Source organism: Delphinapterus leucas, chromosome 5 (assembly GCF_059928025.1).
Source record: "Delphinapterus leucas isolate spDelLeu-1000000601 "Yukka" chromosome 5, BTC_Dleu_Yukka2, whole genome shotgun sequence".
NCBI lineage: Eukaryota > Metazoa > Chordata > Mammalia > Artiodactyla > Monodontidae > Delphinapterus > Delphinapterus leucas.
In genome coordinates this window covers 12,316,862-12,388,950 of record NC_143133.1, presented here as the reverse complement: position 1 = coordinate 12,388,950, position 72,089 = coordinate 12,316,862, and positions in this window count along the sequence as shown.

Sequence of the window (72,089 nt, the reverse complement as noted above, 5' to 3'; positions counted from 1 at the left end):
AATTATCCTACATTTATTAATGTTATAAAACAGTTATTTCTAAGTTTCCTTCCAAGATCTTGAAAGGGGCTCATGCAAGTGAGGGGTTCTGAAGGTTAAGCTTCATCAGTTTCATAATAAATCAACCTCTGGGATTCGGGATTAATGTGTAATGTATCATAATCTTTCCCCTTTTCACATAATAAGAAATCGCTTCCCAGTTAGCATTTTGGCGCAGAATGTCTGATTTTCAGGAAAATATAACTGGCTGTTATTAAGCAGAAGATTCCTATTCTAAGACAAACCATGAAGAAAAAAAAAAAAAATCAAGTGATTAGGAAGAAAAAAAGCTTCAAGCAATCAGTCAAAACTTCCTCTTCAGTTCTTTGTTACTTGATGCAGTAAGTCTCTACCAATTCTCTGTCTCATTTGCTATTACTAACTGTATCAATCCTTGGATTCTCAGTTTAATGAAACCCGTTACATTTGCAAGGGACAATTACAAGGCAGTTTTATTTTTATTTCCCATTGTCCTTAAAATATACTGTGTGGAGTTATTTGTTCCTCTGCCCCTGATCAAAACTCAAGCAGATTCTATGACTTTTCTCATTATTCTCAGGTGATAAAAGTTCTCCCGTTCCTTTGAACCATAAATTAGAATGTCCAGTCCTATGTAAAATAAAAACGTCAAAGGTGAGCTCCAGTTTATCTTCTCCTTCCTCACTTAGCCCCTCTGCTCCTTTCCCCCTCTCACCATGGGTATTATCTGACCTCTTCTAAAATTTGAGGGTGGGAACAGAAGAATTGGTAATTGACTGATACTAGTGTGATGATCTGATCATGGCCCTTTCTCCCCCATTCCTGAGGTTTTCTCAACTGTGGCTGAGACAAAGTAAATGAATCTCTGTGGACAAAGTCGATGAATCTCTCCCCCACTTCATCACTTACTCTTTCCTCATCTCTACGCATCCCTCAACTTCTTTTTTCTCTAGTTTTTCTTTTTTCTTTTTTTGTCCTTCAGAGAAGCCATACCAAAAGGATCTAAGATGACCCCATGCTGACTCTACAGTCTGGTCCATGGGAAACAATCATACATTCTTCACCTCCACAGACTCTGCCTACCCACCATTGCTCCCCCTTGTGTTCTGCTTCAAAGCAGGAAGTCACCCCAGCTTTGCCCTATGTATTATTCAATATATTTCCCAGGCAAAAGTCAGAAACTAGACCACTGCATCCCCAAATTACCGAGGCACGCTTAAAGTTCTCCACATGGCAGTGAACGAGGCACCCCTCGTGCTTCCCTCTTATTGGGTAGTGGGGGTTAGAACTCGTGAACAAATCAGCTACTCACTACAAACAAAAAATTACCTCTCCGTTATTTATATCATCAGTGTTGGTAAATGGTTTTATAAGTTACAGTTCTTGTTTCCTACCGTCTTCTTTGAAATATATTTATCCTGAACTGCAAACTCACTTGAAATCTCTTTTGACATCGTAGTACTTTATTCAAAACATCTATAAGAAATGAAGAAATAAAACATTTTTTGGAAACCTAGATATTTTCAGCATGGCATCTTTTAGTCTTTGTATGGTAAGTAAATAAGATTTAGTATTTGCAGTGGTTCTTCCTCTATTTATATCATGGTACACGGAGTTGTCTATTTTAAAGGGTACTGAATGTTTTAGTTTGCAACGTCCTTAGTTATTTTTCCTTAACCAATGCTATTCATAGTTATATAGATATTATGAGACTAGTGCCTTTCATATTCCATGATATATGCCATTGGCATTATCCTTAATCTGGAACAAAAGAGAAAAATGCCTCAGGGAGAGATACTGGTCATTTAACTGGTAAGGAACATGTAAGATTCGAATATTTTATCCAGTTTTGTTTGGATTTTCCTGTTGCAATAAAGTTAACCATTTTGGCTTATTATAAAATATAAGTGGATCTTCAGGACAGGTGGTTCAAATATTTTGAGTTCTGTGTACTGGAATTTTAATACATATATATTTATATGGTGTCCCATATATATATATATATATATATATATGGTGTATATATACATACTTAAGACCCCTTCCTAGAAATACCACAGCAGAAGAGTCAAGAAGCTAGAAGAGCATAAATTGACAAACGACAACCTAAAAAAGTAACAAGTAGGGGGTAAGAAAAGAAGACAGGCTTACAGATAACAGGAGAAGATAATTTTCACCCCTCAGATTTATTAGGATCCACTACTTCTCTATAACAGAAACTAAAGTTATTTGTATATTATTTGTTTACTTATTTTCCTTTTGTAGGTAAACATTGAAATATTAAATAGTTGCATAAAGATGAGAAGTGGTTTAAAAAAATTTTTAATATATTTTCCCCAGAAGGAAAAACTTTACATTTTTCTAGAACAGTGATTCTTTTATTCCAGTGCATTCTATACAATATGTTAAGCACAGAATAGATGGTTTCACTTTTTAAATATCAGTTATTTATTTTTGTCACGCTTAGACCAGCTGACAGTTTTAATAATCGTAGAGCTATGGTGGGAATTTCTGCTTTCAAATGAATCACTTAGTAGTAAAATAAAACAAAAAATGTTCAGATTCTGGGTCTGGATGGATCAGGCAAAAAAATACTACAGTTTTAGAATTTACTACCTGTGTAAAAAGGTGCTTTTATTCTGACCCTAACGTAGAGCTTTAATATAGTTAAAATACCTCCTGGTGGCATGAGGTCCCTGGCATCTGTACAGTGCTAATGAGTGCTACTTTGCCAAAGTCATGTCTATAGTGTGCTAGAGTTGTTTGGCTGCCGTTGTTTTTTTAAAGTTTTTCCAACCCTAGTGTCCGCTGTGCTGTTTGAGAAATAACAATTTTTAACAAAATCAAGAAAATCAAGTTTAGGACCTGCTAAAATGGCTGTTTCACATTATGTGGAAAACTCAATCTTAACTCTTCAATGAGCACGTCTCCTGAATTTCACATTAGTCCCCAGATGCATATAATACAACCCAAAGATACGAGTGATATGATATACTTGCTGGTTTATTTGAGGCATTTACCTCAATTAATGCTATGTAGAATTATAATCATCCAACGTAATTTTTGTATTGGCATTTGGATTAGTATAACTAATAAACCCCAGTCCACTTACTTTCCAAGATCACTACTTAGCATTCTTTAATTCACTGGCCTTATAGCATTTACACATGCAGGGCTGTTTGAAATGTAAGGATAAAGTTAAAGGATTGCAACTCTAAAGTTCAACTATTAAATTTAGATCTACAGAATATTAATTTGGGAATAGGTTAAGAAAATTTTACGGATAAAAAATTGAGGTGGTGTAGAAAGAACCAACAGGTGATTGGTGTTAGGATAACTAATTGTGACTGGAGCACAAACATCTTACCCACCACTAATCCAGGGCTCTGCCAGTAACACTGAATCCAAGCACGAAGAGATAAGAGAGAAATACGCTTCCCAATCTTCCATCATCTGAAATGTACTTAAAACAAGCATAAACTAATAAGTTATACTGCCTTAGGCATGCTACTTTCATTCTTATTCATAAAAACACTTCACACATAGTAAATGCTTGATAAATATTTGCTGAAATGAATTAAATTTATTCAAGGTTAAATATAGCGTAACACATATCTTTCCAAGGCTTTGCTGCATTAATATCAATTCATGAATTTCACTAGCTCTGCAGTTCTACCTACTCAATAACAGTATCTACCCTTTACCTAAAAACTCTGTTAATTCTGAGAGAACCCAAAGCAGGTTGTCTCCCATGTGCTCCAGAAGATGTCATCTTGTCATCTTGTGTTGTTTTGCTCTGAATCAAAGAGCTCTATTTATATCTCTGCTCTCTGCACCTGTCATTTGAATATGGCCCCATGGGGTAGTGATATCCTACAACAGTGGCCACCTTGCCCTGCCAGATGCTACAGATGTTCTATGATTAGGGATGGAGATGGGGAGAATGACTCTCTTTCTCTGCATTTCTGTGATTCTTCTCTTCCTAAGGCCTGAAGGAGCACTCCTGGGTCACGCCAGGTAGTAGGTGGAAAAATGTCTCTCTTGCGTCTTCAGCCAAACAAACATTATTTGCAGGTAAATTTCTTGAATAGGTTGTTTGTGGGGGAATAAATGAGGAAAGAGCTTTTGTCTAGCTTCACTTTCTAGAAGGTTGCCAGCTGTGCTCCAACTTCCAACCCAACTCATTGCAATAAAGTAGCAAGATTTTTCGTTCTATGATATATATTTTATACTTTTCCTTCATATTTTTATACTTATTGATCTAAGACATACAGTCTTGTTTTGAAAAGCTACATAGCACTATTCAATTATTCATTATTCTATATAGTACATTTCTTTTGTGATGATGCTGCATTGTAAACAACTCTAAAAATCTCAGTGGCTTCAAACACTATTTCTTGCTCATGGGCTTGCAGGTCAGCTGTAGCGTTGCTGGGCTCAGATGGGGTCAGCTGGGCTTGGATCCAGGCTGCACCTTGTGCTCAATGTTTCTTCTCATTCCAGTACTAGTGTCTCAACTGTGTATTTTTTCCTCATGGCAGGTGACAAAGGTACAAGCAGCAAGAACAGCTATTCAAGTATATTCAGTGCCTCTGCTTGCATCAAATTCATTAACATCCCATTAACCGAAGCAAATCACATGGCCCAGCCCAAAGTTAGCAGGGTAAGGATAGATATTCTCCCTACTCTACTGGGAGGCCCTGTAGAGTTATGAAACAAAAGATTTAGATGTAATCCTATTACAGAGAGCGGGTGAAAAAAATAGAAAAACAATCTGTTTTGCTACAGTTGGAAATAATGACAATGACAATGGTGAAAGTGATGATGATGATAATATAAGCAAGTTTTCTTTCCCCCTAGTTTTTGACATTAAACTATATTCATCCTGAGATTTTAATCCTTAGTATTAATGGCTCAACAAGTTGGCCCTATAGCAATGTTTTATTTTTCTTCCCATGAACAGTTTAAGAACATTTGGGGGGGAAAAAAAAGAAGTTTCTCTCAAGCAAAGAGGGAAGTGCATAGGAGCTGATGTGCCACTTTCAAAGAGGACACAGGACTTTGAGATGGGCTTTGAGGATGGACTTTCAATTAACATCTTGCCTAGTTCCCACAGTCTTATGCTTAAGTATTAGGGAAAGATGACTGTGATCTCAAATGTGAAAATTTAGAAGATCCTTTTAAAAAAAATAAAAATAGAGGCTGCAGTACTTTGTTGCTTAGATAGCAAGAGTGTGTCACACTTTGGATAAAGATTCCTTCTTTCCACTTTGCAGGCACTCCCAAAACCCAGCAGTCTGAGAATGAAACAGAAACAGTCAACATGTGAACTAGAAGCAGGAGAGAGCATTACGGGCAAAAGTAGGAAATCTCCAGTTTTGAGATGTGGTGACTTAATGAGACAGATCAAGGGAGCAGGAAAATGGTAGACCCCATGGTAAGCGAGAACGAACTACCTCTAGTACATACACAGACAATGGTTGAGAAGAAAATTCAGGGGAGAAATTTTACTGCTACCGCAGGCTGTTTTCATCCAAGCTAGTGCGTTTGAAGGAATCACAGCTTATGTTGTTTTCGCTATTATTGAGTACCATTGTTACCCATATATTTCTGTTTTACCTTTAGTGATACGACAGAATAGTGAACTCTGACAGTTCTGTTGTTCATGAAAGGAATATGGTTACCCAGCTCATTTCCCTTTGCTTAGGCTAAGAGAAAGAAAGCAAAACTGGATCTAAAGGAAACAAGGATGAATGATAGCTTATCAGATCAATAAACAATTGTTGCCATTTGGTTACGAATATGCCCAATGGACAAAAATTTGCTTGACGCTTCTAAGTTTTTATGTTCCATAATATGCTATGTAAGTGCTAGAATTTATTTATTGCTATCAAGTTAGAGGAAAATAAGAGTTACCTCATCAGTACCATAGAATTGTATTCCAATACTTTTCATCACCTGAGGGACATTCCACAGGCTGTGAAATTCTCAATAAAATTGAAACTTCATTGAATTGTCTCACACTGAGCTGAATATCAATAAAACTACAATTTCATTGGCAAGTGCTGGCCAGCAAAAATGGGAATCGCATTGATTTACATTATCATAGTTTAATATCCTTTAACAGACAATGTCCCCTAGGTTCACTCCACAGATAACTTTCTTCTATGTTTAAACTTACTCTTCCTCTGGGACTTTCTTTCTTAGGAATCTCATCTATTCCCATGCTGTAAGCATCAATGAATCCTGAAATTCTCTCTCTAGACCTGCATTTCAGTCTCTTTGACAATCTGCCTTGGATATCCTACAAGGAGCCGAAACTTGGCAAGTTAAAAAACAAATCCATTCATTTCCTTTCCTCAGTATTTCCCAAAACGTGCTATTCCTCTTGGGTTTTGCATTTCTGTAAATAAGTCTGGTGTATTAAACGTGTAGCTATTATCCTTCTCCTACTTTCTTTATATTTAATCAATGCAAATTCTATGTCTAAAATTCATCAATATTTAATAGCCGCATTTCCATTTTTAGTCCATTTCCTCTACCGCAGAGTCTCCTAATTCTTAAATTCTTTGAAAAATCCTTCCAAATGTGATTCTCAGGTTCATTTCTCTTGCCTTACTTCATCTGTAACAGCCCATTGCTTATTAATTTCCCTGATGTGCACTCCCTCTGCTACTCCAAACTTTACTTTGGGGGTCCACTTCAAATGCCATTAACTCCATTATGATTTTCTCTAGTGTCATAACCATATACAGTCTTTTGGTCATCTGAATTTCCTTGTAAATCTTACGCTTAAATATTGTCACCCATGGTTAATCCTTTTTAAAATGTGACCAGTTTTGTGTTTGTTCCTCCATTTTCTCCAGCCAGGCACAAAATTGAGTGTCTCCTGATGCTGAAGATGGTAAGTTGCTCATCTTTCTATCCCAGGCTATAATTTGCACATAAAAGATGGACAGTAAATGCTGACTAAATTTAATCAGTAGCTCGACTCAGTCCCTGTGAGTTCACAATTTATTTTCTAGCGAAAGCAAGTATCATATTTTTCTTCCAATGGTTATGCAATTGAAGAATTACCTAGAGCCACATCAATACCCAGGAGCACAAACGCTCACAAATAATTATTGATATTCTTTTGCTTTGATTTATTGGAAAGCATTTTTTTTTTTACCCTAAACCTAGGAAGATTTTAAGGCCTCTGTTAGGAGAAAGTGCTTATTTAACATATTGGTTGTTCTCACTCAAGAGCTGGGATATTGGACCAGAAATTCCTGCCATTGACAGACTTGGTGTAAGCAAGCACCAGCACTGAGGCTCAATACCCCACTCACGTGCAGGATGTGCTTTTCGGGGGATCACCCTACATCTGGGCTTTACTGACTGTGTAAGCCGTTTGGTGCCGCCTCTTGCAGGGGATTTGGAAGGCGTGGGCCACATCATCCTTAAAGAACTGTTTTTGTCCGATGTTGTCCGGTCGCAGTCACAAAACTGCAGCAGATACTTGGGAAACATTTCCATATAGCTATATCCATTGACACCAAATTTAGCGTGAGTGGTGGTGATGCACATGTAGAGTTTGTGTTTTTAAAAATATTCTTTTTCTTATTACGAAAGTAATTCATGGATATAAAACCCAGGGAATTTGTATAAATACATAGAAGGAAATATTTATCATCCTATTGATAACATTGCACCGTGTTTTATTTTATTCTTTTTACTCTGCATGTGCATACATATATGTGTATAACATACTCATACTTACATTTCAATATATGTATGGTTCCATCTGTATGCATACACATGTATCTGTATGTATTGAAATCTTGTATTTTTCATGTTACATTGTCATTGGAAATTTAACCATGTCATTAATTGTGAAAAAGAATTACATTAATGGCTGCTTAATGGCCCAGTGTTAGATATACTCTAATTCATCTGTCCATTCTCTATTATGAATCACTGATTTTTTTTTTGTTTTTAATATCATAGATGCAGTTGTAAAGGATTAACTTAGGAAAGTTAATTTTATGTAAACTATCGTGGACTATCTTCTTTCAAAGTTCACCATATTCTACCTAGTTTTTAGGTTTCATAGCAAAGACAGTCTTTGTTTTATTTAAAATATACTAAAATATTCTTTATAATATGTTACTTACAAATAAAATTACTTACTTCTTTTAAAATCATAAGTTCTTCTCTCAGTCCTCTTTGGTTGGCTGTGTTTTTCCGACTCTATTTAGTACTTTCTATCTAAAACTTCTTCCCTCTAGGGCTCCGTAACACTGTACTATCTAGGTTGACATCCTACATCTGTGACCAAGTGTTGTTTTCTCTCCATCACACTTGGAGCAGCACCCAGGATGCAGTACTTGGTCTTCTCTCTGGCCTATCTCACTTGAGGAACTCATTCATTCTGAAGACTTCAATAACCAATGCCATGTGGTTTGAACCTATTTCTGTTTACACATATCTTATCTATTACTGACTATTGGGAAAGACTCTTGAATCATAGAACACACTAAATAATTTTTCCATTATTCCATATACTTGATACTATGCTATTAGCACTACTACTACTTTTAATAGCAATGCTCATTGGCCATTCACTATATAGGCCAAGGATTGTGCAAAGCATTTTCTTTATATTTATCTGAATTAAACCTCACAAAAATCCTATGAGGTAGGTATTGTTATTCTTATTTCACAAATAAACAACGTGAGTTTTCAGGGTACTAAGTATTTTGCCAAGGTCTACATGACCCTAAAGCGCAGATGTAACCTAGCACACTGTTCAGTCTCTTCATAAGCGATTAATCGTAAATGCACACAGGTCATTACCGTCTTTCAAAGAGCTTCTTTGTAAGGCAGTTGTTTTTTCTTAATAACGAATCCAAAATTCAAAATAGAGCTCAGCCATGGAGTTCAACAGTGGTCCTGAGAGAAAGCAATTCAGAATTTGAACCTGAGATGTGAGATATAGACAGTTACCTTGTTAAACCTGTATAGTTCCTTAATCCCTTACCTGAGTGCATCCCTTTCCAACTAGCAAAGCACGTTTCTGTGATGCCATTCTATTCTTTCTTGCCCTCCTCAGCTGGTGGTGCCTGGAGAGTGGACGTGGGGTTGGACATAAAGGATTTGTTGATGGGTAAACCACACAGCCACAGACCTGCAGGCTTGTAGAACTGCGGGCTCAGCACTGTTGGTAACACAAATCCATTCCAGGAAACGTTTTGTGTCTTGGGCATGTAGCTCCCCATTCACCCCCTTTGTTTACTTCTTATGGCTCCAGGATGGTTCTCTCTTTCTTCTTCCACTTTTGTTACTCTTTACTAAAATTTCTTTCCTGAACAATGTGCCCTCACAGTTATTCTCCTGATTGAGGAAGAACCTCATGGCTCTTTAGAAGTTTTTCTTCTATTCAGGTTTCCTTTCCTGTTAGAAACAAAGAAACAACACAAATTTAATTATAAAAGGAAAAGAAGATGTGGCCAAAATTCTCCTGTAGGAGTGAGGAAACCCTAAGTTACAGTCCCAAGGCAGTGTGGACCAGCCGTTGAGAGTGTGAGCTTTCAGTGCAGACCTAGATTTCAGTCTCAGCTCTGTCACTTGGTCAAGTGGTTTAACCTTTCAGAGGCTCAATTCCCTCAGGTGTAAAATGCGGAAGCTGTGAAATTCAGCTATATTTTATAGTATAGTCAGTCTGCAATTAATATCTTCTTTGTTTTTGTCAATGAGCAAAAAAAGGAAAGGGGAAAAGAAGGGAACCCAGACAGCAACTGAATAGAGTACTGCGCACCTATCCATGGGCGGGGGGTGGGGGTGGTGGTGGGGGTGGAGGGGGGTGGGGGGGTGGGGGGGGTGGAGGGGGGTGGGGGGGTGGGTGGGGGGGGTGGGTGGGTGTGGGTGGGTGGGGGAGGCACTATCGAGAACCTATACCAGGTCAGTAAGTGCTCCAGTTACTGTCAATAAATATATGCAGTTTGATTGATTTCTAGTTTATTAGGCAAAGATAATTATTGCATTTTAAACTAAAAAGTGTATTACAACTGTCATTAACCTTGTCAAATTGCTAAATTTGAAAAATGTTAGTACAATGTTCATTTCAAAAATCACATTATTTCCTTGATCCTTCCCCACATTCTTTCTCTTCATTGCTGGTTGCTGAACTGCATATTACCTTTTTAATTCTGCATCTTTGTTTCATAGCATACCCTCATTTGCATTTCTAAAATCAGATGTTCCTTTCATATAACACAGTATCCTAATTAAAATATTAAAAGATGCTTTTTGAATGAAGAGAACTTACATTGCCATAAAAATGCTCGGAGTGATGCAGGATGTTTCCTTTTTATATTTCAATGATACTTTCTAATTATTTCTTATGGAGTTAACTCTCTTAGTCTTTATGTTGGATTAAAACTGTAGAAGAGGGATAGGCACAAAAAGAATTGTGGCAAAAAGAAAATGTTGACTTCACAGTAAAATTATGAAAAAAATATCTAATGTACTTATTTGTAATTAACTCCCACCAAGGTGTCTTATTTTCTTTCTTTCTTTCTTTCTTTTTTAAATGTTGAGTCTTCTTTTAATTAATTTATTTTTATTTTTGGCTGCGTTGGGTCTTCGTTTCTGTGTGAGGGCTTTCTCTAGTTGCGGCGAGCGGGGGCCACTCTTCATCGCGGTGCGCGGGCCTCTCACTATCATGGCCTCTCTTGTTGCGGAGCACAGGCTCCAGACGCGCAGGCTGTGTAGTTATGGCTCGCGGGCCCAGTTGCTCCGCGGCATGTGGGATCCTCCCAGACCAGGGCTCGAACCTGTGTCCCCTGCACCAGCAGGCAGACTCTCAACAACTGCGCCACCAGGGAAGCCCTTATTTTCTTGATTGATTGTTTCATTTGGCCTCCACGTGCAGAGTAGAGCTAAACACAATTTTGGTCCACAGCTCATTGTTCTTCTCAGTTTGTGGAAATCCAGTTTTCTTGTTTCATTTGACTTTCTTTCCTTCCCTGATTTCCATTCTTATCCCACTCACGCTTGCTGAGATGTTTGAAACCCTTAAAATTTTCTTTTAAATATCTTATGTGTTTATATGTATTTGAAGTTAACTAAATGATGCCTTATTCTGTTTCCTGCTCTCCTTACTCAACGCTATGATTTTGGGATCTGGGCAAGATTGCTGAATGTATCTCTAGTTTGTTGCTTTTTAGCAACATTCAATTCAATGTTCTCATCATTACTTTAGGGATAGACATCTGAGTTGTCCTCAGCTTCCTTCATCTACCTGCATTACCATCATAAACACCCTAGCAGAGCCACGTGTGAACTTGGAGTTCAAGCCCTAGGTCACAGAATGTACACACCTTTAATTTTTTCTAAAACCTTCCATGTGGCTTTACACAGTGGCTGCAGCAGTTCAGTCACTCTAGAATTCTTATTTTCCCTATTTCTTCAGAAGCATGTACTGTCATTCCCCTCTTTAACTTTTATTATTATAACAGGAATAAGTGATAACTCATCAATTTATTTCCCAGTTCCAAGCACAGTTCAGAGGAGATGAAACCCAATCCCCCTAAAACTGAGGCAATACTTTTAAGAATAATGACTAGAAATTTTCAGAACTGATAAAACACATGAATGCATAGATTTACAAAGCACCGGAAAAGAAGTTTTGTTCACAAGACTGTGGTATGAGAAAGTAAGTTCTGGGAACTTTGCAGTGTGAAATAAACAAAGAAAATGGCAAAGATACTACTAAAGAATTATTTCGGGCTTCCCTGGTGGCGCAGTGGTTGAGAGTCTGCCTGCCGATGCAGGGGACGTGGGTTCATGACCTGGTCCGGGAAGATCCCACATGCCGCGGAGCGGCTGGGCCGGCGAGCCATGGCCGCTGAGCCTGCGCGTCTGGAGCCTGTGCTCCACAACAGGAGAGGCCACAACAGTGAGAGGCCTGGGTACCGCAAAAAAAAAAAAAAAAAGAATTCTTTCTATCTTACCTATCACTGTATTCCTAGAATTGTGCACATAGTAGGGTTAATAAATATTTGTTCTGTAAATGAGTGATGATCATAAAAGTGTAGGTCCTCCTTTTGCAATTAACATAATAGCATAAGTATTCCTCCATGTTACAGTATTTACTTTTAAGTATTTTTATGTGTTTCACCATCTGTTCATTGCATAAATATCAATTTCAAGATTGTTGGATGCTTTGACTTATGTTCATCACCACCATAAACCAAGGTTCTTAGCAGTGCAATCTCTCTCATCAATTCCTACTATATCCTGCTTCCTCTTCACTTCTATAAACTACAACTAAGTCTTTGTTGAAAAAAAGACAAGAGCAGAGTCATAATTCAAAAACTAATGAGCATGAAAAGCTAATGAGAAAAATACTAAAACTTCCTTTGTGGTTCTTTATTCCTGTTGGCTTTTTTTTTTTTTTTTAATATAATGACATCACAGTAAGCAAGAAAGGCCTTCTTCCTTCTTTTTTTAAAAAAATGGCCTCTGTTATTCCAGTTAAATTTAAAATTCACTTTCTGACTCTAGTCACTACACTTTACATAAAAGCATTGAACAGGACGTGAAGAGAGGTTTCACCTTTAAATTTGTTATTTTAACATCTGATGCTTTATTCACTCACTAATATGATTAATATGATTAGCTACAGTATTATGCAAGGTACTGAGGCCCAGTTTAGTGGGATGAGCAGCCATGTAAGCCAGCTTTATTACAAACTTCAAGATCATGGCTCTCAACAAAAATATGTAAAGTATGTAAAGATAAGGAATCTTTATTTTCTCTATGAGGGTTTTCATTTTAGGGAATGATTTCAGTAAAGCTTCTGTAACAGGTAGTGGTGATCTAAGACTTAGATAACATTTTGCTTGATGGGTAAGGGAAGACATCATATTTTTTAAATGATTTTTATAGTTAAAGTATATAGCAGGGACAATATCCTGACTTTTCAGAAATCAATACAAAATACTCCAGTGTGAAAGGAAAATCAAAATGGAGCTGGTATTGCTAAGAGAGCTCTCTGAAATGGAGCAGGGAGGCCATTGAGGAAGTGGGATTGATGTAAGTCTCAGCTTGGACAGACTCTGAACTGTTGGCCACTTATTGTCCTAACGCAGGCATCCGGAATATCTGTTGAATATTCCAGAAACTCAGAATACTTATTGGACCTTTACTCTGAATAACTCATGGCAGCCTATCCCTTAAGGACAAGTATTTCCTTTTTGCATCAGAGGCAATCGTAATTCTTGAAAGACAATTTGAACGATCCTGTGGGTTTTGCCTTTATAAGCCCCTGACTCTTTCTCTTCTCCAGAACACTCTTTGTGTTTTACCTGATTCTGTTATCTCCCAAAGTACAATTCCTAAAACCCCAAATAAAGCTCTTTGTTCTTTTCAGCCTCAATACTGATTATTGTTTGACACAAGCAAGTTAATTTTGCATAGTTTAGAAAAGGGAGAATTTGAGTTGACAGTTAGAAATCTATAATTTTAATATATAGAAATGCCCACACTAAGTTATCAAAATGAAAAACTGTCAAGCGTGCAAATCCATATAAGCATTGCCTCTTATTTTTAAAAAGCTGTTTGAAAGCTTAATAAATTGCCAAGCAATAATCAATTACATATCAGAAAGGGACTAAAGCTTGGATTGTCATCATTGCCTGTGAAGACACGAATCAGTTTAAAATATGTTTTTTTGTACTGGAATGATATCCCTGTCAGTTGAGAGTTCTGGGTTTTTATGCAAATATTGTTACCTGAGTATATCTGAAATTTCCTTTCAGAATCATCTTCAAAGTAGGGACAGATCAAAGTGCAAGGTCCTAGATCAAAACAAGCAATGCCTTTTTCAAAACTCTTATTTTTGCTGTAGTTCAAAGCAAGTTAATAAATGCTATCTCCTCAACATTATTATAGGGAAGCAAAATTTAACATTGGCCCTCTCATATGCTTACCCTGAGGAGTAAGAGGACCTTGTTAAAAAATAGAAAAGTAGGAGACTGTATTGTTTCATATGCTGAAGACAACCGAAGCATATGCTTGCGCTGTAAAAAGTAATTAAAGGTATACAATGAAACACTTGTAAAACCTTTGTCCACACCTCTATCTTAGCTCTTATCACATTGAACTGTGATGATATACTTACGCTTTGCTTTCATTTCTGTATCATACACCTCTAAAGGAAGGGACAATATCTTATTTATCCTTTTTTCATTAGCACCTGCAACAAATATCTGCCTCACTGTAGCTCCTTAATAAGTGTAAAAAGAACTGGAAAAAAAGAAAGAAAGTCCCTTTGATAACAGGGTGTTTTTGAATAACTATGTCATGACAACTTTACCTAGAAATTAATTTTGTCATATGTGAAACCTAAAATGATTTGTAAATGGACTATACAAATGACATTTACTCTGGGGTATTTTTCTTTTCTTTCTTTTTTTTTAAAAAATAAATTTATTTATTTATTTATTTTTGGCTGCATTGGGTCTTCGCTGCTGGCGAGCGGGGGCTACTCTTCATTGAGGTGCACAGGCTTCTCATTGTGGTGGCTTCTCTTGTTGCGGAGCACAGGCTCTAGGTGCATGGGCTTCAGTAGTTGTGGCTCGTGGGCCCTAGAGCGCAGGCTCAGTAGTTGTGGCGCACGGGCTTAGTTGCTCCGGGGCATGTGGGATCTTCCCGGACCAGGGCTTGAACCTGTGTCCCCTGCATTGGCAGGCGGATTCTTAACCACTGTGCCACCAGGGAAGCCCAAGGGGTATTTTTCAATACATTTAAACAATTGCATATATTTTACCTTAGAGTATAAAAACAATGCAAAATGACAGTATCACATTGAAGATATAGCTTACTTCAACTTTTAGTTTCCTTTCAAAATGCAGTCACATTTCACTACTATGAAAGAACTCATAAATTGAAATTAGTCATTTACATTAGTTTAAGTGAATTACACAAAGCTCTAAATAAAACAGCAATTCCCATATGAAATGTGTTCTGTTTTTCACATTGTTTATAAATAACTTAAACAAAATAACTGAATTACTGGTATTTCATACGGACTAAAATGAATTCTTAGATTTGCTGTGTAAAAATCTGCTAAGTATTCATGACAATATCAACATTTAATAAAGATTATAGCAGCAAAGAAGGCAAACATATTACACATGGATATGATTGAAAAATATTCTACAGAATATTTTAAAAATTGATACTTCACAGAACATTGTCTCATGAGATGTCCCTGGAAGTAAAAAGCTAAACAAAACTAGAACTCAGTGATAAGAGGATTAAGCCCCAAGGTGTCATAACTTATTTATGACCTGTCTAATCTGTGAATAGCCAAGAGTTGATTTATAGAATCACAATGGTGTGGAAATTTCTGCATTGAAATTGTTACTTTGCTTTCTTTCTTGTAGCAATAGAATATAAACTAGTCTGAATTGCTTGGTCTGAGAATATCATTTCCAATCACAGGTGTTTTGTCAGGTATATATTTAAAATGTCAACTCATCAAAAGTTAAGTGCCACTTATATTCAGTTAATGTGTGTCAAAAGTGACAAAAATATTTTATTTGATTTCCATTGAGAAAAAAACAATCATAGTTTCCATAAGTCCATACAAATTTAGAAGTAGAGGTCAGATGTCAGCTTACTGCCAGATGTACACTTATGTCTATATCTACATTGATATTGACATATTTTTCATCTATGTCTGCACATTGATGTCCACCTTAATATTATATCTATCTATGTAACTCATGAGAGTTTCCTGAGGCCTCGTTGAGTCTATAGCCATTTCTGCAGCAATAAGCAAAATTTACCTGGCTCCTGAATTCATCCACATAATGTAGGAACTCAACCTTCTGCAAAAATACCTCAGTTATTTCTGGGACTTTCCACGTTGTCTCAAAGCCGCGTACAGTCTCTTCACGTTCTCCCGCTCATATGCTCTTCCCTCACTGGTTGTCCTCTGAATAGCTGGTTGAAGGCAGCATCCTTCAACTGACCATCAGCACCCTCCAGAGAAGGTCAATGTCTACTCGAGAGCAAGTTTGTTGTGCTCCCAGTTGAGCTGCAAAGCACCGATTAAGGAAAAAAATTACTCTTACCTAAGAAAGTAACCACTGTAAGACTGACACCAAAGCTAAGTTTTCAACGTATACAAAATACTTCCATGTTATTGCGTATGATCACTAATTAACACGATATTCAATTTTGTAGTACTCAGGATCAGTTCTAAATTCATAAATTCAGGAGAGATGAGGCAGAATGATACGGAAAAGGTCATAGAACCGTTGAAATAATGGCTCATGTTGGTAAAAGAAAATCCGTTTGTATCCTCTCCTAAATGAAAAGATCTTTAACGGCACTGGGTCTTGTGAAGCTCTTAGGAAAAAATGAAAATGTGTTTGTAAGATTTATAGTTCGAGGTTATTGAGGAGCCGGGGAGAATGTGGGCATATGGGACTGAGCAAAAGACCTTAGACGGTAAACAAGAACTTATTAAGTACCTGCTGTGATGCATTAGTTGGCAAATTAGCTCTATTGGTTGTGGCGTGATGCTAATGAGCCCAAGGATGAGTGTTCCCCTTGGACTTCAGGGTCAGTTAGGTGTCCTCTTCAGTAGCCTCTAATTACAAGGTTTGGCAAGTCATTTACATGTGCTGCTGGGGCTCCAGGTACAGAGCAATCATGGGAATTTTGTACACCCATCTCTTCGACTGATTGCATACTCTCAAGCCGTGTGCAGGCTGCTGGCTATCACAGCAACATCAGGATATGTACAGTCATGAACAAAAACAAAATTACTTCTCTTAATAGTCATTTTACTTATATTTTCCTTTGAAGTTAGTATTGGAGAAGGCTGTGGTGCGATTTCAAGAAAGCATTTTGGCATTATATATAAGAAGTGGTACAAATGTTCAAATACTTTAAGAATCTTCTGAAAATTTAGCTCAGAAAATAATTTGATAACTAAAAAAAGTTATATATATATGAATTTATTGCAGTGCTGTTTGTGTCAGGCAGAATTGAAGGCAAGCTAAATGAAATGTTAAATCGTAGAAGAATGCCTTTCTCAGTTTTAGAACATTATAGTATAGACTGTTATGCATGAATAAAATAAAATATAATTATGGCAATTGAAGGAGAATATAGGAAAAACTTACGGGAGAGTTCTAGAAAAAAAATTAGCATGTTAAGTACTTTATGAACAAAGTTTTTGAATACTGAAATATGAATACAACTATGTGAATACACACACACACGTACGCGCGCACACACACACAGAAACAAACAAACAAACAAAAAAGTAGTAAGACCCTGGTTGAGAAAGAGAACAGTTGAGTTCATGTGTGGCAGGCAGTATATTCTATAGATTAGGGCTAGAATGTGTAGATTCTGCAGTCACACAGGTATGGTTTTGAATTTTGGCTCCTTCATTTACTAGCTATGTGGCCATGAGTAAATTACTTCAACATTCTGTATGTTGACTTAAAGAAAAATACACAACATATGAGTTGTGAGTCTATGTTTTATTCAAGGCCTTACTGAGGGATATAGCCTGAGAGCCAGCCACCCAGTGGCTCTGAGTAAACTGCTTTGATGCGGTAAAGGAGAAGCCAGTTTTTATATAATTTTGGGGCTAGGAAACACATGTGGTCAAGCATGAGCCTTGGTAAAAGATTCCTGCTGATCACAAAGAACAGATATCCCAAGTTAATGATTTTAGTGCTTTTCTGTGTATGGGAAGATGCAGGAATCTGGGGTCCTTGACCTTCTTTCCGAGGCGTGCATCTAATTATCTAAGGGCCTGCTTGTCCAAAGCACAGAGTACCTCATTCTGTTTTTCATCCTGAATTCCTTTCGGAGTGTACTGTGGGCAACTGCAGTGGGTTATGACTCAAATCTTGTAGAACTGGGTGGTGAGCAATGCTGTTTGTCTTAGGGATCTTAATTTTTCTGCATTCACATGTACCTTAATCTGCTCTGTAATTCTGGGATAATAAAGATTATTAATTCTAAGTAATTACTCTTTTAGTAAAGATCATTCATTGTTACCCTATGAGGTAATTCTAGCCACATAAAGATGTCTGACTATTGAACAAGATAAGGTATGCAAAGGCCCTGGTCATATGCTGGTACTCAAAATATATTTGTTGTTATTAGAGCAATACTAATAGTACATAATTATTATTTTTGCCATTAGCGATTTTGTATTTTTTCAGTTTTCACTCTTTAATTTTAATAATGACAGCAGCAGATACTTAAGGGCTTTCCCTTTGTCAGGCAGGGGTCAAAAGCATACACTGCAGAATTAAGCATACCTGAGTGTGAAGCAGGCTCTGTAATGCACTAGTTTTCCAGTATTGGGAATGTCATCCATCCTCTCTGTCAGTTACCTCATCTGTAAACAACTCATTCATGGGTTTGTTTCACAGATTTAAAAAAACATGATGTTTGTGAAGCACTTGGAAATTATTCGGTAAATGGCAATTATCTAACTTAAACTTCACAACGATTCCACAATATGTAAGTTCAACCTTATATACTACAGTTGAAGAAACTGAGATTTAGAGGGTCCAGAAGCTACCCCAGCCGTGCTGTAAAGAAGAACCTGAGTCAGGATTTTAACTTCTATTGGTCTAACCTCAAAGGCTGTATTCATAATTGGTATAGTATACTGTGGCTGATTTTATGACCAACCATTGCTAGAGTCGCATCACTTTGAAGAGTAGGGGAGCAAAGTTTGCCTACCCAGAATGTGTCTCTTTAGCATGAGCATTAATTTAGAATGATTATTTTTAACAAACAGAAGACTCAGGAAGTGTTTCTTGTTACCTCCCCACAACTGCCTAAAGAATTTAGATAAAAGACCTGTTCTTGGAATAGAGCTATCACCAGAGATATCTGCAAAGAATATGGGCTAGGTGTGATGGGGAAAACTCAGAGGGGCCTAGAGATCAGAGCCCACTCTGTGTCCCACTGCCTCTGAATGGCTTAGCAAATATTCGTTTTCCAAACCTTTGCTTTTCCATCTCCATGTGAGTTGCCTTTCTCCCCTTTGAAGTCTCAAACCACTCTGGCCAACGTCCTCTTTTGTCTTTAGCTGAAGATGGTGTTTCAGTTGAGAATTTTGGCCATCTTGGCAAGTTACTCCGTTTTCCTGGGTCTCTCCCACGTACACATGTCATTGAGCTTTTGTTTGATTTTTCTCCTGTGAATCTGTCTCATGTCAATTTAATTCTTAGGCCAGCTAGAAGAATATAGAAAGGTAGGGGAAGACTTTTTTCCTCCCTTACAGAAGAAAAAATAATAGTAAATGGAGGGCTGGAATTAGAGCGCCCTTGCATCCTGGTCTGTGGGGAGTGAAAATGCCTGGGGTTTTTATAATTGCCAACTTCTTTTCATTCTCTCTAGGGCCCCTGGGTCCCCAGCTGTTGTGTCACATACTGCCCTGGCTCTTCCACCAACATAGCTGTTGCAGTAATCCTTTACCCTCATCATCCTGTCTCTGTTATTCACTCTCCTTACTTCTCTTCATTCATGTTCATAGGGCTGTGTTTTGGGTAAGTAAATCTAAGACTTCTGAGACACCTGCTCAGCTTGATATTGAATGACTTAAATGCTCAATTGTCCTTTCCCCAGCCCAGGAGGAGGGGATTGCTCAGGCCCCTTGTCCCTTATTTTCAGTGGAGCCCCTCACTTCTCCGAGAAGGTTTAAGTCTCCTGAGGGTCTGGGAGTTAGGAAAAAGGGGTGCTTAAAGACACCCACTACTAACTGGTATGGCCAAAAGGAGAGACAATTTCACTCCCTGCCTCTGCAAGATGACTTTGTGTAAGAAAATGACAAAATAAATAGCAGCCCTTTGTAGTATAGCACGAAAAGACACAAGACATTTAAATCAACGTGTTGTCAGTATCTTAGCTTTTTTCAATAAATATTAAGCAGAAGTATGTTTATTCAGATATTTTCTCCTCTCGTACTTTGAATCCACAGTCAAATGTTTTCCTCTCTCTTCAGCCTCCCATACCTTTTTCCATTTGGAATCGTGTCGATCAGTTTTACAGCTGAAGGCAGTGACGTGCTGACAGGAGGTAAACGCGACGTGAGCTGGTTTCCTTTGTTACTTGCTGCTCTAAAAGTTTGTAAAAATTATTTTCTTTTAAAACTGGGAGTAAAAGGCTCATAAAGATTAATCTTAGTTAATAATATTGTGGGACCCAGGATGCCAGAGGTGAGTAGTACTTAGATCGTGACATCTTAGCCTGAGAAGAAACAGTGTTCTTATTTGGGGATGTGAGTGTGTCCTTGATGTTTGCGAACCTGTTCTTGGAACTTTCTTTCTTCCAATGATTACATGAGCTAAGATGTAATGATTTCTCCTTTTCTCTTTTACGCATGAAAGGTTTTCCTTTTCTTTCCTTTTCTTTTCTGCTGATATTTTTTTCTGTTCCTTAATTATTTAGCTACCACCTCTCTTTCTAGATTTTATTCCCTCCACTGTAAAGCCCATAATGCCCAGACCTTCATTCTTATCTCTGAATTCTCCCTGGAGGTACAGTATCAAATCTCCAAATATCAACTATGTATAATACTTGAATACCTTCTTGTCACCTGACACTTAACATTCTCAGAACAAAATTCATTAATTTCCTTCCATGTCAACTTTCTTGATGTTTTCATGTCATCACAATTCTATCCATAGATGCAAAATCTCTGTATCTTCTAGGTTTATATTCCTTATTTTTCCTCATCAAATTCGATCAAGTATTGATTCCTCCTTTTTTGTTTATGATGTATTTGAAATTTCTATCCTCCTAGAATATCTGGAGAGCTATATCTAACAACTGTGACATATTAATATCACAAATTTATGTTTAAATGATGTGATAGCCAGCTTCCAAGATGCCCCCCAATGATTTCCACCCCCTGACAGCCAGGTCCTTGTGTAATTTGTCCCCATGTTGTATTGGGCTAACTTTGAGTGGTAAATAGGACCCAGCAGAATTGATAGTTTGTCACTGCTGAGATCTGTTATGAAAGACACTACAGTTTCCATCTTGGCTATGCCTTCTCTCTTGCCCTTTTCTCTTGGCTCACTTCTACCATGTCATAGGAGCCCTAGAGAGAAGTCCGCGTGGCAAGGACCTGAGGCCACTGTCCAAAAGCCAGTGAGAAACTGAGGTCAACTGTCAGCAGGCAAAGGAGTGGCTTATAAGAGCCCCACCATCAGAGACATGTAGCTAAGCTGCTTCTAAATTCCTGACCTGCAGAAAGTGTGTGAGCTAATAAATGTTTGTTTAAGCTAAGTTTCAGGACAAATTGTTATGTATCCATAGATAACTAATACAATGACTTTCTAATATAAATAGCATATGTATGTGATTAAATTGTCTTGAAAAATTAAGAGATGGAGAGGGGTCCAGCAGAGATCTGCTGGGGTCATATAGTCCTGGAGAGAGAAGTCTGCTCCCTGAGTGGAGAGAGGGCTCAGGGGCTATGGGGTCATGGACAATCTCTACCCATGAAGCTCTATGGAAAACATGAAGGAGTAGTCATAAGAGATGTTAAAAGTTATCTAAGTTCACCCAAAGCAGCCGACTCCTCTGCAAACTTTTGACAAGTGACTGAGAAGATCTGAAAGCAAAAGAAGAGATTCACTTAGGATGTTTGAAATTTGTATGATAGCTGTGGTGAGGGCCTGCTTAAGCTACTCAAGCTCTGATGAGGGTGAGGAAGAAGTTGCTTCTTTACCTTTTAATCTCTCAATTATAAAACATTAATTGAGGGCTTCCCTGGTGGCGCAGTGGTTGACAGTCCGCCTGCCGATGCAGGGGACACGGGTTCGTGCCCCGGTCTAGGAAGATCCCACATGCCGCGGAGTGGCTGGGCCCGTGAGCCATGGCAGCTGAGCCTGTGCATCTGGAGCCTGTGCTCCGCAACGGGAGGGGCCCCAACAGTGAGAGGCCCGTGGACCGCAAAAAAAAAAAAAAAAAATTAATTGACAAGCCTATACGTAACCAGATGATAAATCTGTCAAAGCTACTGGCATAGTGTGTGGAATAGTTGATGTGCAAGATTTTTTTTTTTTTTTTTTACTCTAAAACAAAGCGTTCTTGCAGTGTTTTATGTTCTAGAATATATTCATCAAACTTCAAGAGTTTTGGACAGACTTCAGAAAACAGGTGAGTAACCATCAAAGAAAGCAAGAGCTCCTCAGAAACAGACTTAGTTGCTAAACTAGCAGCATATGCTCAGTATCAGGCCACATTGCAGAGTCAAGTGAAGACTAAAGTAGCATCGGTCTCCATGGAAGTTTTGCTGAGATAACAACATCTTTAGCAGTAGCTTTATGAAAAGTCTTACTGGATTTAAACATGCACCCATAGGACCCACTGTGGAAATAGCTCAGAAAATGTGAGAATCCATGTTCTCATGTAGACTTCAGGCTATCTTCCCCAGTCTTCTGGACTTCTGTAATGATGACATTTGCAAATTTGAATGTCTTACCTAGATATAAATCATTGGAAATCAGTTGAAGCCTGGACTTCTGATACGATATATATGGTTTTGACGTTCACCTCATTGGTTGATGTGCTGATGGTGGGGGAATATCCTGTCTGTCCAACGACTCTTTGACGTAAGTAAACAAATTGGCAAGCTTTTCTCGTGGAATGATTTAATGGTTCCAAAGGCTTATGCCTGAGTTTTCAAAAGGAGTTTCAGAAGGTATAAAGGACTCAGTTTTTGAATGGGAGTAGAAGTGATTGACAAGGCATTTACGTCAAACATAAGTAGCAATAGTGGAAAGGGTAACTGGAGAAAGAGGCACACCCATGCAAAAATAAAGTGAAGATAATACAGGGACCTCATGTATGACCCATTAAATCATCATTTTGGTTGATATTGAGGTATAGGTTATCAGTTCGAAACACACAATGTTGTAAAAAATAGGATAGACGTTTTGATGTATTCTTGATTTGCTCAGATAGAGGAAGTAGGACAAAGTGGGGAATGGTTCAAAGGATGAATTATATTGTCCTTAAATCTTTCTATGGTGTGTATTGCAAGCGTTAGGAAGGTGCTGGCTGATGATGCCTTACGAGTGGGTTAAGAGTCTGATTGGTTTTGTTACCATGCATCCTACCCTTCTATTTGCTCTTTGGGATTCTATGATATTAACATAACTGAACTCATTCCACTCAGAAGTTATACGAAACTTCCTTTTGAATGTTTTGAACACTTTAGAGAAACCAGGACCGTCATAGAATCATTAAAACTATTTTAAAACAGAAGTTCCAAGTCACAGATATCACATGGGAACAATATTAAAAGGGGTGGATTTTATGAAGCCCTGTTTAGTATGTATAGTCACAGTTTAATAGGAATCAGTCATCGTCTCTTGAGGATACATTTGTATGGATGGGAAGAAGGTGAGACCCTGACCTCTACAGTATAAGATGATACCAACTAACTGGATATCAGCTACAGCCTTGAGAAAGACACAGACAGATTCATCAAAACAGAAAGCAAAAGTCCCAATCCCAGCAATGCAAAGGATATGAGAAAAAAGTCACGTTGCATCTGATGAGTTGCTGTATGGAGAGAATTGTAATTTTGATCCCAGGCATATCTGACCAGTAAAGCTCTCTCAGCTTCTACATTTAACAAGATCCATCGGCTGCTCAGAAACATTGGGAGGGGAATTTACACAGAACAAATTTATAACCAACCCAACTGTACCACTGCATGTTTCTACTGGGAAACTGCAAAACATAGAGGATGTATCAGTTCCATATTTGTCAAGTGTGTGGAGAAACTATTTTAGTCAACATGGCAGAAGGTTCAGTGTATAAAGGTGGCCAATTATGTTCTAAGTTCTAAGTTTTTGAAGAATTTTGTAGTATTTTCTGAGCTACAGTTTATATGCATAGTTAACAAGAACTGAAATTCTAACTTTTTGGTAAAATTAAAGTATCAGTAACTGGATTAAAGGATATGATTGGAGAAGGGTAGAGTGGTCAATGTATAGGAACTGCAGATACAAATGTAGGTTTTCAATACAGGCTGAATATTTGGAGGCTTCAGAAGTTATTCCAGTCATATCTTTAGTACTCTTTCTTATAGAAATGTGAAGGAATATCATCATGGTTAGTTCATCACCTAATTATAGAAGGCATAATTCTGAGTTTGTTAGCATTTACTGCAGCATGCTTTAAAATTTTACAGAAATATTGTTATTCTCTGATTTTTATTTGGAGTTCTGTATAAAACTGGAAAACACTATGCACTGTTGTACATTATACATATTTAAATGTTATATTTTGAAAAATGAAAATTTCCCTAACACTAAAATATTTAACTGGAATGATTGACAAGATGTTATTCACGGGATTTCATTCTCCATGCTGAAGAGCTGGAGAAAAAAATGTTGTCCTAAGTTGATTTTATTTTTTCTTGCTAAAAAAATACATCCCCTCCCCCTAGAAAGTGATTCTGTTGTTTTCTGGCATTTCCCTTAGTCTCTGAGGTAATACTTGTTATAACAACATCTCAAAATAGATATTCTGAAATGCCAGGAGAATCAAAAGCTGTTTAACGGTAAATTAATTTCAGATTTCGAAACTATTCCAGCTCTACTTTAAGTTCCCAAATTTGTTAAAAACCTAATCTGCATGTGAAATTCTTGATCTTCTTAAAATCCAGCACATGATAGGGATTGTCTTTTATTGTATCCAGTAATAATTTTAACAATAACTACTAACTTCGGTGATTTTAAACATTCTCCTCCAAAAAATTAAAAGAAGATAAAGGTAAATGAAGAAAGATTTACATTTTCTATCTTTATTTTTATTATTTATTTATTTTTTACATTTTCTATCTTTTCCAAAAAACTTTCTAATAAGTTGTGTCTGAATAAGAGATGTCTAGCTTTTTCCAGCGATGCCCATAAACTGAATTGTCAGAAATTAACTGCATATGTTCTAAAAGTGCTGCTGGAATTTATCCTGGCCTTTTCGAATGGTAATATTGATTATTTCCTCTGGAATACAGGTAGAGCTAATTAGAAATTAATCAAAATGATTAACCTCTGCATTCCTTCAGCCAATGAATCACTTTAAAAGATGTCAATGGAAAGCCCCAGGAGACCACTTTAAGTAATATTTTTGTTTGAAGTTTAAAATGCATAGAAAACTAAAAACTAGCAATTTACTAATCTAAAATACTGCCCTAGTTTGGGTCCAATAGCATTGGTAATGTTCACAGGTTTATTTCATTTTCTGCAAGAGGCATTAACAACTTAAACTTGCTACTAGAAATAAAATTTATTTTTCTATTGTGTAAGAGTATGTAGGGCCATATGTCTCTTTGGAGATTCTTTGGGGACATAAACGTAGTTAAAATCAGCACAAGTTAATTTTCATGTGTCAAATATATGTAGTTTCAGGTGATAAATTAATGGACACACCCCCTAAACCAGCGGTTCTCAGTTTTGTCCCTGCATAAATTGTGTAACACACCTGAAACGTGTTACAAATGCAAATTTTACAAAGCCCCACCCCAGATCTACTGAATTAGAAACTCACAGGATCTGGGCCAGCAATCTGGGTTTTAACCAACGCTCCAAGTGATTCAGATCCATGCTTAAAATAGAGCAACACAGTCCTAATAAACCAACACTGTTGAGAGAGATCCACTGTAAAAGGTAACACTCTCATACTTCTCAAATCTTACATGTTGAGGAATCTTTCAATAAAACTTAAATTCTATAAGACTTTCAAAGCAAGATTGAAAGACCTTTGACGTTTCAGTGAATTAAACCCAAATCTGGAATTTCATAACTCGGGCACAAAACCCAGTTGTTTTGTTGGGGCTAACACAAAACAGGGGGCTGTTTAGGGAACCAGAAAAAGCACGAAGCATATACCTTGGTCTCGGTAAGTCCTGATGATTAGTTCTTTGAATTGTTCATATGCAGATATGTCCTATGAGCCTCCAATTCCAAGCAAAATGAGGCATTGGCTATTTTAGCATTTCCCACCCAACTATGAAATATACATCAGTAACACCACTGCAAAGAGATTTCCTTGTTGGAAGCTTGTGAACAATTAGAGGGTAATGAGTTTCTAATATCTAAATGCAATTTGAAGTTCTGTTCATTTGGCGAACTCTTTTAAGTCCACTGATAATGAATAGAAAAGAACAATGCATAGAAATTTTATGTCCTAGCCATAGTGCCAATTGTTCAGTTTAATCATCCAATTTTTCCTTTGTGGTTCAAAATGGATTGCTCACCTTGGATCTGTCTTTATTTTTTCTTGTTAATATAGAGTGTTTGTGTGTGTGTGTGTCTGTGTATGTGTTTGGGGGGTGGGCAGGGAAGAGGGAGGTATTTAAACTCATCCCTCTCTCTGCTGTGTATGAATAAAACTAAAGCTGTTATCAATTTATTATCCTATGGATGCCCAGTTCCATCAATATTTGTATTATGGTACTATATATTTTATAATAATTCATTAATATGGAAGCTAATTTTTAGAACTTTTTTAAAATATAAATTTTTCAACTGAATTTATTCTTTTAATTTTTATTTGACAAATGTCAAGGTAAGTTTCATTATTCATATATTTTTGGATATTTAGGTCACTATCTCTATAGAGTTAACATTTTGGTTTTTGGTAAATTGATAAAGTGTTTGATTCACACATGAAATAGTTATAGATAGATATAAAAATATGCCAGAATACTGCAGTTTCTTATCCAGACCATTGCAATAAAGCAGATATGGCAAAAAGCAATTCACACAAATTTTTTGGTTTCCCAGTGCATATAAAAGTTATGGTTACACTATACTGTAGTGTACTAAGTGTGCAATAGTATTATGTCTAAAAAATGTACATCCTAAATTAAAAAATACTTTATTGCTAAAAAATGCTAACCATCTTCTGAGCCTTCAGTGAGTCATAGTAGTAGTAACAGCAAAGATTCTAGGATCACCATAACAAGTAAAAAATAATAAAATATTTAAAATATTGTGAGAGGGGCTTCCCTGGTGGCGCAGTGGTTGAGAGTCTGCCTGCCGATGCAGGGGACACGGGTTCGTGCCCCGGTCCGGGAAGATCCCACATGGCTAAGCCCGTGAGCCATGGCCGCTGAGCCTGCGCGTCCGGAGCCTGTGCTCCGCAACGGGGAGGCCACAACAGTGAGAGGCCCGCATACCGCAAAATAAATAAATAAATAAATAAATAAATACTAGCATAAAATATTGTGAGAATTACACAAAATGTGACACAGACATGAAGTGAGCAAATGCTGTGGGAAGACGGTGCTGATTGACTTGATAGATACAGTGTTGCCACAAACCTTCAATTTGTAAGAAGTGCAACATCTGTGAAGCACACAAACCCCCCCCCAAAAAAAAACAGAAAAAAGCACAATATAGCCTGTGTAGCTATATATCACCAAACTGTTCTCCAGAAAATCCAATATAGTGATCTCTAACTACAGTATATCTATCTATTTATATATTGTATTATGTATTATATAGGCAACTGCATTGTGTTATAGATATATTATCTAAATACAGTATATATTTATATAATGTATTATGTAATATAAAATATTTACAATATTTATACATACAATTATATGTGTAATTAAGTTAGAATGAAAATCAGAATGTTTGTAGCCAGCTCTGCAAAGCCGTAATGTTTTCTCACGAAAAATCTTTAAACACAAGCTATTTTAAACTACGTAATTAAATGTTTTTTAAAAACTATAAACAACATAAAGCAACTTGTTAATAAAAATATTTAGCCCGTGACCTCACCTAAACTCACATACTACTCAGCAAATCACTAATTAGTTTAACCTAGGAGGCTGGTGGTAAGCACCTGCAGCTGATCATGAGGGCAACAATGCATAACAAACGCCGTCCTCCAGAGTCGCCTGAGGGATTTAAGTTCACACGTGGACCTGGAGTCCAAGCTGGAGCTCCCAGAGAAGTTTCAAGGTATGCAATGAAGGACATTTTGTATTCATTCGTGGTAAGGAATTTTCATTTTAAAACAGATAATCTGTGCAATATGTGATCCATCAGAAACCTGAGAAAATAAAGAATCTCTGACATGCTGCTGTTTTCCTCATCGGCTTTTCTGAGGCTTGCCTGGGATGACTCTTACAACTAGTGTTTCCGTTCCTCCAGTTCATTCTCCAACTATTCAGTCATTCTGCTTAGTGTTACAGGTATCCTTAGAATGTCCGATGGTTGCCCTTTCCCAACTTCCAGCACTTTGGAAGGTTCGTTCTCTTTTGCTGTTTCTCTTTCTCGGGTTATCTATCATTTCAGTGGCCCTTTGTTTGTGAGCAGAAGCAGAAACCTGTGTTTAGTATTTAACCAAAATCAGAATTAATGGGATGATCCAATGTCACCATTTCGACCTGGAAAACCTCACTTTCCTTTCTTTGGAGGAAGAAGCTTTTCTTCTAGGATAAGTTTGAGCATTGCTTTTGTTCTGATTGACCAGGTCAGTCTAATTTACTTCTAGTTTGGATTTATTTTGTTTGTGCTCTATACACATACTCTACATCTGATTTGTTTTAACCTTTTATTTTTTGGTTCAAAGAAGAGTGTTTAGGTTGTTCTCCTTCCATTCCTCTGGTCCACAGAGTCCGTCCTGTCTGCCACTGTCATCATTACTTCAGCTCTTCCTGATCTCCGGTCATCTGCTTCCCCTCTCAACCAGCAATCTTTCTACTCCAGCCTATTTTTAAAGATGTTCTGCCCACAAGTGCTAGAAATTCCATGGTCTTTTAACATTTACATAGGTAGTTCAGTCTAATATTCTTCAGATTCCTGTGGCAAATAGTTTCCAGAAGTATGCCCATATTCAGGGTAATATTTCTTACCTTTATTCTTCAGGCCAGGATGGTTCTAAAATATGTATTAGACCAACCTAGAAGTGTGGGAATTATATGGCCTTCCAAATGCTTATATTTATATGCACAGGTAAAAATTACTGATGCTGGAATATATCACTTGAAGAAACAGTCTGGCATGACTGCAGCTTTTTGTTTTTTCCTTTTTGCGGTACGCGGGCCTCTCACTGTTGTGGCCTCTCCCGTTGTGGAGTAAAGGGTCCGGACGCGCAGGCTCAGCGGCCACGGCTCACGGGCCCAGCCGCTCCGCGGCCTGTGGGATTTTCCCGGACCGGGGCGCAAACCCGCGTCCCCTGCATCAGCGGGCGGACTCGCAACCACTTTGCCACTAGGGAAGTCCATGACTGCAGTTTTAAACCAGCATACATCAAGTACTTAGAGCTGTGGGAAAGAAAGCCATGTAATTTTCAGTCCTCTTTGTGCCAATAGCCGAACGTATCTTGTTTCACTCCAGACATTGCAGTTCTTTGGTTCCAAGTCTCCTTAGCCCATAATGCTTACATTAGGCTCCTATTTTCATTCTTGCAAGTTTTTTGGACTTGTTGACTGATCTTGTGACCCCAGCTTGAGGCTCTATGCTCTAAATAACTTAGAGTCAAACGACCTCTTAGATTTTCTGCCTCTGGTTGCCTGAGGTATGTCCATGGTCTGATTCCTCAAAACCCAAACCCTGGCAACTGCTGGCGCTATGAATACTCTGTTTTGTCCCATGTGGCTGGAATTGGAGCACCCAAAATTTGATCAATGCATTCAGACTATCTGAAGCATTCTGCATGTTTGGTTGGATATCTTTTAAAGTAATAAGCATGCCAGTATTCATTTATTTAGATTCTTCATTGATTCTGTGATGATTACTTTCTGTGTAAAATGTTTTTCAGCTCCAAACGATAATACTCTCACTTGATCCTGTTTACCTGAGTGGAAAAATTTTGTCCTCTTAAACCAACGACTAAGGGAATTCCTTCATCCCCCTCTCTAACTAGCTCACTCCATCTGTGCTAGGAGCAGAGTTCACTACTACTGTAGATATATCAAGAAAGGATTTGACATGGTGATTTAAGAAAATTCTATCCAAGTACAGGTGTCCATAGCTTGGGAAATTATTGAATTTAAGTGATGTCATATTCTTCGCGTGTCTTATTAGTTACTGACTGCTTCAGTTACCCGCCATTGCCGTAGTACTCCACAACAAGCAGCTGCAGAAGCTCAGTGGCAGACACAGCAATAAGTATCCGTTGTTCACATCTCTGAGGCGGTTGGGTTAGAAGACTGCTGGTCTTGGCTGAGCTCTTTCACAGGTGGCATCAGTTGGCTATTGACCAATCTAGGCTGACCTTGGCTTGATTTGCTCGTATAGCTGCAGGGTCAGCTGGCTCACTCAGGTGTTTATGGATTGCCTTTGATTCACGTCTCATCTTCTCCTAGGAACAATGGGTTAGCCTAGACTTACTTTTTTTTTTTTATGGCAATGGCAGATGACAAGAGAAAATATCCCAAAAGTTCAAGCCCACTTCACTCCTCTGCTTGTGTTGCATCTGGTAAAATCACGTTGGCCAAAGCAAACAACATGGCTATCGAAGAGCTGAGTGAGAGGGCGCTACAAAGGTATAAGGCAAAATCCCTAGGTAGAGGAAGGGTGAAGAATTAGGACCACTAATGCATTCAGTTACCACTTTCACTGAACACATGGGAGGAAGACATTTAAGGAGATAGACACTGCAAGTCCAAACTGTATAAAAATATTCAGAAAAAATTATATTTGTAATATTATCCCTTGGAAGTCTTCTCCCAAGCATGAAGTCAAAACTGCTACAATTGGTGTAGACGCATACCAAAGGAAAAACTGCCACTTTCACTAATTGCTTTCTATTAGGAAGTGAAAATTATCTCAGTTTTTGTGTTAGTACTATTTTCAGGGAAAAGTATGTGCAGTTTGTTTTTTCTCTTAAAAATAATTATAGTCCTAGACTACTAATGGGTACAGGGTTTCTTTTGGAGATGATGAAAATGTTCTGAAATTAGATAGTAGTAATGGCTACACAACTCTGTGAATATACTAAAAACCATTGAATTGTATACATTAAAAGGATGAATTTTAAGGTAGGTGAACTAATCTTAATAAAGTTGTTATTTAAAATATTTAAAATTTGAAGTATCTTCAATGTTGCATGTATAAGTAAGAAAACTATATATATATATCATGTAAAATATTTTCAACTTTTGTGTTTAAATTTATGGACAGTAAAGGAAAATTTTTTAGTAGTTTTTTTTCTATGCAGAATTTTGGAATGTGTTCCTATAACTGATTCTGGTATAGTTCTGAATTAAGTGAGAGTAAAACCTTAAAATAAAACTAAATGAAATAGTGTAAACCAAAGTCCTAGAAAAACATAAGCATTATAAAGAAGGATCTCATTGTTATAATAAGTAAACAGCTATAAGTTTATGATTTGTAAAGTGTCAAATATACTGTTAAAATATTTGTCTGTTATCTAGGCTTTTTCCCTCCCTGAGTTCCATTTACCATGAATCACTAAGAGCATAATCATATTTTTATACAAAACATAATATAAGAACTCTATGAAGTGCATATTATATACAAAGTCCAGGTGCTGAGAGAAGAGTAGGAACATATTGATGAATAGGACAAGGTCTCCACCTTCAAAATCAAAGAAAATTTTAATACTGTACCTGGATTTTAATTAAAATGTATTTTCCTGAATTTAGTTTTGTTATTTCCCTGGGTTCATTTACAGTGAGCCGTTTAATTAGAAAAGATGCTATTTATGGATTTTCTGGCATTATAACATAAAGTTAATATCTTCAGTCTTAAAATGTGATGCTAATATTGTACCTTAAATTTCAAAAAAAATTGTTGATGTGACATTCTCATAGAGACCTTGTCGTCCACACGGAAGAAAGTGCTTGAGCAAGCTTTTGTTACTTAAAGTTATGATTCCATGTTATGAGTCTTCTATTAACAAAAAGTGTCTAAACCAAACATGCCAAATTAAATAAGACTCTACATACACAAGAATTATTATTTTTTAAAGTGTTATGAGTGTAGATTAAGCTGATAAACTAATTTATTCTCTTTCTTCTCTGATGTTTTTTTAACAGAACTAGAGGTCCAAATGTGCTAGATTGAACCAGATGAAATTGTCATTTTGTAGGCTACAAATGGTCAGATACTGACAATTTTATGTGATTCAAACAAATGAAAGTACTACTGAGAGGCTCTACATTGAGATATGCAAAGGCACGCTCATAAAACTGTATTCTATCCTTTACAGTAAGATGATATTAAGTAAAATCCCAAATTGGTTGGCATTAAAGTTCATCATGGTTTAATCCCTCAGGATGACTGGTTTCTGAATATAGGAGCGACATTCTACTCTTCTGTATATATATGATTTTGTTGCTAACAATAATATAGAGCTTTTACAGACAATTTATTTACTGCAGTCAAAACCTGTGCCGTTCTAAATAGGTTATACTGGATTACTATCTAACCCACCCTCACAATTCTCTCTCAAAATTAATCTAAACCTGAAAAGAGGACAGGGAAGCAGAGGGCAGAATATTGTGTTTAATAGAAAGATTTATCTTGAAAAGAATGTTTTAGTGAGAATCATTAAAAACTGCTGAGTGTATCACTGAAGTTTATCATGCCTTGGAATAGATCATCACCAATAAGCTGGTTTAAGACATGGGACATCCACCTATTAGTACAATTATTTAAATTTCTTTCTGCATTAATTTTTTTATCTATATAATATCAGTCATAATATCATTTCTTTAGCATCATGGTAGAGCTGTTGTTCAGATTAAATATTGATGTGTAATATTCATAAGTACTTTGTAAAATTTTAAAATTCAATAAATTTTAAGAACTATTCAAAATTAATTCAAAAATTGTATTAATTTTAAATTGCAACAATAAAATCATCTAAAAAATTTACAAAAATAATCCATGTCTCAATAGTATTTTAAGGAGTATTTTGGCCTAACAGTGGTCAAAGAAAATGGCTCTATTTTTAAACCATTGGTATAATGTTGTACCTTTATAATAATCCTTCCATCAAGAAGTCTTCCCTCCCAGATTTTACATATAGGATTGCATTTTCAAATCTTCCTGAAACAAAGTTCACTGAATTGTCCACTTTCAGATTTATATATAATTTGAAACACTACCATAGCCTGAAATGTCTTGTCTTTTCAATTAACTAAACTAATTTTATCATCCCACTAATTGTGAATTGACTTTTGCCATTTACATTGAAAGTAAGTATGCTTATACAATACATCATCTTTCAAGAACTATAGTCTGTGTATTAAATATAAAGTGATTTATTGTATCAGTTGAGATGGCTTAGCTGAATACATGACTCAAATTGACCGAATAAGAGAACATTTATTATCTAATGTCACAATAATGTACAACTAGTCCAGGACTGTTAGACACATTGGTCCTATGATGTTCTCAAAGACACAAGGTTCTTGTCACCTCTCTCTTCCATCATGTTCAGTTTAATTTTATGCTCATGGCTGCAAGAAGACTGTAGTAGATTCAGATGAAATATTACGATATGAAAATATCCAGGCAAAGAAATGGACTATCTCTTTCTATGTTCTTGAAAGAAAACTGAAACTCTTTCTAAAACGTTTGCTCACAACGCACTCACCAGGTTACGTTTGTATGCAAATCACTGTCAAGGGGAATAGAATTGCCATACTGGCTGAGGTAGGTCATTTAGGGTGGGAAGGATGTCAGCCACAAAAATCACCTTAATTGTACACTATTTCATTGTTCTCATATACAGTCATCATATGCACAAATCTTAACATAAAAATACAGGCTTCTGAGATGCCTATTTTTATATTCAGAGGCAAGAGGAAATCTTGTACTCCAGATTGGCATCTAAGTAGCTTTCAATTGATAAGAAACAAAACAAAATAAAAATTTTATTTATTTTATCCCACCTCATATAGTTGTTCATTATGCATGCTTCTGTTTTCTCCATAAGGGTACTCTCTTCATGCCAGGAAAGACACTGAGTTACCTGCTTTCCACAAAAACTTACAAAAGACAAGATGTTGATCAGGTGGTCAAAATATGTTCATTTCATTTAATTTCAGAATTTGCAAGTAAGAGTATTTGGAAACCCCAGCTTATGTACTCAGAGTTTTAGTATTTCATTATCACATATAAACTGATGAAAAAGAATTATGAGACGTTTGAAGGAAGCCTCTAACATGAAAAAAGTCTCAACAAAGAAAGGGAAAAAAAGGAATTTGGAAGAAATAGAGAATATTTCATAAATAGAAATCTCAGATATAAAATTTTAAAGGATTGTATAAAAAAATAGAATCCTATAATAAAAAGTATTTAAAGAACAGAATTAACTCTGTGTATATAAAGTGTGTATATATAACTATATATAAAGATATACTTGATAAAAATTTCAGCTTAAAAAACAAAAGACATGGGAATATGTAAGAAAAAATATATCGAAGTTAGAGGACCAATCCAGAAGTTGCAATATCTAATAATGAGTTCCAGAAAAATGTAACATAAAATATGGAAGTGAAAATTGTATTTAACTATTATGCAAATGTCCCATAGCTGAATAATAGTTTCCAGAATAGTTTCCACCCATAGCAATGATTGAAAAAAACACCTATACCAAAACCAGTCACCCGAAAATTTCACAACAGTGGATATAAAGTGAAGATTCTAAATTCTTAGAGAGGAAGAAAAAGAAAACAGCCCACCTACAAAGGCTCATTATACAGAATGTCCTCTGACTTCTCATTGGAAGCTAGAAGAATGTGGAATGATGTTTATCAAAATTCTGAGACAAGATAGTGCTTACCCAGCCATACTACCAACATGTGTGAAGGTTGCCAAAGAGGATTTTCAGATATTCAAGGTCTTGATGCACATATACATCCTTGGAGTTTGTGCTCTGCACAGTTGAATGAGAAAAACGAGAAAGTGGAAGAATGGGTACCCTGGAAAGAGAGCTTTCCCAGAGAAGTGAAAGAAATTTCCAAGTTGATGGGCAAGAGAAGGAAGTCCCAAGATGACCACCAAGCAACCAAGCAGTTAGTCCAGAGAACAAATAGTTCAGATCGGAGCCGGAGGACAAAGGACTTCAGGAGGAATGTCTCTAAGAAAAAGTGAAACTGAATGGGAATGTGTTTGGATCCTTTGAGAAGATCTTTAGAGATTGTTTGAGGATGAACTTGTGATGGTCACAAGTTGGTGACCATCTTGTGGTCACAAGAATGGTGACCAAATGAAAAAATTAACTCCAGGGCAACAAAGAGTTGAGCAAAATATGAAATGTAATGTTAATATACTACATGGAGTATTCTATTATACATGGCTTAGCTATGAATAATATTTACATAGTCATGACAATGCAAAATTGACTGTTGATCAACCATTAAACACTAAAAATCAGATTTACCTAATTCTATTGGAAGAAAGTGTGTGTGTGTGTGTGTGTGTGTGTGTGTGTGTGTGTGTTTACATAGGTGTATGTTTATGCATGTGTTTCTGTTTATGTGCTTTAGCAGAAAGAGAGCAGGATAAGAAAGTTCAATCCTTCCCTTCTATTTCCCATTTTCAGAGGTCCATGGATACTGCTTATGACTGAATAATCAAGAAAGAACAGAATACTTATGTGATTTAGAAAATAGAAGTAAATAACAGAAGAAACAGGTAGAATGTTGAATGGAGTATGGAATCTGGAATTTACAATCTGAGGTATGGAAGAATAGAACAAGAGACTAGGTGCAAGATTCACAGAACTATCAAACTTTCAATGATAAATGGTATAAATTTGCTAAAATTGAAAACTGCAGAAGCAATAGGTAGAATACTTCTGAAAACAAAAACCAAGCTAATCTTTTAATTTACATTTTTTATACAGCAGGTTCTTATTAGTTATCTATTTTATACATATTAGTGTATACATGTCAATCCCAGTCTCCCAATTCATCCCACCCCCCCCCGCCCCCGCCAAGCTAATCTTTAGTAGCCTCCAAGTGAAGAAATTGCATGAATGGCCATGGAAACAGTTCTGTTTTTCATTTGTCAATTATTTTGAACTGATAGAAAAGCATGCCATGTACATGTATAACTGCTTCAAAAATTAATAATATGATATATGAAGAAAAAAAAACCAAGGACTATCATGATATATAACTACCCTCCCGAAAATACATACATTATTTTAATGAAATGATGCCTCGAATATAGGCACAAAATAGACAATAAGTATGTATAGAATACCTTGAAGAAAATGTCATATGATGAAATCCTCACCTTCCATCCTAATGGTTTTTAATTATTAAATACACAGTTTAAAAGTAGAGAATAAATTGTGAAAATATCTCTTCAAAAACTTTAACTGGACTCTTGCCTATCTTTTAAATTTTCCATTCAGTAAAACAAATGATTTGCCATCTTAGTGATTTCATAATTGATTATTCTGGAAAACTAACATTTTCAAATTTTGATATTTTATGCAGAAAAGGCATTTCATTTTTATATTATTTGTATTACACTAAGGGAGTTAGTAAATAGAACATGTATCTATCCCAGAATAGCAACTACCTAGTAAATAGGTCCAGATGTTTAGGATAACAATTTTCCACCTGCATGTCTTTAGGACTCCTTTGCCTTCTGCCTCTCCACCTCCCACCAAGTTCCCTTCTGTCATACCTTATTTAATGTAGCAGATGTGGAATAACTAGAGACATACAACAGCTTTTTAAAAGTTGAACAATTACAAATTTTATCAGCATGGCAATAAAAATATTCAAACTTAGAAAACCACTGGGTGCTAGAAAACATTTAAATAAGTTTATATTTCTCACATTAAGATTCACTGATTTTTTTCAAAGCATAGTGTATATGACAGCTACAAAGAACTTGAGGAAGGGGAATGGATTTTTGTACAATACATAGTCCAATCTAAATGTAATGGCCGCCTTTGAACCGAAATAGAGCTAGAGAGGAGAAGTTTAGTTTCCTGAGTGACAGAAGATAGCCCTATGGAATGTAAGGAGTGTGCCTTTAGAGAAACCTGTCCTGTTGGTATAAAGGGAACTCCAGTAATATCTTGAGTGTACCTGAGGGTGGATCTGTTCTTATGCAGATGCAATAACCACGGTTCTGTATGGGAAGCTCCCTTCCAAGCATGATGCTTATTTCTGTGCCAAGCTACTGAGGGAGAGAAAAATGATTACACTATATGTCCAATTGATTCTGCCTCTCTTGTGGAGTGTGTCAAATAAATTGCATTTTTCCTGAGCCCATTTAGATGGAGTATTATCCTGCTGTGTTCCTTTGGATCCTGTACAGATTTCTGATTGCTGAATTGTAACACTAATCATAATAATTATCTATGTAATAAGTTCACAATATGAATTGTTACAGATGGTCACATTTTCTATCACAGAGCAATCAAGCTTATTTGTACAATCTACTTGCTCCTAGATAAAACAAAAGGCAACATGTAAGTTTCTGTATGTTCATCACACATTATAAGTGGCAATTTAGGTCTAGTACACCAGAGAAAATGAGAGATGATAAGAGAGTGCTAAAGAACTTTTCAATAAAGCATGTTTGGATTTTGCTATTAGTTTTACAGATATTATCATTATATATCCAATTAAATACTAAAGATTTGTTGTTTTTTTCACAGCAAGCAATTTCGTTTTTCCTATCTAGAATCTGAAATTCATTTTGACAAAAGAGGACATGCAAATGAATTATAATTCAAATACGATAATATAAGTTACTGAAATAGAATGTAGAGCAAATTTATGACCTTCAAAAAAATGGTCTTCTAGAACTGACTGCAGTTGGAAACAGTTTGCCCTCTCTGTCATTTTAACAGTTGCCATGTGGGCCTTTAGTTAATGAGCCAGATCTGGTCACCATTTACAGGTAGTGACAGAACTGAAAAGATTCTTTGCTGATGCTGGTACTTTGCTGAAGAGATATTTTATTTTCGTCTTGTTGCTGATTCTGAAACATGGCCCATTTTGCTTACCAATGTTTTGTACTGGTATGCCAAAAAATTCATTATAGCAAAGGGAAAATTACTTCTCCTCTGACTTTTATTTAATATTTCATCAAAATCAAAGGAGGCTTTTGCAATATGAGGGTAAATGCACAGCACATACTTGAATAGACTAGCAACCTTCGTTGATTTTCTTATGGTGCCTAACTTCTATCTACTCATGACCAAATAGAAGCACATATTCATATATATCTATCCATCCATAAAGGTGACTACATCCCATTTCTCTGCTCAGAGGTTCTTTTTGATTTTATTAATGGTTTAATTTTTAACCAGTAATATTTTATACCGGTCCACCCTGAAATAAAAACCGAACATGATTTTTGCTTAGTAACTTCATACCCTAGTCAGTTATATACTGAACTATTGGCACTGTATCTTCAGTACTGAAGTAGTTGTTAGAAGTGTCAATAGTAAAATTAAAATTAACAACTCTTTAATTACACAAATGACTTACAAATTTTAAGCCGAATGTCATAAATCCATTTGAATAGACGCACAACAGTTATGATACCTGAGAAATGAAGGGTTCAAATATTCTTCAGAAAATAAAAACATGCAGAGTGAATCTTTTTCTTTAGGCCTGACAGTTTCTCCTCTTCACCTTAATACGTACATGATAAATTTCCTAAAGTGAATGCAATCTTTTAACTCTTTCTGTTTTTGAGCTACGATTCTCACTTGTATTTTCTGGAAACTTGTGTTCTTCTTTATTGTAAAGAATACACCTTAAACTTCCTAACTTTCTAATTTGAAAACCAAATTAGAATGAGAGGAATGAAACAGCTTTCATGAATGAAAACTCAAAGGAATGAAAACTCTGTTCTGGGACAGCCAGAAGATGTCAATTAATTCATTTAAATTCATCCAATAGAAAATAACCAAGTAACAGATGTCATGTTCCTTTGGATGGCTGGCAGATAATTAACTAAATGGTTTCAAAATGTTCAAATATAAATAAGTAATTCACAATTTTATTTTCTTTAGGTATTTAAGGATGCATAATGCAGTAAAAGTCATATAAACGTGCCACAGAGATTTCCATAACTATGTGCTTTCTCTCTGACTCCCAGGAATGTGCCTTCTTCCAAGACCATGTTGTTACATAAATGTTTTTTAGACTGATGTACATGGGTTTTTTGGTACTTTTCAAGAGTGAAAGTTACAATAGCTAACATTTATTCTGTGGTTATTCAGCAGTGTATTGTGGTAAGTGTTCGATATGGATTATTTAATTTTCATAACTTCATGAAAAGTTACAAGTATCATTCCCATTTTCAGTTCAGAAAACTAAGGTTTAGTACCATTACTTGATTTACCCTATCTAGGTCACGCAGCTGGGTCTAAGCACTTAACCTTCTCATTCCAGAGTCAGAGATCTTAAAGATGGTTATTTTCAAAAGAAGTATTCAGGGGTATAAAGGGTATAGCCATACAAAATCATTCATAAATGTATTTTCTTACAAAATATTACTTCCAGGTTCTAGGTATCAAATCATAATTTTCTCAAGTTAAAATATTTAGTGACCTATAAATGCTCGAATGAATGCTTGTCAAAGATTTATTAGCTCACTAATGATTGAACTAGTAAAAGGGTAAAGCTGTTTCAAAGAGCATTTTGAGGAACCAGGAGTATACAGCCATTTAAAAGATTAGAACTGGTTAATGACCAACAGAGTAGTAAAAAAACAAAAACTGGAGGTTATCTTTTCTAATGGACATTATTTACATCTTTACAGGACAATAACAAGTTAATGCATGTCTTCCAGCGTCTAAAGACAAACAAAAGTATATTCCCCTAGATGGTGAAATAATCCTTGATTGAGCTTGATAAGTGATGTTCCTGGACTCTCTTGGCATTCTTTGTATAATTTTTCAATAATTTTTTTACACAATTATCAACACTAATTTCTGACACTGTGCTTGTGGCTCTGATGTCATTCACACTCTGAAGCTCCCTTATCACTCAATCTTTCCATTTAAGCCCTCCTTCCTCCTTGATAGTCTATAATTTGCCTATGAAGTATGAGTGAGGGTAATCTTCATCATTCATTTTAAGCACTCTGAGGGCCCTTTTAATCTGAGATTTCTTTTGTAAAAAAAATCTTTGAAATTGATATCCATTTTTACCTGAAGTAATTATTATTTTTATCTTTATTTCTCCTGTTTTTGAAATAAATAAATCTTATTTTCCAGATATCAGCACTTCTTTTTCTAGCATCCCTATCTCTTAGTTTATATTTTAGTCTTTTGTTTTTCTTTATTTCTTTCTCTGAGAAATTTTCTTGACCTGATCTTCCAGTTTGCTAATATATTTCCTCATTTGTATCCATATGGTCCTAAATTCCATCTACTTTTATTTTAATATTATATAAATGTATATACATTTATATATATAAATAATAATATATAAATATATATTTATATTTCTGTCTATTTTGTATGTTTTCTTATTCCTGTTTCATCTTAATAATATGTTCCCTTTTATCTTTTAGTTTATCATTTGGCTAATTATAAATCTTGATAAACATGTTCTAATACTTCTGGTTCTAGCAGAATCAGTAGGTATGTTTCTCAAGTGTCTTGTTGTTTGTACCTGTGAGTTCATCTTCCCTTAGGAATAGAAGCTCCTCTTTCAGCGCTTATGGAGGAAAGGCAGACTTTCACACCAATGTGCTTAAGGGATTTAGAGGCAGGGGATAGATGAGCCCCAGAGTGGAAAATCCCAGTGACTAAGAAGCCATAAGTGATGACCAACCCCATAAAACAAAGCCTTAGGTAAATGGCTTCACCTTTTACTTTCCAAGGAAAATTAGCAATAAGACAGACAATCCCTACAATAGATTATATCCAACAACTCAGGGCCTTTGGAGATGGTGTGGGAAAGTGGCTGTCCAAATTTTTTCTTCATCTCTTTTTGTCAGCCCTCTTTTGTCAGGGCTTCTTTGCTGTTCTGATTTTATTCTTGAAGACACCTGTACTGGAGTTCTGAGTGGTCACAAGAGCCAGCACTCTTTGTCCCATGATAGGTTTATGTGTGAAACTGAAGCAGAGCTGCCACAGATCCCTCCTACTGTTTGCTTTCAACTCTGCCTCTTGCCCAGTCAAAAGCACCTCCTCACACACAGCAGTTCAAACTCCTGTCACTGCAAGATTTTCTTACATTTCTAGTTTGATTTGATTTTACTTTAAAGTCATGTAAAATTTGAAATAATACTTTTTTATTCATGATACTCAAGTTTAATAGGAAGCAAGCAATATAAGGTGAAAACCACTTACAGTTCAAGTATAAATAGTTCATTGTCAAGTTTTTATAAACTACAATAATAGTTCTATTGATGGAAATATTCCATATTCTATATACATGTCTCTGCAGTCTTATTTTTTATTATTATTTTTTAATAAATTTATTTTTGGCTGTATTGAGTCTTTGTTGCTGGGCTCAGGCTTTCTCTGGTTGCGGCAAGCAGGGGCTACTCTTTGTTGCGGTGCGCGGGCTTCTCATTGCAGTGGCTTCTCTTGTTGCAGAGAACAGGCTCTAGGCGCACAGGCTTCAGTAGTTGCGGCTCGTGGGCTCAGTAGTTGTGGCTCGTGGGCTCTACAGCACAGGCTCAGTAGTTGTGGCGCACGGGCTTAGTTGCTCCGCGGCATGTGGGATCTTCCCGGACCAGGGCTGGATCCCGGGTCCCCTGCATTGGCAGGCGGATTCCTAACCACTGTGCCACCAGGGAAGTCCCTTCTGCAGTCTTCTAAATGTGCTTCATGGAGGAAAAAGAAAACCTAAATATCGTTCAATAGTGATGCTCTTTATAGTGGCGAAAACCGAATTATCACTTGTAAATGCTCTATTTTGCGAGGCAAAGAATGCAGCAAGAATCTTTAACATTTATTTAGACCTAGTTGAAAGGTGGCATGAAGATCTAGGCCTTTCATCTCTTCTTGAATGATTCCTTACTCAAAATGAGGTGGAGTTCTGAGAGCAGAATGCTATGCTTTCTTGGGTCCCCATCCAATGGAACCTATAGTTCACTGTGTTTCATAATAAATTTGGGGAGAACCAGTCATGACAAAATATGCGATAGTGTGCCCTACTTGAATAGTGCAGAGTGCATGGCTTTCAGTTCTGCAATGTTGTATATTCTCCATTCATTGATTTATTTTAGGCAAAAAAATATGTAAAACAATAGGCTAATTATATGTCCCCTGATTAATTTTACCTAGAGTTAAGCTATTCTAAGCAATTGTAGGTTGAAATTTTTTCTTTCTGTCTGTGAGGTTTGTGAGCAACTGAGCTACTTAGTTATTGTTACCTGGGGCTCAGAGCTCAGGTTTGGTGTATTCATTATTTTGCAAGGTACTGTGAGTTTAGTGAAAAAGTTCGCATTTTTTTCTTTTGTGTTTAAGTTTTAAAATATGTGGAGCATATGGTTATCTGAAAAACTAATAAAAGTACTCATGACTTTTCCCCTGTGAAAAATAATACTTTAAAGTTAAATTTTAATTTGGAGAGAAACTCCACATCTTGGAACCTGGCAGAAAAAAAAAAATCAATAACATGATTCCGTGGAAATAAGTTGGGGAATAAATTCCATCTGATAATGAATGCTACAAACTGGAAAGAATTGATTCTTGCTATCTATAGAATCAGAGTGACTGTATATCAGGATGCTACACTCTAGAGCTACTAGTTCATTGGTACGTGAATGCTCGATCTCTTTACAGTAGTTCCGGATGTTTTCGTTTATCAGCTCTGACAAAGGCAAAAAAGGATAGGGATGAAAACGGTTTAAAGCACAGATGCTTCAGCTCCCATTGTACTTCTGTGTTTCAGGTTACAATACATGTCCTTAACACAAATCCCATTTTTCACATAGCAATAACAATACTGCTGTTACATAGTGATTGGTATTATAAAATGTGCTGTGAGATAAAAACTGTTATTATGAAAATCATATTAGCAAGTCTCTATGTACTATACATGCAGAGCAGATTTATTAACATACACTCTGTAGTCACTTTCCTGAAAAGTTTCACCAGCTATGAAATACTACGCAATAATGCCATTAATAAATGTATATAATTGCAGTATATAAGGGTGAAACACTGAATAGCTTGAAATGGCTTCTGTGAATGGTGAGATTATTTCAAGTAGATGCACTGAGCCACAGATACACTATGTTACCTCTTTTTTATACTGCCACAAGTCAAGTGATAAATCATTAAAGTGCACAGTCAGACAGTTAGGCTCATGAGAAAATGCTGGTTCTTTTACAAAAAGCTGTCAGTAGATGGCAATGTGACTGTTTTATAAGGCATTTTTATTCCATATGGAACTAAAAACTTGAGATCATTCACATTTTCTACCTAAATTACTGTAATTTTTCCCCCAAAAAGGGCCCCAACAGCCATTTTAAACTATTTTTTAAATAATTGATAGTTACAAATGAAAAGCCAAGGGTAGAATTTCCAAAGTGATCAAAGTTGTTTTAATTTTCCATTGGTCGTTGTTGAATAAAAATAATGTTACAAACTATACCATCAATAACCAAGGATTGCAGAGCCTCCATTTCAAAGTAAAGCACTTTTAGCAAATCCGTATTGTGCCCTCACTTAGGCACTGTGACCAGCTATGGCCCACTGGTGCACTATTTATTAAAAGACTCTGAAGGATAATGTTGCATTGAACATTTTGATTTCCTTTTTTCCCATCTTTTCTTTTATCTTCTCAGCTCTCTTCTTATGCAAATAAATCACGTTTTCCTGTTATTTTTAGTGATATTTTATACAAATACTCACATGCCTATATATTACATATATGCATATATAATAACATATAATATTAAATATACCTAAAAAGTCAAAGCATCCTAGGCAGTCTGCATATACATTAAGAGACCATGGCTTCTGAATTCACTATAAGTTATAAAAACCAAAAAAGAATAATATATTCTTGAGAGAAATTCTGGGAATTGAGTTTTCACTAATGTGGAAATTCTAAGAAAAAGGAAAATACATTGAAGTTCTTGGACAATTCTATCAGAAGATGCAAAGATATTATTCAGCTCTACAGAATTATTTTAATCATATTGAGCCTTAAACTTGTGATTCCATTTTAGGGTTATGAGGGGTGAAGATAAAGATATATTATTAGGAGTGGGACTTTACGAATGTGCAATGTGCTATAATGGGGAATCACTGGGCAGTTAAACATACGATTAGTAGTCATGGTCTAACCTGTGTGGAAGTCAATTAAATAATCTGAGTTACCATTTTATCGATAAGGTGAATGGAAGTAATTTGTCAATATCTAATATTTCTTCAGATCTGATTAGTGATTGAAAGTTTACCCTGACTTTGATCACATTTTGATCAGCAAGGCACACTAAAATGGGAAAAATCCGCTCCTGGGAATCCTATTCAGTCCAGGATCCCTGAGACCTAATTAGTGTCGACCCAAAGGGACAAGAACTGATCAGTTCACATCTTGGAAATTAGAATTTTCAAAGGCTGGCTTCTTTCTTTACATAACTCCTTAAAATAGGTTTTCTTGACTGTGGCAATGGAAAATCCATAAACCACAAAGGATCCTTGAATCTGTAATTAGATATATAAGTTAAGAATAATTTTGCCAGTGACTAAAAGTAGGAATAGGGTGGAGGATAAAACCTAATTTTTCTTCTACCTATTGACCTAAAGAAAAACACAGAATGTAAAAGTTGTGAGTGTAAGTTTTATTCAGGGTCTTACTGAGGACTATAGCCTGGGAGTTATTTAGTTACCTATTCAGATAGCTCTGAGGAAGTGCTCCGAAGAGGTAGGGGAGAGGCCAGTTCATAGACTGGGAAATACATGCGTATCAAGTAATCTTGACAAAAGATTACTGCTAGTCACAAAGAACAGATATCTCAAATTAATGATTTTAGTGCTTGCCTAAGTATGGGAAGATGCGAGAACCTGGGGTCATTGAAATTGTTCCTGAGATATACATCTAACTATCTAAGGGCCTATTTATTCAAAGCACAGAGTGCCTCAGCCCGATTTTCATCCTGAATTACTCTCAGGTTGCACTGTTTGTTCCTGGGCAACTGCAGCGGGTTATGACTTAACCCTTGAAGAACAGAGTGGTGAGCAATGCTCTTTTGTTCTTTGTTCACATTCCCTTCTATGTTCTGCGCTGAGACACCCCCCCACCCTGTAATAAAAGACAGATTAACAGGAATAAGACAAACAGAAGTTTAACAACTTGTGTACTCCCTTATATCTGGAAGAGACCCCGGAAAACTAACTCCTTGAAATGGCTCAAGCCATCACCTCAAATAACGTGTTCAGCTGAAGACAAAAGATGTTGGGGGTAGCCATCAGGAAAAGCACAGTAAACAAGTGTAAGCTTGCATTGCAGATTTGGTTTGTTGCCTTCTCCATTGATAGAGTAGTTTCTAGAGGTTTAGTGTACCTTCTCTTCCTGGTACAGGGAGGGAGACATCCTTACAAATGAAGTTTTCCCTTATAAAGGTAAATATCTCTTACAAAAGAGTAACTTCTACTCAGTTTTCCGAACTTTTTCTATGTCTGCTGTTTCTTAAAAATAATAGTCAGCCTAAGAAAGTCCTTATACCAAAGAGGCATATTTTGGGGAGGCAAATTCTGCTTACCTTCGATAGCATCCCTTGTAAAATATGCAATTTGATATTTACATAGATGAAAGAATTAAAGGAGATAGTATACTGGCTTTGAAATTTTTATTTTATAATTTTAAAAATCAGTAGTACTCTCTTGTGATTTATTTTAGATAAACCTTAGTAGTTTGTATTGTAAGGACACATAAAAATTTAAAATATGAGACTTAATTCTCCCTGGTAAACATGGGGGAAGAGATTTCCTTCCCCTTCATTTTCTCGGAACATTTACCTTAGAAAACTTGTCTCCTTGAAATGTATATAAATCCTTTTGAAGACTAAATAGACCTTCTGTCAGTTGGCCTTTTGTCAACTTTATGACCCAGGAAAGTTTTTCTCAAGAACTTGCAAGGCTTTTCTTTGAAATGCTAGCATCCAGGGAGATAGCACTCCTATCTCTCAGTTTCTGTGGGAGAGTAGGAGCTTAAATTCTTCGTGGTCACCTCACTCCAAGATGCAAAACTATCTCTTGTCATAAGAATGAAAAGTCTGTTATTCTTTCAGATAAAACTAATTAGCTAACACAGATGGTGAATCCAATTATCAGGTAAAGTTAGGGTGAATAACCTGGGACATATGATGCTGTCTATTCCTTTTACTTGAGGACTAGTTATTGTTGGTTTATCTGAAAACCTTTGCTATAATGTGATCTGCTTGGCTATGTGAAACTGTGAGATTTCTTTTTGCCTTTGCAATCTCTCAGCTGATTGCCTGAGATGCTCATTACATTTTGGTGTAATGCTTATTCTTTCTCTACAAACTTTGAGGAGAGGATTTTTGGGTTACGAGAAGATTTTGTTTTTAATTATATTCCCCCAGTGATATTTAACCACAATTCAAATTTGATTTTCTTGCTTTGGATTTTCTTCCTACGAACTCAATTCAACCTTAACTATTGCTCTGGGCAAGAATCAGATTCCTATACTAGTTACCAGTTCCTATTGATATAGTTGCAATTTATCTTCAGGATCGTTCATTATTCATTGAAGATAATTGTGTGCCTTATAGCATGCCACTTGTTTCAAATAAAGCAATCAAGCAAGACATAAAGAGGAAAGCTATCGGGAAATTTAATACATTTTAAAGTAAGAAAGCAAACCCTTTAGATGAGTTTCCATTTTTAAAAAAAATCCATGAAGTAGTGTATGAATTGTTTTAGGCAACAAAAATAGCTTTGTTTGGCAACATTTGTGGCTAAACCAGTGTTAAAAATAAGTGTAAAATGAATAAAATCCTAGTTAGAATTCTATCATTCCATTTGTGAAGGAAATGATACTTATCATTAAAAAGGGGTTATGCGTATTTCCTATTAAAAACAGCATCTTCTTTTCAGGGAAAACATGAGAAGACAGAGATTTGGGGACTTCCTGTGGAAGTTGGCACATTAAAATAATAATTCATGGTGAGATCTATATATTTTAAAGTATCTTTCCTTCAAAAACCCTTGGAGTTGCTCTTTAATCAGTAGTTTCATTAGACATTTCTCCATCTGCTATCATCACAGACATATGTGAGTGAGAGAACCTGTTCTGTGAAGTGATACTTTAATAATTATTTTTAAATCAACTGTCAGGATAGAAGGTTATATATCTTCAATTTTGCAAGATTTTCTTAAAGACCAAGTAAAATCCAAAAATGTATTTTCCTTCTATAAATTGCAATATTTCCACCTTTTAAAAACAGGTGATTTTTCTTGCTGTACTAAATAGACTTACAATACTAGCCATAAAACATCCATAATGCTTTTCTAAGTTTTATCATTCTTGCTATGTTTTTGTTATAAAGCTGCCTATAGAGACATAAAGCAAAGCCCATTGACTCACGTTCAGTGCTTTAATCGAGTTTGGAAATCAATCTTAAACCACTGATTTGAGTTTTCACGAAAAGAGAGTTGAAAGAATAGCATATATAATCTGACTATTCTTAATATCTGAACTCTATGCTTTCTGGGCCTTCTATTTGATTAGCTATTGAAAGGTAGCTTGGACGTTATTCAAAAGACAATTTTCCTCGCACTGGCAATAATATCATAGGCTGGCCTATGACCTCAATGTCATATGTTATTATCAATCTGTCTTCAGAAGAGATGTCATTTTATAAAAATCTCTAAGGTTAAAGGAAGACATTCAACCTGCATTAAACATCTTTTACCTCCCTGGTTTGAGAAGTATATGGCAAATTTTCCACTCTTATTTCTTCTAGAAAATTCCATAATGAATTGATTGTGAGACTTATTACTTTTAGGAGATTGACATGTACACACCGATTTACGCCCAGCATACTTTTTACATGCAATCGAGCTTCACTGATGACGCTAGTGTTCTCTATATTGTACCAGCTATATTTGGCTGCTAAATAAAAGACTGTGTCAGGTTCTAATGTTGAAAATAAAACCTCTTCATTTCTCAGTATACTTCCTCTGATTTAACATACTCATATTTCAGATGTAGCTTTGATATGCTGAGGTATAAAAATTTGAAGACTAAATGGAATCATAGTCCTACAGAGTTGGAAGGATCCTAAGAAACTTAGTTGGTTTCTTCCTTCAGTAAGAAATATATTATCGCAGATATGTGAGAATACTTCCAAGAATATTTTCAACAATTACAACCTATTTTAGTGTGTAGCAACCTTGAGTCTAAGGAAACTGTTCATATAGTCAAATCTGTTACACAAGAAATTTTTTTTCACTTATTCTCTCTTGCATGTAGTGGAATTTACTGAAAGCTTCTTTGATATAGTCAGAGACAGTTAATAAATTATAGCCCTCAACTTCTGACTTTCCTATTTGAGTAAGTAAATTCTTGTATTTTCTACAATTTTAGTCATGGAAGGTAAATATGCTTAATTTACTTTTCAAGACATATCTTAATTTTGAAATAATATCTCAATTTCTAATCATACTCAGGTAGGCATACTGCATGTCTAGGGAAGTTATATAAATTTTTAAAATTTGGTTTGTTTTTTATTTTTGATTTAAAGTCTTTTTCTAAAAGGGATAAACAGTCCTTGCTTCCCTAAGGTTTTTTTTTTTTTTTCAGTTCTTTTGTCTGTTTGTTTGTTTGTGCTTTTTAGTAAACTAAGTGTACTCTAGTGCTTAGATGTTGATTTTGAAATTCTCTAAATTAAGACATTCTGGGGAACAAAATATTTTGTATCTAGTAAGAGTTGGATCTAAATATTTCATAAGTAGTACTTTTAAATGCATAATTGTTATAAGACTTCAGATATTTAATAATTATTGTTACCCTGGTTCATACCCAGACTAATGCTAAGATTCTTTTACTGTAACATCTTCAACTAGATTTTATGTTCTGGTCTTATGGAGGACAACTTGCTTTTATATGTCATCAACATGCTACAAATAGTGAAATAATTATTTATTTAGGGTTATCTAACTTACTTTCATAGCAGCCATACCAAATAAAAAGAAATTGGATTGATCAAACTGAAAAATGGTTAGTATTTTTATGTGTTGTGAATTCCATTGTGCTTTGAGCCCATGGTGTTAGCTCCTGAGTTTGTTATATTTCCCCCAGGGCTCCACTGGGAAGGGTTTTAAGCAGTTTTTTAAAAATTGCTTTATTTCTTCTCTGTCTAAAATAACAATTGGTGGTTAGTAGGAATGGCTAGATCCCTATTATGTCCAAGCTTAGGCGTAATTAAACATGATTGTATACTTTTCCAAGGTTGGCTATGAAAGGTCCTCGGGTACAGGTATTTGTCTTGGGAGAAAGTAACTGACTAATAGTGCACACAGGGAAGTAGCAGCTGCATGGCAAACAAGGAAGTACTGGAAGGGAACGTTTTAAGTAAGAGAGGAAAACATCATGGTCCTGGAAACTATTTACTGTTTTATGTCTGAAATGGGCATAGATTTTAAAATGTATGCATAATATAAATACCATAACATTATTGATATTTGTATCTGAATCAGATATGCATTTCACACCTAATATTTACATTATGATTTCATTATTACCGTTTCAACTTCCATTATTCATTTTAAAGTTCATTGTATGTATATTGTTAGATATTTTTATAGCTTCCATTCTGCATTTGCTAATGCACATTTATATAGGCAAAGAGAAAACATTCTACCAACTATAACAAATTTTCACTGTAAAATTTGAAGAAAATTAGCTAGAATTTTGCTCAGAACTAATATCATTATGACATTGTTTTGTTAAATGTATCATGAGTCTATGACACTACAGGTCCACAATCCATTATCCATAATGCTGCAATCCAGAAGTATGAAAATCAAAAATATTTTGAAACTAATTTTTTAACAGAACATTTCCCAAATGAATATCACTATTGATAGTGTTTATCCCTCTTCATACATTTCACTGCACATATATATTAAGGTTTGATTACTGTGAGGAGTGCCGACCGCTCTGTGAGAATTACACAATACACAATTTATGCATCAAATTAACCTTACAAAATCTGATGAATTCTAAATTCTGAAGCATATCTAGCCCCAAGGGTTTTAGATGAATAATTGGAACTTGTGTTATTTAAACCAAGATGAGACTTTAAACCCTTCTATTCTGAAGTTGCATATCTTAATGTATTTGTAAACCATCCATTTGTTATTGAAGGTCATCTAGAAAAACAAGAAATTAAACCTAGAAGGCACTGATAGTTAGAAATCATGCCCTCATTTTTAGCAAAAGAAACTGCTGGCCAAGGAAGTAAATTATTTTGTTCAACATCATGCAGCCAATAAGTCAATGATGAAAGGACTGAATGCAACTCTCCATGCAACTATCATCTCCTGTAAACAAAAAATAAAAAGTAAAGGGGAAAAACATGCTAGGGTAGCAGCAGAAGAAAAATGTGGTGAGATCCTGCAATTCATTTGGGGAAATGGTGCTGGAGCAACTGGATATCCATATGGAAAAGTGGATTTTGACCTGTACCTCACATCATACACAAAAATCAATTCAAGATGAATCATGGTCCTAAGTGAAAAAAGTAAATCAATAAAGTTTTAAGAAGAAAACATAGGAGATTGTCTTTCTAACCTTATTATAGACACAGAGTTCTTAAGTAGAATAAAAAAAAAAGCACTAACCATATAAGGAAGACAAAGGATAATTTGGACTTAAAAAAACCCACCAGGGCTTCCCTGGTGGCGCAGTGGTTGAGAGTCCGCCTGCCGGTGCAGGGTTCGTGCCCCGGTCCGGGAACATCCCACATGCCGCATAGTGGCTAGGCCCATGAGCCATGGCCGCTGAGCCTGCGCTTCCAGAGCCTGTGCTCTGCAACAGGAGAGGCCACAACAGTGAGACGCCCGCGTACCGCAAAAAACAAACAAACAAAACCCCACCAAATTTCTTTTTATAAAGTGACACAATAGAGAGAGGGAATTGCAAAATACAGGATAGCAAATGTCTACAAATGTCTGACAAATACATCAGGATACATAAGGAACTACCACAAATCAATAAGAAAGATAAACCATCATATTAAAAAAAACACAGTTGAATTCACTTCACAAGAAAGAGTATCTAAAAGAAATAAGCAAATGAAGAAGGGTCCCCAAATATCCATCATCAGGGACATGTAAATTAAGCCACAATGAGATCGAGCTACACCCACCCAAACTGTGAAAATTAAAGAGACAGATAATACCAAGTTTTGCCAAGCTTGTGGAGAAACTGGAACATTCCCTCACTCTGTAGTGTAAATAGGTAAAATCACTTTGGAACACTGGCAATATTTGATAACCCTAGATACACAGGGATACATCTCACAGACATTATAGTGAGTGAGAAAAAGAAAAAGCCAAGACAAAAGGGAAACTACTGAATGATTACAGTTATATGAAGTTCCAGACTGGGCATAAGTAATCAATTGAGATAAAATTTAAAATAGTGGTTGCCCTGGAAGACACATAGATTGGGAAGGGCCCCAAGGGAAATTTATGGGGTAATGGAAATATTCTGTATCTTGGTCTGGGTAGTGATTAAGTGGTATGTATATATTCCAACCCCTCCTTGAGCTGCAACTTAAAATTAGTCGCATAAAATGCTATGTTTATAATGTACCTAAATAAAAAGATGAAAAAAAAATGCAGTGGAACCTAAGTAAGTAAGTTCGTTTCAATTTGTAGTTCTAGAACACAATTCACAGATGAAATGGTACTTGAACTAAACATTCATTTAATAAATGATCATTATGCTTCTTCTATTTGCCAGCCGTTTATTAGGTATTAAGAATACCTGGAAGGTAACACAGTTGACATCCTCAAGGAGCTTAGACTGGTGGTCATAAATGGTGAGTAGAGTGCCTGTATATAAGAGGGAAGATGTTTCCAAGCTGGACAAATGGATTGTAGAAGTGAAGTTTGGAAGTGCATGAATTACATAAGAAATGAAAAATAGTTCAGTTTGATAGAATTTCATTGAATAATATGAGAATCCCAAATCCAAGTTTCTCTTCCTTGTATAGAAATATATTCATTGTCTTTCTGTCTTTGTGTTTTTCCCTCCCTCCCTCCCTCCCTTCCTTCCTTTTCTTCCCTTTCTTCCTTTTATTCTTAGTTACTATTTTAAAAATTTTCAGTAAAATTGCATTGATCCCCAACTCACACATTTTATATACTCTGATGGACTCATATTACCATTATAATCATCTATCTATCTATCTATCTATATTTTGTATCACCAGAAAGAGGAGATTTACAGGATTCTAAATTCCTAGGTAACCAACTTACCACAAACCGCCGCATTGGGTTTCAAAGAGTGATATGCAAAAGGGTATTTGGAGCTACTATTTCAAATTACATAATTTTTTTTTTCACCCTGAATTCCAATATAAAGCTCTTATTCCTACTGAATCAATGTGAGATGGACAGTATGTGGGCCATGATGATTCTTTTTTTTTTTAGCGGTACGCGGGCCCCTCACTGTTGTGGCCTCTCCCGTTGCAGAGCACAGGCTCTGAAAGCTTAGGCTCAGCGGCTATGGCTCACGGGCCCAGCCGCTCCGCGGAATGTTGGATCTTCCTGGACCGGGGCACGAACCCGCGTCCCCTGCATCGGCAGGCAGACTCTCAACCACTGCGCCACCAGGGAAGCCCTGATTCTTTTTTTAACACTCTGGCTTGAGTCTTTGGTCTCTTTCCCTCAAGCCCCTACCCTAATTCTGATCTCAGGGAAAAAGAAGTTTTTTTCACTGAGGTCTAGAACAAAGTTGGTGCATTCATCCAATTCCAGGCCTTCCCCGAGCTGGAAAGGCCTTTGAACCACAAAACATCACAGCTAAGTAGTTACCATCATCACTTTGAAGATGGAGATATTTGGATTCTAAGGCCAATTCTGCCACCCATTTGACCTTGAGAACGTTGTTTGCCTTCTTGACCTTCAGTTTCTTCTTTTATAGTTAATAAATAATACTTATTGACACTTATGGCAACCATTGTTTAAAGCATCCTCTAGATATTCACTCATTTAATGCACAAAGCAATGGAATAAAAAGAACATTATTTTTGTCCTGATTTTACAGACGAAAAACCTAAAGAAAAGGCAGCTTAAGTAACTTGCCTGAGGTCCATAACTTATAAATGACTTAAAGACTGTTCTGAAAACTAGTCTGGGTCCAGAGTTCACATTTTTCACATTTTCACATTTTCTTACTGCTTTAAGATAACTCGTATTAAGAATAACATAGTACCTTCTCCTAGACTTGCTTCAAAGCTACATTCAATTAACACATGTAAAGTTCTTAGAAAGCTCCTAGCCTAGAGTAAATATTCAATATAGGTTAGTAATCATTATCGTTTTTAAATGCAAGAATAATATCATTTTCTAATGAGGATTAAATTAAATGATACATGCAAATAACTTAGAAATTAAAAAGGCTCACATAATAATAATACATTATTATTATTATTATTTGGCCAGCTATGAAGGACAGAATGTTCAAAAAATTCACAAGAGGGAATCCAGACATGCGTCACTTCCACTTCCTGGGCAATATGGGATCAAGGCTCACTTCCCTTGCTTGCAGTGGTGGCAGTCGAAAGAAAAAAACAGAGGGAATCCAAATTGAGCTCATTATGTGAATTCAGACGGAATTAATCTTTCACTTGCACCTGAAGCTTCCATCCCTCAGTAGTGTGGCCTCATAATGCCCTTGGTCCATATCACTATTATTATTATTCTTGGAGTGGTGAGAGGTTCGAGGCATTAAGCACCTTCTAGTTGTTGAGGGAGAGAGAGATTATTTTTGCGGTTTTGCATTCAGAAGACACTGTGGGAGAACATTTTATGCTATCGTCAAATTCAGTCACTCAGGCTTCAAGTATGTCTTTTACTTGAAATTCCAGTGTTGAAATAACTTTCTAGGTCCAAGACGGAGCTGCTCCTGCCTGGGGTCCATGTCAGCGAATGGAAACTTAGGTAAGTCTGTGTGTCTGTAACTGCTCCACTTGACCACAGGAAAAGGATTTCAGTCTAAAACGGAACCAGAGGATAGGAAATGAATCTCAGGCACACGCTCTCAAGAAGAATGGACCTTAAGAACTGACAGGCTGGTTTCATGTAAGTTCCTGATTTACAGAAGATAGAGACTTATCTCCTGACCAATGAACATCTGCAAGAATCTCTCCCCATCCTCAAGGCACTAAACTTCCTGCTTGGACTCCGGCTGGACTCTCCCCTGTTAGCACCGCTTGCCCATAAATACAGCCCACCCGAACCATCAATAGACTTGCCCATAGCTTAGTACTGCGTGCATTTCCTGGATTGCAGATCCACTGTCATACTGAAAAAATTTCCACTTCTCAAATCATAAGTATCTTGTGCAAATGCATACTTTGAACTAGGTCCTCACTAAATGATTAAATGAATGAATAAGTAAATAGAAGGCCACCCAAGTTGACTATTGAAACTAAAGACTAGGGAAGTAGTCTGTTATTTTTATTTTATTTTTTTAAAATAAATTCATTTATTTTTGGCTGTGTTGGGTCTTCGTTGCTGCACGTGGGCTTTCTCTAGTGGCTAGTGGGGGCTGCTCTTCTTTGCAGTGCACGGGCTTCTCATTGCAGGCTCAGTAGTCATGGCAAACAGGCTCAGTAGTTGCGGCGCAGGGGCTTACTTGCTCCATGGCATGTGGGATCTTCCCCAGGCCCAGAGATTGAACCCATGTCCCCTGCATTGGCAGGCAGATTTCTTTTTTTTTTTCTTCTTTTTTTTTTTTTTTTTGCGGTACGCGGGCCTCTCACTGTAGTGGTCTCTCCCGTTGCGGAGCAACAGGCTCCGGACGCGCAGGCTCAGCGGCCATGGCTCACGGGCCCAGCCGCTCCGCGGCATGTGGGTTCCTCCCGGACCGGGGCACGAACCCGTGTCCCCTGCACCGGCAGGCGGACTCTCAACCACTGCACCACCAGGGAAGCCCTGGCAGGCAGATTTCTAACCACTGCACCACCAGGGAAGTTCCTGTGAGTTATTTTTTTTAATTTCCCTAAGAATTTGAGAATAAATAAACCCACAAGAAAAGATTTTGTTCCCTCAGTGGATTAATTAAGTCAGGTAATGTATGTAAACTAGTGGATACAAGGTCTATGCTACATTCTAGTCTCCTGCTTGCCCTTTTTTTTTTCTTCGGTTTTTAATACGAATTCTGGCGCCAAAAGCTGCCTGCGGCGCCCACGGCCGCAGCACGCACGCTCGGAATCCCTCCGCTGTGCGTCCTTCCCGCGCTCCACCCCTGACAGGCTCAGATCTCTCCTCCTGCGGATAGAGCGAAGGGCTTTGGGCGGAATTTCAGGGGAGCCCACGCCGGGAGCGTCGAGGACCCGAGTGGACGGACAGTGAGCCCTTCCCTTTTAAAAATGTCTCACTCAGCAGAGTACTGTGACACCAAGATGAATTTAATGAAATTTCGTGATGTACTGCCAAAAAAGGGTACTTTCGGGCTTCCCTGGTGGCGCAATGGTTGAGAGTCCGCCTGCCAATGCAGGGGACGCGGGTTCGTGCCCCGGTCCGGGAGGATCCCACATGCCGCGGAGCGGCTGGGCCCGTGAGCCATGGCCGCTGAGCCTGCGCGTCCGGAGTCTGTGCTCCGCAACGGGAGAGGCCCCAACAGTGAGAGGCCCGCGTACAGCAAAAAAAGAAAAAAAAAAGGGGTACTTTCTTTTGTCGAAGAAACACCATGCCAGAAGAGTGTGGAGAAGGCATGAACATTTCAAACAAGCGGAAGCTAAGCTGGCCTACGGCAGGGAGGATGTCCTTAATCTACTCGGGTAAGAAAGTCCTTTTCTGTTTCATATTCCTTTCTACTTAGTGCCGGAACTAGACTTATTAAGTTATATAAGCTTTCAGATAACTCTTTGGGAAGTAAAATTTTAAGTATTTTAACAAAGTTCATCTGCTACGATCAACTCTTATTTTTTGTTATTTAATTAGAAGGTACTTCTGATACATCTAATCCAAAGCTCTCATTAAAGTCAAGCAGTAAAAGCTTTAATGCCAATCATGCAGAAACTACATGGATATGACAAATTCTTTTTTATTATCATGTAAACATATTAAAAGCACAATTTCATGGCCAAGAAATTTAAATAAGATGAACCAATTTATACGTATGTAAACAAATATCATAGGAACTACACTAAAAATTAAACATCACCAAAATCATTCCTGTAGTAAAGTTGTCCCTTGTGCATCGAACTAAAGGTTATATGTTATTATTTCTACCAAATGTTTATTAATGTTCATAGATCTAAATTAGCTAATTCCTGTGATTTAAAACTCTTAAACTTCAGGATATTTTCTTCTTTTAAAATTTAATATACAGTGATAAAAAATAAAATATATGTGAAGAAAAAAGTAGTTATAATATTAAAATTTTAATGAATTTTCTTGGCTCTCATGTAAAAAATATCATGGACTGAAATATTTTATATCAAAATAGTAACACTTTCCCCCATCATTAATTTCATCAGTTATATCTGTGGCCTAGTAATCCAATCTTGAGTCACTTTTCTAATTTATGTATGTCATTTAAGGAGTTTAAAATTTGCCTAGTGGCTATTTCAATACCTGTCACTTCATGAATTGTGAGGTGATATATTTACATGAAAAGAAAGTTGATGAGTCAATGGTATGAGTCATTATATTAAAGCCATAATTATAAACCATTAACTTACGTTCTTTTGAAAAACTTTCCGAATCCCTAATATAGTTCAGATTTAAAAGATTTTCTGTAGATGGAACTCTTCTGTTCCCAAAGTTGCCTTCTACAGGCTTGATGATTTTAAATTTCTTCTCTGTATAATACCATACTATATTTTAAAATAGAAAAACAGATGAAATCTATTATTATTAACGATTTAAATTGGCTTAGTTTGGAGGCTATTCCGTAGAATTCAATTACATGATTTGAGAAGTTATTTTAACTCTTTGTTTTCAGAGCCATATTAAAATACAAGATTACCTCCCCCCTCCAATGGAGTAAATTTTTGGTAAATAGATATCAGGACCAAATTCTGGTTCCTTTCCTAAGGAAGGCACATGTTGCCTTTTAGTTTGAGATTTAGGATAATTGTAAACAGAGAATAACATCAAACATTAAACTTCGACTTGAAATTATCCACATCAGTGCCAACTCTTATATACAAAACACTCCAAAGCCTATATTCTGTTTTTAAGAAATTTGACTCATTGTATTCTAGCAATATGGGAATGCCGCACAATATCCAAGATCAGGGAGTAGTTTAGGTGATGATAACATTACTTTCTCAAAATCATTACCTGATACGATCATCTATTTTCTATATCACATTCAAACAATTAAAAAATATGAAATAAAAATCAAACCTAACAATATATTACAGTAGTTCTCATAGAAATACAAGTGACTATGGAATTAGCACTGTGGCATTCATGTTGCTATTTATTTTCTCAAAATATTGACCTCTGCAGCCAGACTCCTAATTCAACAGAGAAACAGAAGTTTCAGGTAGCTTTGCTTCCCCAGGATATAGCTCCTGGCTGCCATTTGGTTTCACAGTACTCTTCATGCTGGAAGGAAGGCTTTCATGATGATGTTCTGTTATCCTATAGATTGGTTTCTTGATCTCTCACAAAATTAGCATCAAAGGTTGGTGAAAAATTGCTGGTGACAGCTTGTCAAGAAGTGTTGTGGATTGCTTTATTGAACTCTGTCGTTCACCTTTTATTTATTTGCAAGTCATAAGGATTGATTTTGAGGTATATGCCATTTAACTTTATTTGCTCCATAGTAGAGCCTACCCCTTATGTAAAAAACATATTATTAATTTTAAAGCAGATTGTATAAGAAAGCAGAGATAGAATTAAGCAAATTAGTAGGTATTAATAGAAAAAACAAAAACCCAGCACCACCAAGATGTCATACCCTGCAGTTCTGGATTATTACAAATGCTAAAGTCTTGTTTATCAGTCAGGTTCCCAGAAGGAGTGGATTGCATTGTCAAGTTGGGAATTTGAAGAGAGTTTAGTAAAGCTATTTACAAAGATGTGGTAAGTTATAGCAAAATTTAAGGGGATTATGTTGTAATATGGGACACGGTTATTACCCTTAAACGTGAAAAGAAAGGGAAAGATGAAGTTATGGGAATCAGGAGAGATGGCATCTTGACAAGATCTGTGGTCATCATCAATTGAAGCACAAAGTAGGGCAGGGAAGGAGCTGTGGGGATGGGTTCCACAATCTTCTTCCTCTCTCTAACCTCCTGCAGTGTTCTTGGCTGGATCTAACTGGTAGCCAGATAACTAGGAAGTTTGTTAAACAATCAGGGTTTGGAAGGTTAGGAAAGCAGAGAGGCACAGGAAAACACAATCTGTACACAGTAATTTATGATGGACTGGTAAAAATTGTTTGTTTTTTTAAACCAACTATTGTAGCCTCCAATGCAAATATAATATGTCTTGATTTACAAGACAGCTCAGAATATATTATTATATTAATCCCTTAACCTTACTGTAGAATAGAAATCAGGTAATGCTGATCTCATTTTGCACGTGATTAAACAGCCTAGTAGAAGACTTGGAGCTCGGAAGTATTAGAACTTGGATTCGAACTCACCTTCTACTTTTAAGCCTAGTATTATTTCCATTAATTTCCAATTACTAAAAATATTTGAGAGTATATATTTTCTTCCCATTAAAAAGTAAATGATTATTTTTTTGACAGCCTCAAGCATCTGCCCTCAATCAACTGAGTATTTGGTACATGAAGTCAAGTAACTGTTTTGGTTAAACTATTGGAACATAATTGACTATTAATCAATTAAGCTAATGGCTTATAGACTCTGTTTTAATAGTGTTAAACTAAAAGACAAATGCAGTCTTGAATCCAAAAGAGCCTCCTTCATCTTCTTGTATAAAACTAGAGAATTTATTTCTGAAATATAGTCATTATATTATAATTATTGTTACATTTTGGGGGAAATTATTTTATTGTATATTTGTTCAGGCTTTGTCTTAATAATACCAAAGTGATCTAGTGTGAAGTAAGGCAGAATCCTTCCCTGGGTTACATTAAAAATTTAACGGCAGAGAGATGGTTTACCATTTTGGGCTGTCCTTGGTTGAAGCTACATTTTATACTCTTCATCACATGTGTTCTGACTATGCAGTCTCATAGTATAATGACTCATTGTGACATGGTGGACAGATAACTTGGTTATAGGTAAGAGCTGGATCCAGTCTCATCTCTGGTACTAGCAAGTTATGACTGTTAGCTTCTCAATCTATGAAGCATACTTTCTGAAAAATGTGGAGTCGTGTTTTATTGTTTAAAAATTATCTTCTACCTCAACTGTTCTTTCATTTTAGAATTGTTTCCTTCAGTACAAAGTATTGAATTCATGTAAACATGGCAAGTGCTTCTTGTGTGTTGTTTAAAAAAAGAGCAAAACAAACATTAGTTCTAATCCCTGCAATGAGAATTTGGGTCCAATAGTAATTACTTCCTTTGTTTTATGTTAATTAAAATGTACACTTTCATTGGTAGCAGTAGGATAAAGAGCTGCTAATTTAGTTTCTTTCCATTTTCTTCATTAACTTTAACATATTTACATGAAGAAAAACTATATAGCGGCAAAATAAAGGCCTAATATTTCAATTTGCTGTAAGTGTGTGCAACTCTCTATATATCTTGGTAATTTAGAATAAATATATTAGGTTTCAGTTAATCAAAAAGCAAAGAATGTTGAAAGGTTAATTCAAATACTAACTTTTATTGTGTTCGTTTTGGTAAGGCATGGAAACAGCATTAACAATTTAAAAAATATATTTCTTATGAAGCTATTTAAGCACTTTTAAAAAAATTTATTCATTTTATTTATTTTTGGCCACGTTGGGTCTTTGTTGCTGTGCGCAGGCTTTCTCTAGTTGTGGCGAGCGGGGGCTACTCTTCGTGGCGGTGCGCGGGCTTCTCATTGTGGTGGCTTATCTTGTCGCTCTAGGCATACGGGCTTCAGTAGTTGTGGCACTTGGGCTCAGTAGTTGTGGCACATGGGCTTAGTTGCTCCGCGGCATGTGGGATCTTCCCGGACCAGGGCTGGGACCCGTGTCCGCAGCATTGGCAGGCGGATTCTTAACCACTGTGCCACCACGGAAGCCCTATTTAAGCACTTTTAAATTGAGTTGCTCTAATAGAGCACTGACCAAGAAATCATCCTCTCAAGTTTAGAGTCTAAATACTTCTTCTTAGTATCTAATACATCTCTCAGTGTTAAAACATTTTGTAAAAATATTTACTGATTTTGTCAATACGTAAAATTGCATATAAATATCAAAAGTATTGAATTTAGTTTGTAGGATAATTTTTAATTATTTCTAGCTGGGTCACTCTTTAGAGAGTTGTTATCCATGTAGATATAGAGTTTGGGAAGCATTTCAAATCAAAAAGGAAAGTGAGTGGAGTTTTATTTTTCCTTCAGCCTATGGGACATCCTCTCTCTGGAGGAATGGAGCTGTCCTAGCTGTCTACACTCATCATTTCTCATTTGGTTGGTTTTCTGTAAAGAAAAACCTCATCCTAAGTCTCAAATTATGTTTTCAAAGCCATGTGTAAGAAACTCTTCCCAGGTATCCCAGATGCATGACTGAAGGTTCTGATGTCTCTTCTCCATCTGCATTTGACTGCTCTTTTCAGGATCCCTCTAACACATGCTTCTTCAACTCGGGCTTTCTTTCATGGCATTCCTTCTGGTCAGAGCACATTCCTCCCCTCTATTCACTCTTAAAACAGTTTAATACGATTTTCCTTCCAAAGTTTTCCCGCAATATCCCGGTCCCGTCTGTACCTTCCATTTTCTAGTCCACCCTGCAACCCAGGAGATGGCTATTAAATAATTGTTGTATTTGTGAACTATTACATAATTGTTGTATTTGTGTTGGGGTCATCCTTAAACTTAAGTTCCAGGAGGGCATGGATTTTGTCAAGTTTGCCATCATTCAGATTGATGCTTGATACTGATTGACTTTTTTAAATGAATAAGTGTTTGTCTCCTTTCCTTGAGGCTGTGCTCCATTCTCTGCAGAAATATTTTCTTTTACATTCTAGAGAGTTGTTAGGCTTGGAGGCTTTAGACAAATATGAGGTGGTTAAACTCTCTGAATTGACCAGAGATAAATTTTCCTGAGGGTATTTAAGATTATGAAATACATGAACTAGTTGTAAACCTGTATCATGCTCCTAGTTAAAAAAAAAGAGAGAGAGAGAGAGAAAAAAATCCACAGTGATTATGGGTCCAGAAACACCACAAATTACATTGCAGTTCTGAGGAGACAGTTGTCTTATTCCTAATTACCTTTTTGAAATTCACCAAAGTGAAAATGCATGCTTAATAGAACCACATAGTACTTTGAGTTTACAGATGGAATTCTTGTGACAGCATATACTCTTTTTTTCTCATAGATTTCGCACCCTTGCAAAAAACCTAGGGACAAGTGCTAAGTCATTTGATTTATGTAACTCTGAATTTCTTTGCTTTAGGATTATAAATCAGACTCTTATTGTCACTTTAATGCAGAAAGCATTCTTTTGTGTTCATAATATAGATCAAGATGTGATTTAAGTTGAATTTTGTCAAGGTAACTCCTTTTTAAACCATGAGAAGAGACTTGGCTGTAGCCCAAAACTAATGGGAATCATATTTTATAATAAAAAGCAATATGTTAGTAATAGAGGCTTTGCTGCTTCTTGCAGTCTCCACAAGCACAAATTCTTGTCAGTTTTCACAGCTAATGCATTTTTTTGTCAAGTCATAAGCACTTTTCAAAAGCCTCTACTTAATATTGTGGAAGACAGAAATTCTAATTTTCCAAAGGAAGCAGTGAAAGTAGAGATCTTAGCCTGGAGGAATAAGATGTATGATGCCTGACTATCAAAGGAATCCCATTTTGAAAAGAGACCATCAGAGGGTAGAGTAGTGTGAATATAAAATTGAACAAACTTTCAAATTGAACATAAATGGGTGTCATATTGCCAGTACTTTTCCTTTTCCCCACATTTTATAAAGGGATTCTTCAGCTGATCAAATGGAAAAAGATGACAAGAAGTAAGTTATATTGTTTACATCTACTATTTAATGACTCCTGGGAGAAATGAAAGCTAATTTCACTTGTGTTTGCATGTACTGCAGACACTTGTCACACATTGCTTATAGCTCTTGTAAGGCCACTTGTCTGTAATGTAGAGCTAGATACGACTGATGTGAAACTATAGCAAAAGTTTCAGGAAAGCTAGTTAAACTTTTAAGTTTTAACTTCTGTGACTGCCCGTGTGAGGAAGCCTAAGATATATTGAGTAAAATAAAGACCAGTGTGAGCAATTAAGTCAAATGGGGGAAATTCACTTTAAAAATACTGATTACGTTAAGAAGTCATCTTCCTAGAAAAGCAAGTCAGTTTTATTTATTAAATCTACAAATTTAATGAAAAGGAAAGACTAATTCCATTTACAACTTTAAATTAAGGAAACTTACTTTGTTCTTCAGTTTTTACATAGTATGTGAGATATCCAAAGCCCTTATTTGCCTATGAACTTCCCGGGTTTTCAAAGAGTTTCGGCATTTCAAGGGCATTCAAGTAGCTTCTTTTTAATATTTAGTTTTGAATTATGCAGATCCACTATGTTCACATTGTTATTCCTGTCTTCGTGTGTTCCTCCTTGGTGGGGTGTCACAGATGGAGGTGAATGGTATTCTTTGATGTCAGTGTGGCTTTCTTCAAGAAGTATCACCAGTGGATTAGTAGATGTTATCTTTTTCCTTTGTTCTTAGGTGCTCTACAATAAATTTATTCTGTCACAGGTGTCTTTCTTTTTTATTTTCTCCTTGAACTGTGTGATGATAATGTTCTTTATTTATGCAACCAAATTCCAAATAGCAATTAAGCTGCTTTGGACATTGTACTAAAATCTGTCACTTACCTAGTCTCATTTTGCTCTTCACAAACTGGTGTGTAAGGTGAACAAAGTGTTTTTAATCTGTTTTCCATGTGAAAACTCCGTGGTTCAAAAAATTTAAGTAAATGGTAAAACCAGGATATTAATATAGGTCTCGTAACTCTAGTGGGCTTTTCCCCCCTCACAAAGTTAGCTCAAATTATTTTAAAGACAAAGTCACCAACTTTTCTTAGGATTATGAACTTAGTAACTGAAGCATCTCTAAGTATTAATAAGAGTAATAAAGATGAGTCTTAAAGAGAAAGTTAATTCCTACAAAATGTACACATGTGCCTTGTTATTTCTTATTATAAGAACCATTGTTCCCAACAAAACATTTCAATAGAACCTGAAACTTTACCTTAACTTTTCACTTAATTTTTGTTGAGCACAACTAGAGATTATATGCAGAAAAAAAATGTTTTAGACAAAGAATCTTTTACTTACCTAATAAGAGACACTTAGTTTCATTCACTAACAATCTGTTACTAGGACACATAATATCTCTTTCATAGTCCTAGACTATTATATTCATTGTCTGATTTAGGTCATTTCTATTGGAGTTAATTGCTTATATTACCTAGTAACTTAAAATTATTTAATTGCTATATTCTGTAATTTTTCAGACTGTTTTAAATTGACAGTTTTTGTTCTTGAAATCAGCACCTGTTATTAAAAATCATTAATTTTTTAGAAAAGAAGGTTGCTCTTTTTGATCCTAACTATATGGTAAAAATGGAGAATTGTGTGAATCACTCCATTTAGATCATTCAGTAAAGTGAGAGAATGTCATCCATCTCAATTCTGTGTCTTGATTTAAACTGTCTTAACATGTATTTGTTGTCTGTTAATATTCTCCCTAAGTAATCTCATCCACTCCAAAGGATTCAACTGTCAGAGAGAGGCCGAGGACTGTGGAATTCCCATCTTCAATCTAGAAACTGTTCTGGGCTACAAGTTATATAGCCACTGCCCCACTAGATCTTCTCTACTTAGATGTCTTAAACTAATAGACTCATGACCCCTCTCTGCACTCTTGAACTAGCCGCTCCCTCAGTGTTTTCAGTCGCATTCAAAGATAACACAACTTATCCAGTTTCTGAAGACAGTGATTTTGGAATTATTCTTGACTCCTCTCTTTTCCTCACTCCTCCTTGAGGTTATCAGCAAGTTGTATTGATCTACACCCTTTTCCATCTGTCACCCTCTGTTTACTACGACTGCTATCGCTATAGACCAGAGAACCACTGCCCTTTATTGCTGAAACTAGAGCTAGAGCCTCTTGGCCATCCTTCGTAATTCCTGTCGCCATTTACAAAAAGTTTCACGCTTCATATAGATAACAGGTATTATTAAAGTATTGTCTCTGCCCACCTCTTGAAGTTCATCTCTCATTCATCTCTACTTCCACATCTGTGTATGCTTCAGATCAGTCAGACTTACTTCAGTTGCTTCTACACATACTTCCTCTTTTCACATCCAGGCATTGCAACAGGAAATTGCTTCTTCCAGAAGCTCCGCTTCTTCACCACTACATCTTCACATACGTAAGTTTACGTCATCATTTTTGTATTAATTAGGATGTCACTTCCTTTGCTAATCTACCCGGAGCAGATTAGGTGTCTCAGTAAATGATCACTCCACACCTCCTTTTATGACACTCATCAAAATAATAATTATGTGTCTATTGCCTATCTCTCCCCCTAGAATTTAAATTTCATTAGGGCATAGATTTTATTTCCTCTGCTGAATTCCTTGTATCTATCATAGGACACTGACTGACAGAGAAGGAGTGCAGTGAGGGTATGTGTATTTATTGAGTAAATGAATATCATTTTGATTCTTGATTATTTGCCCACAATACCATCCATTTCTGGAACCATCATGCCATCTACTTTGTGGAGAAATATATATTTACACATTTATATCCAAGTCCTAGTTTGCAATATAGAATCCAGTCAAAGCCAAAAACCTTCCTTTACCTTGGGGTCCATTAGTAGCCGCCTTTTGACCCTGCCATTTAGCAGTGATGAATTTGACGTTCAAGAATTGGGACTCTTCTAGAAAGCACATTTAGTGAACTTAGTCTTTAAAAATGATTGGCCAAATATTATTAAAATTTATGAAATTAAATTGGACAGAAATGTAAGTCTAAAGCCTAAAGATTTCAGAAACCAAATCATACATTTTAAACCTCATAAATTGAATTCACACCCAAATAGCCCACACTGATTCCATTTATTTTTTTTATGACAGCAGGTATATAAGTAAGACTCTTACATCCAGAACAAGTCAGAAATCATTACATTTGAAAGTTTTCACTGCATTCCTTTGGGAGTTTGGTCTTGTGTGAATTAAATAAAAATGTACATTTTCATATTATGGAACTATGATTTGTCATTTTCTGTGATTTTGTCCGATATACCCTGAATTCTAATCTTCATTCTGTCACAAAGCTACATTCCACTGCTAATTATAAATCATGTTAATATCTTTGGTTGCCACATAATGTACAGAAAGGAGAGTGCCATTAACCATTTCCTTTCAAAAATGAGTGTCACTTTGTCTACTGCTACCATCATAACTGTGGAGCACATGCAATGGACTTTAACTCATAACTACTTGCCTTTGACAATGCACATTCTTTAGCAAATTAAGTTTTATACAATGCTAATTTTAAAAAGCGATGGTGACTGTCCCTCTCAATTTCAAAGTATGATAGATTTCCTTAGATGATGAACATTTTTAAATTATTAAATTTTCCAATTAGAAATGCATCAGTATGGCAAAGCTTACTAACTTTCCACAGTATCCGTTCTCACACTACCCTCCTTTCACACTTGTTTAAGTAGGGTCCACGGAAGTCCATTTCTCAGCTTTCTTGTATGTTTCCACATGGCTAAGTTCTCAGTAATGTAAAATAAGCAGCACTCGTATAGACAGGTCCCATGCCAGTTTCTTAAGACAGCAGTGCTTCCCCTCTATTCCTTCTCCTTCTCTTTTCTTGGAGTTGATAGAGTAAGCCAGTTTCTGACTTGTAGATGGGACAGTCGGGTTGCAAAGTATGGAGAAGATGACCCACCTAAACTGGGACTGAAACATACAGAGGAATGCAATTTGAAGAGAAACGTATATCTTATATCTTTTTTCATAATCATTTTTTGATTTCCTAAATAATAAAATTAAAATATAAATGCATATGGATATAGGGAGGGCGTGGGGGAAGGAAGGATTGTGAGTTTGGGATTAGCAGATGCAAACTAGTATATATAGGATGGATAAATAACAAGGTCCTACTGTAGAGCCCGGGGAACTATATTCAATATGCTGTGATAAACCATAATGGAAAAGAATATGAAAAAGAGTATGTATAGCTATAACTGAGTCACTCGCTGTGTAGCAGAAATTAAAACAACATTGTAAATCAACTATACTTCAATAAAATTTAAAAAATTAAAAATGCACATGGATATATACATATGCATACCTGTGTATATATGCATATATACATTTTAAAATCTGCTGACACATAGCTTAGATAATGTGTTTTGTGCTAAATTAAGGGTAGAAGAAATCCTTGTAATTGTAAAAAAGTGATAATGGTTAGGCAAGGGATTATCAAGGAAAGTAGACTTGATTCTTTTTCAAACTAATTAGTTTTTATTTCCTTTTTTAATGGAAAATGCTTGAATATGGACTCCTCTGTTGTAGGAAAAATAAATAGATTGAAAATTAATAACTCTAGAAGTTTGTTGACTGCGTTCTTTTTGCGTAGTGCTGTGCAGCCCTCAAATAGAAGGATAATGTCTTTCTAGGCTTGATGAAGTTATCGTTAATCTCCTTCTAGATTCTGAATAGAATTTTATTTAAAGGCATGAAGGGGATATACATGCTTAAGAATGGCCTGATAACATTAACCTGAATTTTAGCTCTAACTCTAGGTCTCCAAATAGCATAAATAAGTAACACTAGGTAATATAATGACTTATTTAAAGTTTCTTTTTCTTTATGTTTTTGAAATTTTTCTGTGGTTGATTCATGTTAACATCTGCGTAGAACTAACATCAATGGCGTTCATAGTAATAATTATTTACGTGAACTCTCTTTATCCCAAAACGCTGTGTAGTGTCTTGGGCTCCTTCCTTTTAACCCTATTGGTTATTAATAGGTAACTTCAAACATCTGTGGGTGAGCCACTCATTAGTCATTCCCAGAGAATCACAAAATCATACATAAGAATAGATGTTATGTTTAGGGTCTTGCTAACTTGTGACTCTTCTTAAGATGCCTTGTGTTTACAACTTTAAAAGGGAAAATATAAATTCTGATTTCATAGAGGCCAATGTAAGCACCGTGGTCTAAATTTGGCTTTCCAAATTAGTATTATTACCAGAAAGCCTGAATGCCCACAGGATGGGCTGGTGACAACTTGACAGTGTTCAGACATTTCCCAAATTAGTTGGTGTGTTTGAAAACTTGGCCAAGGGAGATTGACACAAGCTTCTCAGGGAACAGGGAGAAGAACAGAAGGCAGATCAAATCTGGGCCTGCCAATCTTTGACAGGCTTGCTTTAACTTTCTCTCTCTGAAGTTCTTTGTCTTATATTGTCTCTTCCCTGAAGCTGTGACACAAAGGTTATGACAAGCATGTGAAAATAGCTAGTGACTTATTAATGTCGGCTATGACTTGAGCATCATAGAACAGCACAGCGTGGCTCCAGTGATTGTCTTTCTTTCTTTCCATATATTGCAGCCAATCTCTTGAGCTGTCCAGAGGTGTCTTATTCCTTCAGTGAAATCAGATCAGTGCATTAATATGCTCCTCTACTTCAAAGCCCATAGTTGTCGCATTAATATTTTGCTTAAACCAACTTTCCCTGAAATATAAGAATACAAATTACTCAGCTCTTGAAATTCTTTGGCAGGCTCTTTTCCAACATCCAATTTACAAATATATTGAAGTAATGGACACTTTTAACAAACAGGAGTTTTCATTTATTTATATTCATCCAAATAGAATTGAAAAGAATATTGAAACAGGTTTTTTATGAAGTGGATCTAATAGTTAACAACCTCTTTACAATACTAAATTTTGAATCTTTAAAAAGAATCTCTATACGTTCAGTTTGGGGGCATGATTGCCTTTATTCTTCTACCCTTAGTTGTTTTAATAAGACTGTCATTTTTATTGGCTTAAATTTGAGTACAGATATGCAAAGGCCGTCCTTGTAGAGCTATAGCTTATTTTGTTTTTCCTTCCTCCAGAAATTGAGAACAAGGTATTGTCAATAACAATAATAACACAAACTTTTGGGAGCAAATCTGCCACTGCACACAATGATAGTTGTGAATTTAAAAGATAAATGAGGGGAATTTGGGGGAACAACTTAACATTCCTAGAGCAAAACAATTCTTATTTATCTTTGAAGGAAGGATGACAGCTAATAAAATGACATCTTTACCGTCTTTATTTTTATGTTTTTGGCTCTAATTCTTTCAAAAGCTGTATCATCCACCTGATAAAAGTATATGTACATTTCGATTCTCGCTATTCTTTCTGAAATAAAGTTTCTGTCCAATATTACTGTTTTTTTTTAACATCTGTATTCCTGTTATGCATTTTGGTTGAACTAATTGTGAAATAGATTAAGAGAGCATATCATTTATCCAAGTCTTATGTTTCACTCAAGTTATAATAAAACAAACTGTGTAATGTTTCAATATATAGTTATTAATAAAAGTAGTAATATTTAAATTTATTGCTCTTTTACCATGCAGAAGGCATTATCCTAAGTTTTTTTTTATAGTTATATATTTTTAATTAATTTATTTATTTTTGGCTGCATTGGGTCTTCATTGCTGCGCATGGGCTTTCTCTAGTTGCGGCGAGTGGGGGCCGCTCTTCATTGCGGTCTGCGGGCTTCTCATTTTGGTGGCTTCTCTTGTTGCGGAGCACAGGCTCTAGGCGCGCGGGCTTCAGTAGTTGTGGCACGTGGGCTCAGTAGTTGTGGCTTACAGGCTCTAGAGCTCAGGCTCAGTAGTTGTGGTGCATGGGCTTAGTTGCTCTGTGGCATGTGGGATCTTCCCGGACCAGGGCTCGAACCCATGTCCCCTGCATTGGTAGGTAGACGCTTAAACACTGCACCACCAGGGGAGTCCTCTAAGTACTTTTTATATACTATTTCTTTTTCGCCTCACAGCAAACCCTAACAGAGGTTTTATTATTTTTCTAATTTTGCAGATGAAGAAACTGTTTGCTTCAGAGATTTAATAACTTGTTTAGTATATAATGTAACTAGTTAATGGGAGGTTAACAGTCCAACCCAGAATTTATAATCATGTAATGCCTGCTGGGCCCCCATGTGACTCATAAACATTGAAGACTTTCACTCTCCCTTAAAGTCTGCCACATCCTAAAAGTCTGATAGCTATTTATTCCAAGCCAAGAAAATAAAATGGATTGACTTCCGTGGTCAGTATGCATTAACACTGACTTCTTATCTCTGTAGTTTTATATGATGACTGGAAATAGCTGTGTCTTCTAAAGAAATGGTGTATCCTAAGCATATTAAGTTCACACAGCCAAAAATCTTGTCGAAATGCTGATGAGGGAATCAAACAGTACTTCCACATACTTGGTATCCTGTGAACTTCCTAGTAATCATGCAAAGAAGGAGGACACACACACACACACACACACAGAGTTTGTATAATATAAGGAAACCAGGGCTCTGGGAGATCAGGTCGCTCAGTTCCAAAGTCCAAGTCTCTTGGCTCCCTGTTTCCCATACACATACATTTCCATTTGAAACATTAAACAACAACCACGACTTGGTGCTAGTTGTATCTAAGAAATAATCTTGCTGAAATGTTTAATTTACAGGTGGACTAGCTGATATCCATAAAATTTAGTGTGACTTGCTCAAAGTATGGATTTATTTATCTTACTGTGCCACCAACTGTCTTTATGATCTTTTGCAAATCACTTCAGTTCTCCACGTTTGGGGTTTAGAATGTCAAATAGGGGTTGGTTATGAGCTTTCTGCTCTCTTGCAAGGTCCCTGCGCGTAATGCAGTATGTTTCCAGGCCCTCAGTGGCAGAGCCAAAGCAAGAACACAGCTCGTGGCTCGATTCCTGCTGTCCTCATCGCTCATATTCTTCACTTGAACTTGTATCACTGAGATAGGCTGGCTCATCCCAATTCTAGGTGAACACAGAGATGATGTGCAGATATCTCCATGTACATAGATTCCTGGGAGGAGAAAGGGCAGTGCTGTGAAAACCAATGGGATTCTAAGTCGAAGGCTTTAACCCTTTAATGATGGAGAACCTCAGATTAATATCTTATCCACAAACTGAAATGTTAGCACATTATTTAGTGTGGTCCTTAATGGTAATATTTAATTTAAAACAATTGCAGAAGAGTAATCAGCATTTAACTTGCTAAAATACGTGCTTTGCTATGAATATGAATTGAGTCCCTTTGTTCTCTGTATAAAACTACTCCACAAAATGAACATTCACCTTCCATTTGGCAATTTGTTGTGGTTTATTTGAGGCACACCCACATATGGAAGCTCGTTCTCTCCTACTTTCTTTAAATCACTGTCATATGCTAATATTCTGCTGGCTACCCATCAAAAAACATGTGTGATGCACAGAGTTTCTTTAGTCAACTAAGGTTCTGGAGACTAACAAATCTGGATTTAGTGACCTTGAACAAGCCTCCGTTTACCTAATTACAGAGCTGTTGTGAGGTTTAAATGAACAACACACACACACACACACACACACACACACACACACTTAACCCTGTTCATGGAACATAGTAAATACTCAGTAAATGTTAACTGTAGTGTTTCTTATGAAAAATCTTGCATAAAGACTAGGTTATCTCTGTGGATGTTTTCATAATTGAGACAAATATTAAACATTGTTATAATTTGTGATATTTTGCAGTTAACACAAATCAAACTATCTTTCAAATGAAATATGAATCCAAAAATTCTCTTTGGGAAATTAAACACATTAAATAGGAGGGTGTAACCATTAGATAGCAAGCATATCAGAAACCAGAGTGGCAGAGTTTTGGTTACTGTCTAATTGTTTCACAGATCATTCATATTTTTCAGTAGGAAGTTAGCATTAAAATATATACAGTAAAATTCCCCTGCACCTCTGATTTCCAACTATTTCAACATCAAGACCTGCCTTCCTTAGTGGACCTGACCCTCAGTATCTTTGTCAAAGCATTTGCTATGCAGTGACCATGCATTCATATCCTGGATAGATGTAAGATTTCCACTGATTTGGAAATATCAAAAAATCTTATTCAGGCACTCCTGTGATTTCTTACAACTATTTATTAGAAACCTTGTGCTGAAGTTTTATAACTTCTTGCATGTGTATATTGCTGTAGAGTGTATACAAATGTTTACATGAATTACCCATACAGTCCTGCAGACAACACACAGTAAAATTTTATACTCTTTTAAAATTTGATGTAACTAGCATTCATTAAGAGACATGAAGTGATCATGTCAGTTCTTGGTATTAAGTGCAAGAATGAAGCCTAATACTTTCTGGCTTTTTTCTCACATATTTTATCTATATCTTGCTGCCTCCTGAAAGGATCTAGAATGTAAATGGAATGCCCGGCAGCCGCTTAGAAGCTGAGAATGTTTCTGGTGGTTCTTTGCTGGTTCCTTATTGGAATTTTCAATGATCCCTATTCTATTGTCAGATAACATATACCATGAGAACTCTCAGTTCAGTTAGCCAGATGGTACAGCCAGGAGACAGAGGGAAGACCCAAGCAGATGAAGTGTGAAGCTAGAGGCAGGCATATGATTAGAATGCAAAGCCTTCATTCTCCATCCA